Source organism: Strix aluco, chromosome 1 (assembly GCF_031877795.1).
Source record: "Strix aluco isolate bStrAlu1 chromosome 1, bStrAlu1.hap1, whole genome shotgun sequence".
NCBI lineage: Eukaryota > Metazoa > Chordata > Aves > Strigiformes > Strigidae > Strix > Strix aluco.
Window position 1 is genome coordinate 61,144,990 of NC_133931.1, and position 72,089 is coordinate 61,217,078.

Here is a 72,089-nt window from a genome sequence, read left to right on the forward strand (position 1 = left end):
ATCTTTTGATGTCAAACCCATCAACTGGGTAATTAACTTTGCTCCCACAGATGTTTAGTGTACCTATGTATTAATTAGTTTGGGACAGCATTCATCAGGTTAACACCCACAAAGAGTAATCTGCTCATATTATCATTCACTAAGTATTAATGTGACACTTCTAAAAGACTGTGAAAACAGCTTCTTGGAACAGTTAGGAAGAGTATTCTTTCTAAATACTGCCTTTCTTTGTCAATAAAAAAGCATTCAAATTATGCAATACTTCTTTCCTATTGTTCTTGACTGAAATTTGACTCAACAATGAGAGTTTTGATCCAGATATCCAAACTTACAATGCAACATGAATCACTAAAGCCCCAGATTGCTTCACCTACTGCACCCAGGCAGGTTGTCTCTTCAGACTCTTACTTGGAAGGCTGACTAAATTAAAGCTATTTTCTTCTTTTCCAATCTAGATAAATCTGTTTTCTTGTTTATGGTTGGAGATATCAGACTCTTTCAAACTCCTCTCTCTCAACTGCTTGTGCAGTTTATAGGCCAAGATGTTGGCAGATAATTCTGTGTTGCATAGTTTCTATCTACACTCGAAATTCAAACCATCTCTCAGAGATGACTAGGCATTTGTCAGTGCATTCAGGGTTTTCTCCCTGTGAACAACAAGGAGACAATGTAGCCATTAATCGTATCTTATGATCCCAGAGGAGGGGAAAAGGAAAAAAAAAAGAAAGACTGACATTTACAGTGGGATTTGTTTAGACAGTTTTTCCCCTTTTGAAAGTACTGAGTTATTGATGCTATGTTATAAAAAATTCAACTTGACTGTAAAATACTATCACTTAACAAAGAAGATGACTCAATGAAAAAGGTAGTGAACTGAAAGACCAAATAACTGACTGGTATTCAAGTACTTATTGAATTAATTTACAATTTTTTTATCATTAAGAGCTACTTCATTTCCAAACCCTAAGCAAGGAACTTCTCTAGAAAACAGAAGAAAAAAAAAAAAAAAACCCACACATTTTCTCCAAGAGGTATTTTTAAAGGTATTTCACCTCTCCTTTGGATTTAGAGAGGTTCTTTTGACTACAACAGACTGCTTGATTTCCTATTAAGGCTCCTAAGAAAACTGAACAGTTATACTTACTCCTGTTGATTTTTTTAAAACATCAAAGACAACAGTGATTCAAAAACACTGAAAATACTTTTTCAGGTAAACAAGAGACAGTAAATATAAGTAAAAATAAATAGATGTGTATGCCCAGAAGTGATATCTAATTGTGCAAAAAAGTCTCTGTTCCTTTCTCATGACCACATTTAAACTGATGCAGCAAAGAGAGCTAAAAGATTTTTGTTTTACAAAATCTAAAGGAAAAAAAAAAAAAGATAAATCAAACAACACTTGAATCGTGACATATCCCCCATTTTTACTAGAGTTTGATGTATTTTGCCTCATAAGGTTTTCATTACATCTTAAAATGGTTTTAAAGTTATTTTATTTCTGCCTGCACTGACAGACCTGTTTTAAGGCATTTCCTGAGTCAATTTAGTAGTGGAAAAGTTACAAACTTGACAATATCTTAAAACCCTTACTCATCCACAGATTATGAATGATGTGGCTACCAGCTTGAAGAGCTTTCCTCACTGCCTGACAAAGCATGTAATGCCACCATAATGAAAAGATACTCCTCTGGAGCATTGCTTCACATGATCTCCATCAAACTGTTACTGCCTCAAGGCAGAGAAGAGGCTGTGGCTTCCCATCACTTTCGTTCACTCATATCTTTGCTTGGCCACACGCAAATACACCAGGTGTATTCAAGGTGTAATAGCCTGGCACCTGGCTGCCATCCAGCCAATTTGGCTGTTACTCTGAAACATCTTGAGCCTGTCGGGGCTGCTGCACACATATACTGGTCTGCACAAAATCTGATCTGATTGACCATTCACTGAGGTCACATCTGAAACATAGAGCACAGAATATAGGAAAATCTGGTCTTCACACTTATTTTGGGACAACTTCAGCAGATGCTGTAGACACATTTGCTGTGTTTAATCACCCCTGGGAAGGAATTAGCTGGCAGTTAAGCAAACTAATGCAGTGTCCTTTATTCTATCTTCTTCAGCTTTCTGGAGATCCAGAAAGGCAATTGAGTTGCACTGCAGCAACAGTAAGGGTAACATTTTGATGGAGCATAAATGTTCCTTGCCATGAGAGAAATCACTTATCAAGCACACTTGTTTCAGCATCCTGTAACAATACATTATCAAGTATTTCATGCAATTTTACTTTATTAGCATTGATAGAAAAATGGAGCTGCTCTCCATTCCACTCTTTATGACACTATCTCTCTGAATTCAGTACATGTGAAAAGTATCATATTTATCCATTCAGGGTGGTTTCTCTTAAGCCAGCTCTGCTGACATCCCTTTTTGTAGCAATTTAAATGATTCCACAACCTATTTTTCAGCACAAAAATGTAGTCAGCCTGTTGGCATCAATCAGTTATTTTCTATGACAGCATAAAGTCAGATTTGTATGTAGGTTTCAAGGCAATCTAATGAAAAGCAAATCACATATCTACAGTTTGGAAGAGCTTAGAGATGCTCCATGGATCCCCAGTTCAGTGGATGAGATCTGCACATTGCAGTTCAAATCCTTGCTCTGAATCTCAGAGAAAGAACGAATATGAAACCTACACACACATGCCATGGACCTGCACTTCCTATCCCATCCCATCTCATTCGCTAGTGGGCTGAAGCATGTAAGGGAGAATACCAAGATGATATTCTCCACTTTGTAAACAGAACCTGACATACAAATTAGAAAAGGCTTTTGAAAAACTTCAGAACAAGTCAATTCAAAATATCTGATTTCCACACACACCTGACATCATAACCCATCCCTCCTCCCACAGCAGAACCTGAATACTGCTTAAGTAGTTTGATGTACAGGTGTCTTTTGGGGGAAATAAACTATGCGCTCACAAATAATGCATCAAAAAAGTCCCAGTTGCAGTCCAAAAAAAACCCCACAACATTTAAATCCATAGAAGTCTGTCTTCTCCATTTTAATACTGTTTGGGTAAGATTTTGTATGAGAGTGGCAGAATCTAATACTAATATTTAACACTATAACAAGCATTTAGAGATTCATTGTGGCTTTAGAATTCTCATCTTCACAGAAAATATGTTACTAATATAAAATTTGCCAGACTCTTCAAAAAGTTTAAATAACATGATTCATTTTTGTTGCTGTAATTTTGCCATTAAAACTTTTGGGTTTTATTCTTAAAAAAATTAGGATTTGAAATTTTAAAAACCCTCACAAGCTTCAGTTGAAATGTGGCTTTTCATATAGAATTAACCTTGACTTTGGCTAAAAGTATTAGAAAAATACATTTTTCAATTAGAGTGTAATTACAAAAATTTAAAAAGCTATCTTCAAATGAATTGAGCATCATTTCAGTGCAAATCTCTATTGTCACTGTAAACCAGTGTCAGAATTCTTCACACTAACAAGCAATCATAAGGTAACTATTAAAGTCATTTTAATGGAACCTGTCATCTACAATTTACTTTACAAAACAAGCAGCATTTTAAGGCACAAATGTTTTAAAAAACCAATATTGTTGGAGCAATTTTGAGCTGAAATCATAATTAAGTCTAATTTACTCCAAAGGGATTATAATTATAAAACCAGCTTTATAATATGGTAATGATTTAATATATGTATTTGACTGAATATCTCTTGCTTAACAGGAATATTCACCTACTATTGAAAGTACTCTTCCAAATATAACTCATGAAAACATGCAGGACTGGACCTACTTGTCAGAACATTTATCCCAGAGGTGAGCAGCTCTGTTTCAAATCCTTTTTCACCTGAGATACTTCATGCCTTTCACAACAGCTCTGTAACAATCAAGCCTAATTCGAGAAACAGTCACGCTCCATTGCCCCTGTGGAAACCAAGCAACTGTGCAGAAAAGAACACGAGTTTCACTGAGTCAGGGAAAAAGAAGGAGCATGGCTGTGAAGACACAGAAGATGAGTAGTTAGCTAATGCTAATACCCCATTTACCCAGGAGTAGAATCATTGACTCAAGACCTTTCACTCAATCTCAACCATTTTACCTGCTCTACTAGTGGGCTAAGACACAAGCAGCTGCCCCTTTCAAAATATGAGAGCTTTTAAAACATGATGTGGGCTTTTGGGCTTATAAAAGTAGGGAAGGAAAGGAATCTTTTTGACTTTTCCCCCTCAGTCAAAGGGATCCCACACACACACACTTTTTGTTTATTTTGTCCTTCTTTTTAACCACAGAGAAGCAGATAAAACAAGACCAAAACAGACAAGACAAGAGGTGCTGACCTCTCTACCTCAAGGACGAGACCAAGGTTCAGTAGCTACTCACAAGAAACAGTCATAAAAAGTAATTTGAGGGTTGTTCAACTGACAAGTCTACAGTTGCAGATAAGCAGTCATCAATTTCTGAACAGTCAATCCAATTGACTGAACTATAGCTGTTTAACCTGGGCCATGAATGAAGCTCCTGAGTTTTACCATAGTAGAATTAAGAAAAAAAAATGCAAAATATAAATTTAATTTCTCATGTAAAACTGAGATGTTCAAAAAATATAGTATTCAGTGACTGCCTCATATTGTCACCATCAACAATGCTTTCATTGTCTTGGACTATTCTGATTAAAAATTGTAATATAAGCAGCAGAACATTGTTACTATTCACCTTTTTTGATTAACCTGAAGAGTACAGTTCCCATAGTACAAGGATACCATTTCATCTATATGTCAATATTTTCATTGCCTGTGCAGACCACTGATAGTTCATGCCTGGTCAGTCATTTTTCTGCATCACTTTTCTAACAATAAAAAAAATCAGACAGTTGTTGAAAAGACCACATGCAATGCAGTCTTTTGTACTGGATCAATAAGTGTCAATTAATAGGTACAAGCCAGGAAGATTTCACTCATTTGTCTTATTAAGGGATGTTAAAAACCACTATTCATCATCATAGCTATATGTTCAGCTGTATGCTAGTGTATTATATATCTAGCCCTTGACTGTGCTAACTGAACCTCAATGCAATCAACAAGACATATGGAGGAAAGAGTGGACAGTGCTTCAGCCATCCATCATGATTCTGCAGGTCCTGCTGAATCACAAAAAGCAAAGAGCTCAGAATCCCAGACACCCGATATTGTTAGAGGACGAAAGTGCTATTCACTTTCACTGAAAGTGCTGTTTTCTATTTAGAAAGAGAAGTGAGTTCATAGGCTTTTGTGTTCCTTTTAAACTACAAAAGCAGAGGATTCTGAAATAGCTTTATACTTTTTCTTTCAGATTTCAAATGGTCAGAAGAAGTAAAAAGACATTTTTAGAGTTAATTATGAACAGGACACTGCATGCTACATGCTATCCTTCACTTACATATAAGTAGTATCTTCAAATATGCAAAAATTAAGGATGTAAATAACCAGATGCAGAATCTCCTTATCCTGAATGTAAAATAAAATGTGTTACTTGTTACAGATGAACAAATATTCCATCTTATGATTCTGTTCTCCTAGATAATTACATCAGCTAGAGTGCATAAAACTGTATAACCTGTCTAGGAGCCACTGCACTGTAGATAGAGACCAACATCTTAAGAGTCACTTCTAGGACTGGAAAAACAAGAAACCAAACAAAAACACTTTTAATTTTGTAGCAGATAGAATTCTACCTGCAGCTCACCTGCAACTGCACTGTGGGAAGCTTTTATAGCTCTTTCTTGGAGAAGCAGCACGTTTCATGCTTCTGGGGAAAATTATAACACCTACAACACATACGGCTACAATGCATCACATATTGTGACTTTAATTATCTGGCAACACATTTTCTCACATTGTAGCTAGAAATATTCTGGATGCCAGAAGGAAAGAGCTTCTAAAGATAGCTAGCTCTGTAGATTATACAGAATATCTTTTGTCCCCAACCACCTGCATATGCCAGAGCAGGATTTCATCCTATCAGGGCCTCTCTGGCTAGTTTGTTTTTTTTGGGGGGGAAAGTAATATGTACAGACTCATGATAAGTGATAACATTTTAAACAACACAAGATTAAGAAATTAAAGGACAGCGACGACATCCTGCAAAGTTGCAGCGTGTGTCATCTCAACTTTCTGCAGTATCACATACAATTTTCAAAATCACGAGAGGCCTGGCTCCTACTATACTTGACACCTAATACTTATGAGTATCTATAACGTGACCTGGTCTTCACAACTTGTTATCCTGAGATATGCCTCCCCATCACTGAAATACAAAACAAGGATCCCCAAGGCAGCCTTAGAGACATTCAAGTACATATATTACTTTAGGTCCTTATAGCAGTTTAATCATTCTAGTAAGACTGCGCCAAAAACTAAGGAATTTGTTACTTAACATAAATAACCATTTCCATAACTCATACAGAGCACATGAGCACAGAGATTATACACCTTTCTCCCAAATTAAGGAAAAGAGAAAGTTCTGTTGTTTTATCAGTTCAGCAATTCCAGATCCTTTACATCATAAATGCATACCTGAAAATGGTCTCAGGAAGTAGTTTTACTGAATATAGTATGTTTTCAGAAAAGTAATCAACTATGATAATGCAGTCAAGTCTTACTGACATTAACCATTACCATCAAGAAATATTTTGCTGAGAGAGAGGAAAAAAATGTTTTCTCACTTCCTCTAGTCTTGTGCATCCTGAGGAGTCCTCCAGTAAGCCAAATAACTAGAAGTAAAAAACAGGAGTGGAAGTAGTACTTTGAATTTATAATGATGGTTAAGAAAGAATGAATCACATCCTGTCCCTTTAAGAGCTTGCAGGGCTAGTGACTGGAAACAATGGTGAATTGAGAGGACTTGAAGTTACAAAACTGACAATAAAAATTTGCAGATTTGAAGTTACAAAACTGACAATAAAAACTTGCAGCTGCCTGATTTTCTGCAGTCTCCACCAATGAATCTCTCTGCAAAAAGTTTTAAAGTATTTTCTTCATTGTGAAAGAGCATGTTTCTTACTTCTGGCTTTTTTGATGTATAAATATTTGTTCATAATTTGGATTTTCAGACAAAAAGCTCCCTAGTACAGATCGTTTCCTGTCAAAATTGATGTGTCTGTCATAGTATTACCATGCGTTACCACCATGATACCACCAATTGAAGGCAAAATTAGAAATAAATTCCAGAATGAGATAAAAATTTTGAAAAAGTCTATTTCAATGACAGTAAATTAGAAGGTTTTCTTAAGGATTTTAAGGAAACCAGGTCTAATTATCACTGGAGACATTTTGTAAATCATTAAGCCTAGAAGCTTTTTCTGCCTTGGGTGAAAAAAAGCCTGCTGCAAATCATACTTCCTTCATCCTTAGAAATACCACACATCAAATAGAAGAGAAAAAGAAGAAAAAACTTGCTATAAGCAAAGGGAAAAATGCCTCATTAATGAAAGGTTATTTTCTAAAGAGTCCTTCCATATTGGCGGTCTAGAAATGATAACCGAGGTTGCTGTCTTTTACACAGGGCAACAAATACTGAAAATTATTAACCAAAGCCATTTTTCACACTCTGCCACCATTGACACTGATGTGATTTCACAAATAAAGTGGTGAATGTGAAGTCCATGTTAAATAAGTTTAATGAGGCACAGCTAGTGTAAATGAGTAGTGCCTCACTGATTTCCATAATACTTCCTGACATCAATGGATCACTAATAATAGATATTATTAGACAATCTGATTCTGTTTTTTTAAGCAAAGATGTTAGCTATCCAGAAATAATGCAAAAGGAAAAAAAGAGTGCTTTAACTAATTAGTACAGAAGAAATATATCAGTACAATAGAACAGGAGTAATGAAAAGAGTGAAAAAATTATGTTATTTAAAATGACCAGAAATAGTTGGCTGAATAGACTACAGAAAGCTTTTCATGTAAAATAGAAATTATGTGGAAATTAGAAGTTTCATTGATAGACCCATAAGAATCTGTACATACAATGAGCTACACTAGAGCTGTTTAATCAGCAACTTTCTCCTTATTTCTCTTTCTGATCTGCATCCCAGTAAAGTGAGAAGGAAAAGCCAAAGAGCAAAATTAAGATGGAGATAAGTAAGCACCTAAAGAAAACCACAATCAGATCAGAAAAAAAGCCCTTATAATTAGAAGACACACAACTTATCAGATGGTTCCAGATAACTTTCATAAATTCATCTGAGATCAAAGTAATTTCATTTAAGAGGTGGTCTTCAAAACATGACATGCTGTGTTGAAGAAAATTCATAACACCAAGTGTTAAAACAAAACAAATCCAAAAACTCATCACCACTTTGTTTAGGATCAAATTCCATTACAGTAGGATTGACAGGTCACAAGAAAATGGAATGAAGCTGTGTCAGGGGAAGTTAAGATTGGATATTAGGATGAAGTTCTTCACTAAGAAGGTAATCATCACTGGATCAGGCTTCCCAGGGAAGTGGACATACCACCAAGCCTGTCAGAGTTAAAAGAGCTTCTGGATAATGTTCTTAGTCATATGATTTAGTTTTAGTCAGTCCTGCAAGGAGCAGGAAGTTGGACTTCATGATCCTTATGGGTCCCTTCCAACTGGAGATATTCTATGATTCTATGAGAGTGGCTCTTTAAAAAAGGCTCCAGAGAGAGAAAGGGATGAAGAATCACGTATTTTGAAGGGAAGGGAAAGAAAAAGGTTTTTACTATTTTCATAAGGCAGTGTGTGAATTGTCATACTGTAGTGCATCTGACAAACTGTTCTGCAACATACTAGCTATTGATAGGAATTATTTGGCCTTACAGAGAGCTTTTGTTTAAGCACACATACATTTGCTATGCAATCTACAGTTGAAAAGAAACTGCCCACAAAATGTTCTCACCACTTTTGCATGATAGTGTCACAGGTCGTGGTACCTCTCCGCAACAAATACAAATGTAGGACAATCAAAAGGACCGATTTGAAAAACAGTACTCAAAGGCAAGTAGGCAGAACAGGTTGGACAAAGAGAAGGACTCTTTATTTAGATATCTAGATTACCCTCAGTTAATCCAAAGCCACAGATGGCATCTTCCTTTAGCTGTATTTTATGTAGCTTCCTCTGATAAATCTGTCTACCAATGCTTCTTCATTGCAAAGCAAATAAACCTGTGTGTTAATTACCCAAATTTTTGTTCAGGTTTTTATAAAGACAGTGGAAGCAGAGGAGGTGGGAATCAGAAAGAAGAAACAGTGGAAAGGCTACAAATAAGATTCTTGTGCTGGAAGCCTGCAGGATGCAGATAAATTCCAGGTGCTCTGAATGAACCAAACTGAAAGATGACCAAATTCATCTTCTTAGTAGGATTCCTGGTCAAAGTAAGAACATTGTCAGAGGTCAAACTTTATGATATAAATGAGTTGATGGAGGCTATCCTCACCTAAGGGATCAGCAGAGAACACATTCGGTACCATAATCCTGCACTACACAGAGATGCTGAAAATGCTTTGCATACAAGAAGTAGCGTAGTTATACTGGCACGGTGTTTTACCTGAATAACATCCTTAACTACTCAGCAGGCTAACGAACCCAGGCAGAATGCCACACTAGTATGACTAGATCACTTCTGATACTGAAATGACTTGGCTCAGAGTTGCTCTGGTATCTCCAGATGACACTGCCTTGTGATGTGCAGTTGGACTTGAATGGCATGAAGGATTAAAATAAAATTTACGGAATTTATCTGCTGTTTATGTTTCAGGCACCAGAGCTAGGTAGACACTGCCTGTCAAACCATATAAAAACATTTTGAAAAAGTGAAACCACAAATGCAAATAATAGAAAAGATCTAAAAAAAGGCACAAAGCAGCTATAATACAATGTTTTACAAAAAAATCACTAGTACTATTGACAGTAAAAAACCCAATCTTTCTTAGGGGTAAGCTAAATAAACCATTCCTTCTCTTTCTCCCTCTATTGTACTGACCATCCCTTCTTCTACCCTTCCCCTCCCCGTCAGATTGAGGGGGGTTTTATTAGTATAATTGCAGGAGCGAGAACAGTGCTTTTCAATTTAGGTGTTGCAATCATTCACTGAAACAGTTATTGATTGAAAAAGCCCCATGAAAATTCTGATTATCCTAACATTTTTCCCTGGGAGTGAAAGGGGCAGGCTTTCTTATTTCATTTTATGCAAAATTACAGTAATTGGTATCTGACCTTTTTGGAATAGACTGTTAAGCTTTACACTGCTGGATTTTTTTTCATTGAATCAATTATTTAAATTATGGCTATCTCAAAAGGAGCAACAGGGTGCAAACAAGAATAGAATATTTAAATGAAACTGAAAACTGATTCTCTACTGCTACCCCATTAACACAAAACATGTTATTAACTGAAAATCCAACCTCTGGAGGCTTCTAACACTTGGATTAAAATTTAACTTTTAAATAATTAAACTAAATGAGCACAAACAAAGACAAATGACATTTCTGAACACTTAAAAAAATGTCTAAATGAAAATACGAGGGTGGAAAAAAGCAAAACTACATCAATATGTGAAAATATATCCTGGAGAAATAAGTCCTTTTTAAACGGTCTAAAACAAGTTACTCATTTCAAACATCCATCTTTTAAGAAAGAAAGACAGAAAAGGAGAGGACAGCTCAGCAAATTAACTGCAAGCTCAAGTGTTTTCCGGAACAGTCACCAGTAAATTCATTCCCAACTGGTATCACAGAAACATCCTTCTGTCCTAATCTAGGTAATGAAGACAGAAGAAAGGCAACTGACTTGCAAGTCCTATGGTAAATCCATCAGAAACTAACCTGCGCACAATTCTGTAGAAGCCACTTTAGGACAAACTGAGCTTAAACCACCACTGAAAGTTATTCGAGTATATCTATTTCACCTGACGTGGTTTAAAAATACTAGCAGCTGAATATATCATTTTCAGAGATAAAGATATGTTAGATTCATGACATGATAAATTCAAAATTATCTAGTGAAAGATCAGACAGTCATCATAAATTAGTATTTTCAGTCCCTTCAGACAGTCTCTTCTGACTTGAAGTATTGTCATGGAGTTTCAACTTAAATCTTGCAAGACTCACTCCCACAATTAAGCCCTTCTTCCGTCTCTATGTGAGAGCCACCACTAGCTCAGGAGGCGCTGAAAAGACAGCCCTGCTTGGAAATGACAGGTAACCAGTGTCAGCTTCCTGAAACCAAAGTATGACTAATTTACAAAAAGTGTATTTAGGAAAAAATGCTCCCAAAACAGGGCTTGGCATAATTATTTCCTTAAAATCAGAAACCACTTTTGTCCCCAGCTCTGGGGAGAGTTTTCCATTTCCTTTAGAAGCCAATACACAAATTCTCACCTTCCTAAAGCAAATCTAAATTTTCCTTAGGAAAAAAATGTAACATCCTTAGAGACCATTGTCCTGCAAGCTTAGGCATGAGTTCAGGTGAGGAAATTTTTAAATAAAGATTTTGATGTCATAAACTGCAATTTCTCTAACCAGAATTACGTCTTCCACCTTCACCCAAGAGAATTGCCTTCTTCCTCTTTCTTTGTTTCTCAACATTTTGAAGCCAAATCAACTGTAATATTGTTCTCAGTGTTCTGATTTTTTATAATTACCAAAAGTTATTTTTTATTATTTGGAAACATGTTGTTTATCACCCAAAACAATGGTGACTGAATAGGACCCTTTCATCAACAGCATTTAAATATTTAGGTTCTTAAACTATGTACTGTGTGTGACTGGGATGGCATTAACTTTCTTCATGACAACCCATATGGTACTGTGTGTTGGATTTGTGGCTAAAACAGCATTGATAGCACACTGTTGAACAGTGCTTGCACAGCATCAAGCCTTTCTCACTATTCCCTCCTTCCCAGAAAGTAGGCTGCGGGCAGGCAAGAAGTTGGGAGGGAACACAGACAAGACAGCTGACCTGAATTGGCCAAAAGGATATTCCACACCATATAACATCATGCTCAGCAATTTAAAAAAAAAAAATAAAAAAAATAAATATGGAGCAGGGGTTGTCTTCCAAAGTGGCTGCTGCTCAGACACTGGCTGGGCATTGATGTGCTGTGGGGGATGGTGAGGGATTGACTTTACATCAGTTGTTTTTTTTCTCATTCCTTCTATTATTAAACTTCTATTATTAAAATCCTTACCTTGACACATAAATCTTCTTGCTTTTGCTCTTCCTATCCTCTCCTCCATCCCACTCCTGGGGGAACAGAGTGCACAGCTGGGCCAGGGACAGGGAGCTTATGTTGTGTCTGGGGTCAACCCATTACAGATTACAAATGAAAATATACTTCCTTAGTTGATTGCACTGAGAATGGTAACAAAAATATCACTAGAAGATACATGCACTATGACATTGTAATTTATTGAGTAATAATATTTTTACTCTTTACTACAATAATACTCTTTTTTCTACTCCTAGTTATAGTCTTTAGTAATCATGCTGTTATAAGAAGGTCCTTCAAGAATTTCAGATAAGGTTGCCATTCTCATTGTTTCATAGGCTTGCAATTAAGTTCTCAGCAAGAAGTTTTCATAGCACTCATGCAGTGTACTGGCAACTCACAGTTTACATCGAAAATATTATTTTCCAGCATCACACTATTCAGCAGTCTACCTGTTTGGGCACAATCTCCAAATAATTAAGTCATGGAGTTTACATGAAGTTATTTCATTACCTAAAGTTCCTTTGTTATCATATACTGAAGCACCTAAGAAAGAAATCCAGAAAGGAAAGTGCCTATCTTTCTTCTACAGAGCAGTGAAAAAATAAAATCAGATGCAAAAAATGAGGGAGTGCCCCAAGATTTTATTCACAATGGGTAAAATAAGTAGTTTTGTCACAATCACTTCCATTCTGCTTTGTAAAAGCACACTATCAGTCTGTATACAGGCATTCATAATTTACAGCAAATCCCAAAGGAACTTGCATTCTGTGACAGAACGTTACAAATACTACACAAAACCCAGGTAAAACTTGGAGAAACAAACACATTCTACCTGAGTCTCCAGTCTAGTGGAGTGCATTTCTCCTTCTTGCCAAGTACATACTGAACTTGATCACAAAGTTTTGAGTTAAACAAATTTTCAGCTTATACCAGAAAACTTAATTCCTCCTGTGGATCATTCTAGACCTTTTATACTATGGTATCCAATGGTCAATTTGATGTCCAAATATGTTATTTTGATTTCTAACTTAGAAATTATCAAGTTATTATGTTAAGAAACAATTTTGAGTTATACATATATTTAATGAATGAAAGGGAAATCTAAGGGACCTTCAGACAAACTTTGGACATTATAAACTCAATTTTTTATCTTCTTTACGACTTATCAGGTCTTCATAAGAGAGTGAACCATGCTTTTGAAGAAATAAATTATTTTCTTGTAGGAGCAGTGGTAAATGGTCTCTGAAACTTAGAAACTATATTAGTCCTGATAATTTATTTCACCCTGCATGGGTGTGATAAAAACTAGATTGTTTGCAATACAATTTTTTATTCAATTCCAAATTTAACAAAAAAAAAATCTGAATCAATACCTTTAATTAAAGTTAAAGTTTGATGGTGTCAACATTTAATCTCTCTCTTATATAGTAACATCATGTCTCTTAATGTACTTTTGATTTATAGTTTCTTCTATGGTTTAAACCTTTTCAATGTTCTGTCACTGGAAGTCTTCTTTGAGAGTTTCTTAGACAAATTCACAAATTCACGCAAATTACACATTTTTTAAGATTGATCGTTAGGTTGTTTCAAAACACATTATATACACAACAAAAATATTTTCTTACCCTTCATTGACTGTTATTTTGTATTATTTTTCTTTTTTTAAAGAAGTCCTTGGTGTTTTTATTTAAAAGTCTAAGCATTGTGTAATTGCACAATCAATTGCAATTGCACATGAAAAGTACTCAGATACTATTTTCTTGAAATTTTAAAAGTATATAAAAAATTATTAGTTGAATAAAAACATTTTCCCAATTGAGAGAATTATCACAAAATTGAATTTAAATATTATATTAGTCACATTCACATTATTTATATTTTTTTACTATTGCCACTGTATCATGTTAAAGATCAACTAGCATAACAAAAAAAAATCTTATTTCTATGAGATGCTTGCAATGTCTTAGGTAATTGAATACCATGATGCTGATTCTCATTATTTATTGAAGGTGCTCATTTCCATTATCTTAAATCTTTAAAGACAGCGAATCCAGTCTTGTTTTAACTATATTTTTTGCTCAAGTATTTCACAGTAAATTGTTGTTTTGGTGGTGCATTATTCTCTTGCTCATTCTTTTTAAACAATGTACCTAATTGGCCATCCTTTGGGGATCTTGAGTTCATTTCCGCTGTTTATTAGTTCAACTAATAAAGTTAATACAACTTATAACTTATGCTACAAGTTCATTTTTTAATTTTTTTTTAAAAAAGTCAGTTTCCTTCTTGTGGTATGGCTCACTACTTGGCAAATATTATGTTAGATTATAAGAATTATTACCATAACAAACAGTAATCAGTAACTTAATTTTAAATATTCTGTAACTAGTATAATGAAGAGCCACTAATAATTGTTAATCACTAACAATCACATGTAAATATATTTAATCCTAGATACTATTTTCTTCCTATCTATATTTTTGGTTACTTGGCAATCAACATCTTTAAAAGGTATAACTTTATAACCCCCAAACCAGACTGATCCAGATAAAAAGGTGACTAAAGACAGGTAAGACTGAGTTTTAAGTGACAGGCTTCAATTTATTAATTGATTAATTAATCTACCAGGTGTATCATAATGGGTCACTGGAAGATTCCTGTCATATGATTTATGTTCCCTCCTCAGTATATGCAGGAGAAGGTCAACTCAGAGACTAGTCTTGTTGTGACAGAAAAACTACAAGGCAATGTTCAGTGTGTGAAGAATCACAGCTACCAAAAAAAAAACCCACCCCCTCAAAAAGAAAATTAAAAAAAAAAAACAAACACCCTGCAAGTCACCTTAACTTTTTGAAAACTGTGCTTTTCACCGGCTATAACCAACTAATTATTATAATTGGTAGGGAGAAAGAAGCAATTTTGAAGAAAGAGACTCTCCCCTACATTCCCTTTCCTTTAGCAGGCTGCTCTTCATTTGTAAGCATACTGAGCTTTCCACTCAGACATACGTATTTAGCTGATTATCCTGAGCTTGCTGACATGAGTTTCATATGGGTTTAATTTTACTCTTTAGTGAAGTTACTTTTAATTCAAATAGTATAAATAAAGGTAGACTAGATTCAGCTAGGGAGCATTCATTTTTATCTTCATCTGAATTTACTTTTGTTAGTGGAAGTCCAGACAATTGAATAACAACAACTTAAAGCCACATTTTGTTGGGAGTACCCAGTTGTGTGTATAGGAGCACCAATCTACACCTCCTGCATGACAGCAATTCTTGTATTGCATTAACTCATTTTAAGCAAATGGGATACAAGCGTTAACATAGCTGGAAGGCTTGTTACAGATGCTTCAGTCTACATAAGGAGCGTGCTTTGCATTAATTCAGATAATTCTCAGGGCCAGTGCAGAATGGAATAACAAAAGGCTTTTCAGGAAAAAAAAAAAAAAAAAAGTCCTTACATATGGAATCGCATCTTCATCTTTATTTACATTTTTCCTCCTAATGCCTTGGAAATGCTGTTATATTAATTTCACAGGTGAGATCTGAGGAACTGAGAAAGAAATGTGCCAAGTTAGTCAGACAGTAAGTACTTACTTACTTAGGTCCTGAAGGCATTTTTTCTTAATCAGGCCTCAGTCAGGTGTTCAGTTCATCTTAAATGCTTAAGTACTTTTCAAAATTATGTAATATTCCAGCTTTCCATTCCTAGGATGCTCATGACAGAATTAGATTTAACTCTGTATTTCCCATAAACTAAAATAACTTCTCTCTTTAAGAGGAGAAAACTTAGGAAAAGAGAAATAACGAATACACATTTGATCTAATCTCCTGACAAGGAGAGGAATTATCACTCCTCTTATGAAAAAGCATATTTCATTATGCATTGAGACATACAACAGGGAAAATATGAGATGAGCAATAGTTGTGTGTTAACACAATAGCCAGTATCCTCTGTATCTGAAGCAATGTCTCCATGCAGACACCTCCAATCACTGGCTGGATTAAGTATTAAAACATGCTCATCCTTATTCTGCCTGTAACACTAAACTCCTTTCAAACACTTCTACCTCCTTGCTTGTGACAGGTAAAGGAAAAAACTAGCACATAGCAGGTAACAACATATAAACAAACAACAAAGTCCAATTATGAAGGTAGATACCTGTTTTACAAATATTGGTGTTCTCATCTTTGCATTAATCTTTCCTTTACATATTAAATTTGTTTTAGCTCTGAATTTCTGTTCACTTGAGGTTGTGCACTACTCTAATAAGAGACTGTGTCTTCATTAGCTTTTCCTGTATTTTTGAATCCATGCACTCAAAAAATCCCTGCATCAAGAATTTAAAAAAAAGGCGACACCAACAAACCAAAAAAACCCATGAACAATGCCACTCACAAAAATCACTCTTACTTGTTCAACCATAGTTATTAGAGAAGAATAGAAATAAGGAGGAAAATTAACCTGCCCCCTGCTTCATAGCTTTCCCTTTTGGTCTAATCTGCATATTCACCACACTAGCCTGCTGATTTAGAATTGATGCAGCATGTTGATTTGCAAGATGAAGCTGTGTTATGTACCTTTTCTCATGCCTCCAACACCAAATACTCTCTGACCTTTGACATGATCACGTTCATTATTCTAAAGGGTTTATGTTTCCTTTACCATAACACACTCATTCTATAGATAACTTGCTATACATAATTTTCCTACTAGTCAGTATCACACAAATTTCAGAAACTGAAAATTCATAAATTCTAATGTAAATCCTATTTCAGTATAAATATATAATCTTTATCAATTATGCCCAGACACCAGAAGGACTGCTCTGAGGCTAAACTTTTTTTTTCTTTTCAACAAAACATTAAGATACATAGAATCAAATTTTTGACTTTTACAGTCTAAGACTTTTACTTTCATACTTTAAGATCCCATTTTACAAATAGTACATGAAGGTTCTCTGAAAGCAGTAGATGAGTAAAAGATGTAAATAAATATATATAATTTTTTTAATCTTTATATATGAAATATATATATTTTTTTAAAAATCACTAAATACCATCTTGAAAATACCATGGTATTTACTCTCACTTGTGCTTTAAACCACATTAGTTCTTAATTTACTTAACTTTACATAGGAAAAAACAACTATTTTGGTGTTGATTCTAGATGATACTACTTAAATCTTTTCCCTCTTCCACCAAAGTTATATTAGAATATTTTATCCTTCCCAAACTAAACCTTGAATTCCTAAGCTCTCACTGATTTTGCCTCACTGGTTGTATAGTTGCAGAGAACAATACATCTTACGTACTTTTTATTAGTGTCATTTCAAATAATGTACTAAAAGCAAAAACAAGTATGAAGTTTAACAAAGTATCTTCTTTGAACAAAGGGTAGTTGCCTGTAAGTATTTAAAACAAAACACCCCCCCCCCCCAAAAAAAAACCACCAAACCAAACCCAAACAAATAACCCTAAACTTCACCACCAGAAAAAAACACACAAATCACAATACTTGGTTCTTTTCAGGGGGAAACCATGTTTCTGTTTATTATATGAAAAATGCTCTATAATCCACTGGAACTGCTGTTAGAGCAGGCAGTGTAGTATGGCTATTTTGAGCTACCAACATTACCACTAAAAGTGTCAAAGATTCACCACATTAAAACAAAGACATGGTTATGTGCTGCATAATGTTTTGTTCTAAAGCCTTTCTGAAAAAGAGCTGAAAAATCAGAGTATGCATTCTACAGTCCCCTCAGATTGACAGATGTTGGCTGTGCTCTCCGTGTCACAGATATTTTTCTTACTGTAAAATATTGGTCAAATATTTCCTGAAAATACTGACTGCTAAGTCTTTTCTTCCCCTCCCCAAGTCCCTTCTATTTTTCATAGCGATGTTCAGCCAAACATTGTTCAGTACATCTCTCATTTTTACGTTTACTTGCATAACGAGTATTGATTTGTATTTTAAATGAAAGTGCAGCATTATATATCAACAGCAAAAGGGAGTTAATTAAATATAAAATTCTTAGTAGACAGTAATTTTATCCCTATAATCCATATAATTCTCAGACTTTTTTTTAATACACAAGTATTAGTACAGAATTCTCATTATTTAACAGTGAAAAAGCCAAACCCCCTGACTTTAATATCTAAATTAGAGCTTCTCTCTGACATTAAATAAACATTAGTTTTTTTAAAAATTATAGAAAATGCATGGGTTTTTTTCCCTTGATGACAAACATCATGTATCTTATTGTAAAGATCTATTTCATGTATCTTTTAAATGATAATGAAGTTACAGTGTTAGGAACAACATCCCTATATTAGGAATATCAGTTCAGTACTAGTTAACAATAACACAAATAAGCAGAAATTCAGAACAGAGGACGCTGCCTGGTGTCATTATTAAAACAATTTTCTACCCTTCTGTGAATATGTTCTGTATGAATCAGTGTCATCTCCACAAGCCAGCATGAGCTGTTTTGTTGAAAGAGGGAGAATTCACTATCTTCAGTTTCAGGAACCAAAACCGAATTCAGGATAGAGAGCTTCTATCCTGGCAGATTTAACCAGTGAAGTGACTTAGGAAAGAACCACTTTTGCAATTCAGTATTATTGTCAGCTGCAACACGAAGAAACAAAAAAAACCCAAAACCTCTTAACAGTAACTTTTACTTTTGTATGAAACATGCTATTCAAAGCTGAATTATCACAGTCAAGAATATATTATTTCTCTACTTATGAAAGTTATAGAAGATTTTTGAAAAGGAAAAGCAAATAGTAGAAAATAATATCTTGCTAGAATGATAAAACTATAAGAAAAGCTTCTTAAAAAAATTAAAGAAATAAAATGTAGTACTTGGAGCCATTCTCATTACTAAGGAGGTGTTCATGTTGTAAAGGTGAAAAGCCATTAATGAGTAAAGCCATGGCTATTTCCCCATAAAACTTTCCGATCATTCGGGGGTATTGGTGCAGAGTGTTATTGGGTTTTTGAATGCCATTGAGATAATTAGAGGGGATAGATCTGTCTTAATTTAGTCATCTAAAGGATAGACATCAGTTTCTAATTAATGAAGAAATACTTATATAACTTTAAAGAGAAAGCAATTTAACCTTAAAAAAAATAAATCAAACACTAGTATTGGAAGAGGATACAGGGATGTTGACCTTCTCACTCCCCTCGCCTTTTTTTTTAGTAAGTAGGATATAACCTAGTTTATTTTATTAAAAAGGCTGATTAACCTAATTTGTAAAATGTATTAAAGACCATCTTGCAACTTGAATATTTGAAAGGCTTACTTTCAAATAAATGCATAAAAAAACCCCAAAGGAAAGCATTTGAATTAAGCTTTTAAAAATATCAAGATAAAATTGAGAAAGAAAACCTTTAGAATACAAATAAATGTTTTTATTAACTGTATCAGAGGAAACAAAAATATAGAGGTTTGTGGAAACTTGCAAAGCAGTTGGTCTGGGTAACATATCTATAGCAGTATGGTTCATGTCTTCACTAACTTCATAAAGGCTATGCATAATTTATTAGAAACTAATTTAGTCATGAATATAAATTTTGTGGCAGTTGGAAAAAAAATATCTTTATTATGCATATTTTGCAGCTCAACTTCCTCCTTTCCTTGTTAAAATGTGCTATTATGGCACTTTCTTACATTAACTTCTGACTGTATAAATTATAAACCAGCAGGGACCATTAAAAAAAGTCTCACAAGACACATGCTAGTGATACTTATCTAGAAGTACGTCTTATTTATAACCCAATAAGATATTGTACTAAAATTATAAAATTTGCCTTTAGGTTCCTTCGATATATCTAATTCTTTTTTTCACCAGAGATGCAGCTTTGTGGGTTGTTGTGAAAACTAGAAAGATTCTTTTCAAAATAAAAGCTTACATAAAATGTTATTATAGTCGACAATTATTTTAGCCTTCCATCATTAGAAGCTAGGGGAAAAAAACCCACATAACAGACAAACAAAGAAAACAAAACAAGAAGTATCTTCTTATTAACTGTTCTCAATCCCTCCTTTTTTAGAAAAAAAATATCAGAATAATACAATATTTTGACAGTATGATTTTGGGCAACAACATATACCATTAATAGCTTTCAGTATGCCTTAGAAGAAGGGAAAGGGAACATTTTGTGAGCATTGGCCGATGCTCCACCAGTGATCATATTTCTTAAAACAGGGAAAAAAGTGGGTTTTGGGGGGTGGGGTGGTGAAGGACTGTGCCATGAGGCCATTCAGAGGGTCAGTTTGATCTCTGTGGTTTAAACAGCTCGAAAAGCAAGAGAAAAAGTGAGAGGGGGAAATGCAAACAGATGAGCAGGTGTCCTTCACTTCCCAAGCACCCAGATGAAAATCTGTGCATAATGGTTATAATCCAAATGCACTTTTCACTTTCATAGTTCACCATCCTGTGCAATGTTATTGCTCTATCACCTGTACAATAAAAAGCCTTTCAATATGGTGATATAAATATTTTTTAAAAGCAGCAGCAAAGCGCTAACAATGATAAGGAGAATCAGGAACATACTTTCTCAATGCACTGAAAGTTCTTGCTTATTCCGGCAAAAAGATGAATGAGGGGGAATATGATTATTGTTTTATAAGTCCATCAGCTGAGAACACACAAGGGCTGCAGGGGAGATAAACTGTTTAACTAAACAATAATATTGGCACAGAAACAAATGTGTATAGATAGACCACAAATAAACTTAAGCTGACAACAGACCTCGTACAGGCTTACAAAAGACAGCAGAGATGGTAAAAGTAGAATAAAAACCTGTACTTTTAAACAGAACTTGATAAAGCGATGCTGTACATTACATAAGGTCGTTCTCACAACTGCCCATGGCTAGACTTCAGCACATGGGAAATCCTTTCCAATCCAATATTTTTAGGACTGAACTTTCACTCAAATAGAGAAAAGAAAAATAAAACATGGAAGCTAAGACTTACTCTTAAGAAGAAAGACAATAGTACAATGCCTCTCGACTTCTTACAACACATACATAAAATGGATGAAAACAGGCTTAAAAACAAAACAAAATTTAAAAAAAAGCCACTTCTAATTTGGAGATCTGAGTTTTTGCAGCAGGAGGGTATCTAAGCCACCATTATCAGCTTTCTGAGTAGAGTAACTTATGTGCCATGGTAATTTTCTTGAGGTCCATTTCCTTCTCTTCTAGTTTTGCTTTAAAATCAACCGCAGAAATATACACAATGTGCTGGAGAGAAAGGTTAATGTATTCTGATCCACAAAATATATACACGTAGAAAGAAAAAAAAAAAACAAAACACAAAACAAATCACAGTCCTGAGAGACTCTTTACTTTCTGAAGGCAAATCTTTTCCCCAGTACCTACTTATGCCATCAGTAGGTACTGCACAACCAGTGCCAGACATGAGCATAGCCTTAATAAGGAGTATACTAATGGTTTTACTTAAAGCATTTCAGAGCATAAACCCTGAACTGAATGAAGACATGTCAAATCTAGAAGAGCATAAACTAATTTGTTTTGATAAAAGAAAAATGTTAAAATTCCTTTTAAACCTCACTCAAAGGTGGAAATGTAAGCGATATAAGAAATTAGTTAAGCTTCCCTATTTTAAAAGCAGAAAAGGAAAGCTTCTGTTTTCTGTTACACTTCCCATTTATGCTACCATAAGACAAAACATTCTCATTCAAGTTAAGGACTAAAAATTTGCTATTCTGAAAACTGTGACATAAAATATTCAAAATAGAAAAAGAGGTCAAATGTGTGATGAGTATGAAAGTAAAACAAAGTCATATTTTGCACTGCAGCGTAAAGCCCAGCCATTCTAATGCTCACTTTTTCCAGTTCCCATCAATCTCTATTTCATTCACATAAATCTAGGGAGTGTTAGACTTTGCTCTCTACTTTGATTGAAGTCTTTGATCCATTTACAATCAGAGATAGAGACACTAGCACAAATGCCAATCATTACGCAAATAACCACATATGCTGTTAGCCAAGTGTTCCTTTGCTCTTCAGTTCTGTATGTACATTACTAAATGTTGTCATGGAAAGTAACTTAAGAACAGATTGGTATCAGCAAGTCATCACTCCCTTTAAATTGTCATAAAATCTCCATGTATTCCAGCATCATCCAAGTTGGGTGGAAGAAGAAAAAAACAAAACAAAACAAAGTCAAAACAAAGCCTTGGAAAGACTGTTTGAATAAACAAGGTGTTCTGTTTCTTTATTCAAACATAAATCTAGGTCATACTTTTAAAGCAAGGCTTTATTTGCATATAGTTTTCAAGGTTTCAGATGACTTAAAATATCAATGACTTTAGACAACCATTCAAGAGACATTGTGTTCACAGAGTATTTTAACCACAGAACTATGTGTTACATTATAATAATCCAGCATTTTATATAAATAATTTATATTTTTGTTATTAGTTGATTATGTTTGACTAGACAAATTATTTACCTGAACACTATAAACTGCATGAACTCCACAATCAAGGAACTTGGTTAAGAAGCAGCACTCCCTCATTATATGATATTGTAAGAAGTTCCACAATGATCTGCACTACTCAGAAGACAATTTATATTTAAATTTGAATGATACTATGGTATATAAAAATTGTTTTCTGTGTACCTTCTTAGCCTTCAGTGGCTTCAAATATTGGGGAAAGAAAGGAGGCAAAAAAAGATGTGTCAGGAACACCAGTCATGAAAACTTCCAAAGTAATTTATATCAACTGTTCCACCAACAGATCAAATATCTTCCTCTCAGAGTAATAAAAATATATGTCCTTGACTAGATAGGAATAAATAAAACTCTTATACTAGGTGAAGCATGCCAGCAAGAGGTAAGCTGAAGATATTCATATGAAAGTGGAATTTATATAGTACATATTTTAAAGAACAACATATTACATTTCTAAGAAGAAAGATAAAACACTGACTATAAACCAGTTGATATTTTATTACTTTTTTTTTGCATATTGGTAAGTGAGTAAGTAAATGTTTAATGGAGTCTTATGGACACTGGTAAATGATGACAGTTCCTCATTCGGAATAAACACCTTTATTTTTGGAGCCAGAGCTCCATACAGAAAGCACATTAGTTCCAAGTCAGTCATGTTGCTGGCATGAAAAACTAGGAAAATAAGCAGAATGGATGCCTTCTAACACCCATCTATAACTGAATTTACCACTAAACTAAATCCAAACTGATTCAAGCCACCAGGATACAGCTAACAATCTGTCTGACCTGGCTAGAACAGAGCTAAGGAACAGAACGTGATGAGAGACCTAAAAAGAACTGTGAAGATTTGTGTTCAAAGAATCCTGGTATAAAGCACTAACAAGCCAATTCTATGTGCTGATATGAAGTTGCAATTCTCAAGCAAAATGTGACAATGAAATACTCTTAGAGATGAGGGAATGAAACATGGAAATTTTCCAAAAAATGAAGCAGCAGCTGGTAAATAGGTGGAAACAGCTTATTAAAGACATTGCAAATATATCTCTGTGTGACTGAAATGAAATTCATTTAATGACACAAAAAAAGACTAGAAACATGTTGCATTCAGTTTACAAAACTAAGAAAAATAATGTAAAGATTAAGGAAAGCAAGTAATTTAAATACAGTATTGTACAGTGGTCAAGTAAAGAATAATTGCTATAAAAACACTGTATTCAGGCACAAAGAATTGTAAATGTCTAAGAGAAACACCTGATATAGATTGTGAAACAGAAACAGCAATTTGAAAGGCTAGCAGAAATGCAGAAGGACCTGCTCTACTAATTCTAGATAGCAGAGCACTCCTAAGTAGAGTTTGGTTATTGAATCACCAGTGGAGCAAAATGCAAAGAACAGAGCCAAAAATAAAAGATCGAATGGTTAAGACAATCCATTCCCAGGAATTTACTGAGTTGACAGCTTTAAGTGGAAGAATATGGATGACTGGGATCATTTACTCAGCCTCTGTGAAGCTGCATAGAAGTTCTGTGTATAATACCTTTAGGTAATCACTTGTCAGTCAATCAATTGACTGCTGAAACTAATTCTGTATATGATGTCTGAAGAAACAAAGACACATATGAACAGGTCCTACCACACGAACATGCATTGATCAGATTACTTACTCCAGATCCACTTCCTTCAGACTAGCATAAACCACCACTTAGAGAGTACAATCAGGAGATGGACTGAATGTAAGCTGAAGCCACAAGCAGACTGATAGTACAGGACTAATGAAAGAAGTGTCATTTCACACACACCATCAGTCCCATCCTTCCATGATGTTGACATATACACTGACAGAGCCCTACCAACAGAGATGGAGGGAGGTGTAACTACTGGAAGGGCTGGATTAATACCCTTATTAAAGAATATTACAGTAATATATATACACACACATACCTCTATTGTATCACCTTTTAGGTTGGATTGAATGTAAGACCCAAGAAAGCTTTAAGCTCTTATACTGATTTTTTTTGTCCTGATGTTTATGTTTCTTATTTTTGTGCAGAGAACATAAAACAAACAAAGCCAATGCCCTTCCCCTCTAAAAAAACATTTGGGGAATTAGTCAATACAGTTAGCAATATCTTGATTACCTCCAGCATACAGCAGTGTTAAAATTAGATTAGCCTTATAATGTATTGTCACATTTGGATTGATTCAAATGTAATTATTAGACTAATACTTAGTAACTACACCATGTTCCCTTCAAATAAAATACATGTATTTCCATATGTTTTGTGGGGTTTAGAAAAATATTCAAAGAAAATTAACTTTTTTGTTTTCAATGTTCATACAGTGTTTTAACTGCATGTTTGTCTATGATGGGCAAATGGAAAGGGTTGTGAAATACACAGAGCTGCAAGACCATTTTAACTTACAAACAATACTTACTGAGTGAGGCCCATATGAGGAAAGCAAAACACAATTAGAGAATGCAGTTTGAGCACAGGCTGCTCTGTGCTCTGCTGGGTGAAATGCTGGGTCAACGTCATCCTTAGTGTAACACCCTAATGATTTTATTATCATTTAAGTTACTCAAGAGATTATCTGACTTGTGAAACATGAGACGAGCATGCTCAGAAGTAGTAGTTTACAGATGAAAAGGACCATTCCAGCATAAGGCAAATAATGTTATCTAAACATGTTCTTGAATTTTTATTTCAGGCTTGTGAATACAAAGCCTTTGGTCAGAAACAGTAACTTTGCTAACACCTCCAGCTCTCCAGAAATGTTGATGAGGACAGGGAAATGCGGAGCAACCTGCATTAGAAGGGAAAAACTGTTTTATGTTCTTGTGTCAGAAAATTGGTTCCAGCTGAGATCTCTGCCTCCAAAGAGCCACACTGACACTTTAAGAAAGCCTAGGGGAGCTGCCAGGACTATGTTCCTCCTTCCAGTTCTTAACTTTGAGGGTAATAATACCAGTATGCCTTTCCCCACTCCCTCACAAACAGCAAGGTACGTTTTCCAATTTAGTGAATGCTTGTCACGTCTGCCTCTTCAGCAGGTACTCTAGCCGCTAAACTCTACCAAACTCAACTCAGAGGGGGTTGAAACCTCCAATTTGGTTGCGACGAGAGAAATCTGCCCCCGCTGAGCTCTAAGCTGCAAATCTTCAGCACAGAGCAGGATACTTGCTATTTGAGTTGAAGAAGATTAAGGGAGGCGTGTGTGGCAAAAAGACAAGAAAAATACATATAGCATAAAAGTTGTCTCAGATGTTATCCAAGGAGGCAGTAAAAACATGGATCAAAGCCTTTCTGAGGACAATATCAGTAGTTTTAAACTTCTGATAATGAGATGGATAACTGCAGAGTGAATGATCAGCACTGATTGCAAATGAATCCTGTCAGAAGGTGCACCTGTCCTAAGAAATTCATAATTTACAGAATGTGTGGCGTATTCTGAAAAGCATGTTAAGAGGCAACATAACTCTAAAGCAGCTAATGCTATGATAAATAATTTGAACATGAAAGCTGTATTCTAGCTACATTTTTAATTCTTAAGGAATTTAATTTTGAGAATTCCATTAACATATATCTCTAACTTGTATGACAGAAATTATAATTAAAAAAACCCAACTTAAAAATCAGAAAAAAAAAAAAAAAAAAACAAAACCACACTACTGCCTGGAAAACACTGCAGCACACTACTTCCAGCTGACAATTCCTTGCCAGCCCCACAAGAAGTGAAACAGGGATGCCTCCTCTCTTCATCCACTTCCTCCAAATTTTTCACATTGCTCAGAGGCAGTACAGATGCAGAAGTTTTCTAAATTTCTTTCTTTGCTCATAGCACAGAAACAGCTGTAATGTTTGTGTGAGAAACCAACACAAACGGTCCTAGTTTCATCATTCTTTTGTATGCATGCGTCAGAGAGAGAGAGATGGGCAAATACAGATTTCTTACACATTTATGGGAAACACCTTCTAATTATAAAATTAGGTCAAGACACTAGATACCATCTGGAAAAGCACACTGGTTTGATTCTTTCATCTGCTTCGCTTTTGTTCTGTTCCCTATTTAACTATGACTGACTGTGTTGCACCATAGGACACACCATCCAGCAGTAATCTTGTTTTGACATTTATGTAACTTCATTATGATAAAAACTTCAGTTTACTATTTGGTGGGGTGTTTTTTGTCGTATTTGTTTTGTGTTTGTTTTCTAAAATAGGATTATTAAGAGAACCAGATATTTCCTATAGTTGGCAACATATTTCTTCCCCTAGTAAAGAGAGAGAATCTGTTAGTTTATTGCTTGATTTACATCACTTTAGTCTACAATTTAAAATTTACTGCACCTATTTCAATCCTATTTCAATAAACAGTAAGTCCTTTCTTTGTATTTGAGCATATACAAAAACAATCAATGGGCTTATTGGATTTGTATTGTGCATTCGTTCTGAGGTTTGGAGAGCACTACACTAAAGTGAATATAACAGTCAGTAGCTGGGAGAAGCAAGAGGAGAAAATTGAAGTGATAACACAAAACAAAAAAGAGAAATGAACCCAAATTAAATAAACTAATTCAAGGCATAAAATAACTAGGTAATTCAAAGTATAATCAGTCAAGCAACCAAGTTTCTTGAGACAAAAATTTGTGGAAGGGGGCTTTAAAGGTGAATTTGAATTTACAGCTGAGTTTACAATCAAACTTGAATGCATATGGACAAGAAATAGTAAGTAAATCCTGTCAGGAAGTGTTGATACATCTTTTTTTTGATCAGTCATAGCAAGGCAACAGTGTTAAACATTTGGGATATTTCACCTTTATCTTAATGTTTTTTTAAACATCTATTAACCTGTCAAGATGTTTTATACCTTGTAATGAATCTTGTGAGAGATGAATGGCAGGCATTAACCACTATTTCACTATCACAGGCAGAGGGAGAGAAACTGGAGGGGTGATTTGTACCTTGGGTGTCTTCAAAATACTGACAAGGACATTTGTTCATTACTAGTAGTACCTGAACACTAAAAATCTTCTAAAAGCTTCACAGGAGAAAGAACAAAAAGAAAAAAAAAACCTTCACTTGAGTCAAGAACCAAATATATTAACATATTGAATTCTAAGTATTAGCTATGACCACTACATTAAAGTTTCTTATTCCTCCATGAAAATTACCAATCTCTGAAAATGCTTTTCCCCAAGGATGGTCCAGGAAGGAAAACCAAACAAACACCCCCCCCCCCCCCCCCAAAAAAAAACAACCCTTCCCAAGCCCTGCCCCCAAAATGCATAGCATTAAATGTAAACATGATTATTTATGTATCAAATGCAGTTTTATAAGATTAAATAATTCAAAATACATCTAGAATTGCTACAGAAATAAGACTATCGTTTTCGGTTTTGGTTTTTTTTTTTTTTTGCATAACAACTTAAATACTGATGCCATTCATTACTTTTAAAATAGACATGAAGAAACAGAAATTTTAGCTAGGCTTCTCAAAAGCCTAATTGTGTTTCATTGCTATGCCTACAGCACTGCTACTACTAAAAGCTTTAATTAAACTACAGATACCATAGCATATGCAACTCATTTTTCAGTTCGGGAATACAAACCACAGAATATTTCTCAACTGGTAAAGATGTAGTTGTACACATTTTATCTAAATGAAAACTTGCAATATAATAACTTCCTAATGACAACGGTTAACATTACATTGTAAAATTACAGCAATGTTGCTAGATTAGTTACTGATTAAAAACAATACAGCTCCAATACAGCGTATCTATTTCAACAGGCACTGGGAATAGCCAAGTGGTTTACTTACCAAAACTTGAAAAGGTTTAGCCAAAGGAGAGATGAGATGTTTTTTAAAATATTACTCAAATTTAAAATTTGTATTTAAAAATCAATTATAAAGACAGTAATGAGAGTCAGAATATCACTTAATAAACAACATTTTTACTTCCTTGCAACAGAATTTCAATTACCATTAATGGCAAATGAAACATGAAGCAAATTTCAGAAAATGGATTAAAAAAGTGAAGAATTAAAGAACTCTAACTGCACTGATTGACTAGGAATATTCAGCTACAGAATAAACACTGTTATAAGTAGCTAAATACACACCAAGCAGTCAAAATAATTCAAGGTCTTTTCCAACCTAGACAATTCTGTGATTCTGTGAATATATTTATTAAAATGTTACATACACTAGTTCAGCATGGATTTATGTTGGCAAATTTCAAATACGTTAAACCTGAGATGGGTATTATGAAAAGTTTTTGAAAGGATTCTGAATTGAACAGTCTCCCTCTGCTTCTATCCAGCTTTAAAATTCATTTTATTTATCCATATCAGTAGCAGCCAGACAGGTAAAAATACAGAGAAAAAAATGCAAGACAAAGAATCAGTGAGTGTTTCTATAAAATATACCATCACTAAGAATCATTGTCATGAGGGAAGATGTTATCTGTGTGAACTTGCCACACACAAGACACACACACACACACAGAGGATTTTTTCCTTGTAGTTTTATAAATGGGATACTAAAATGCTGCTGTAATTTACATTACAAACAGCTTCCATCATTAAGTGCAAACCTATACAGACCTTGTAGGAGACAAATATACATTTAATTTAGATTTAAGGTTCCTGATTCTTGCACAGTAATTTCTCTTGAGATAATACTTTGAACACATTTTTATGAATAACTTTGGTCTTAAAGGATACCTTTTGGCTTTAAAGGGACATCAGTTAGGGTTATTTATATTTGCTCACATATATATCATTCACTAAAATTTAATTATGCATCTATAACCTGTTTTGTTTAATTCTTTAAAAAATGCACATATTTTAAAACTCCTTTTAAAAATTTTGTAGTCCCCCCCCCCCACCTTAAGTATAAAAATTATAGCTAATAATTTTCACCATTTTGTTTGTCTTTTGCTGTGATGTCCCCATGTATGGAAACAAAGCCCAAGTGGCTAAAATATTGCATGAGAAAATTACATGCTCTGCTTTCCAAACAACACAATAATGGAAATGACTGAAGGGAAAAGCTAATGCCAGGATAGGATGGTCATTGCACTGAATACCACAGCGGGGTGGGCAGTTTGCACCGTTATTCCTACTAGACATTTGGAATCTGAGTAGAAAGAGCCCCATGTGCATCTGATTTGCTGGAGGCTACCTTCAAGAGTTTTCCTTTCATGGATGTCTCCTTTACCAGCTACCAGTGCAAAAAGATATGTTAAGTCCTATGCTATTTTTTTCTAAGCCTTATGATCTTCAGTTTTTAGTTGCAATAATGATTTGTTGATTTATTGTAATATTCATCTCTTAAAGTTATACTCCCTTCTTGGAAGCAGTAGCAGTAGTTCCCTTCATGAATATGAAGTCTGTGGAGTGAATGCACTAAGCACAGAAGCTAGTTCCTATCCAGAAAGCTTATCACTCAGCTACAAACCAAAAAGGAACACACACATGGGGACATTTAGGCAGATGACATCACAAAAGAGATGAGATATTGAACCATTTTCTGCTTATTACTAATACATCTTTCATTTGTTTTCTTCTAAAAGCTCACCTCTCCAGTTGTCCTCTCTCCAGTATTTTTGAGTTTTCTGGTGTTTCTCTGATCATATGTACTAGTATCTAAGAAGCGAACATTAGAAGCTTACTCAGTTACCATTATCAATTTGTATAAACTGTGCAATATGTTCCATATGTTTTTAATTTTATGCACACTATAAGAGCAGTTAAATGTATGAAATTGTGAAACAACCAAGGAGAAAAAAAATCCACTAACTTTGCTCGTATGTGTGGAAAAAAACTGTACATTCTGAAAGCCAAACCATGTTAAGTCCAAGCTGCCAAATAAATATATAAAGCCAGTTAACCCCAAATATGTGCATATACAGAATATGGTATCTGCCTTATTATCTATGTAGTTGTAACATACGGCTAGCAATTTTAAAATTGGTTCTTTTCCAAATTACCTGCCAAAATTATTTGCAAAAAAAATACATCCTCCAGTCTTTATATTCCATACAAATTTATGACCTATATTCTACAGATACGTTGAGAAGATGTGTGTAATAGTGCAGCTACTGCATGGTTGCTGTGATTATAATTCTTCAGACACAGTTCATTTCCGCTCTAGGCAGCTTGTTGGATTGCAAACCCCACCAGACCTGTCAAACAGTACTGCATTATTTGGTGGCTCAGTTCTGGATAGACTTGCAATGATTTTACATTTTGGAGACAGCATAACTCAGATATATAGGATATTTCCCATGATTATTACAAAACCAAGGAAAATCCTAAGGACATTAGCAAATGGTTTGTTACTGGGAACAGATTATATGAAGTCTAGAAACTATGGCTTGCGTAGCATGAGGCCTGAGTACTGCAGCACTGCTGATGTGTGCGTGACTGAGGTATATTGTGAGTATATGTCGCTAAAATATCTAATAAGTATTTGTTTCCTCCCTTCAATTTACATGTATTTTCTTAGTTATCTCTCTAAACAATTATTGTTGTTCATATGTCTTACTTTTTTCTTAAGGATAAGCCAAATGAAACAACCCACTAAAAACTAACAGTGAAGCTAGACACCAAAATCCTCACTATAACTCTTTTTAAAAAAACCCTAACAAGTCTGAATACATAATTTTTTCTAGTAACAACAGAAGAATAAGCCTCTTCTGATGAGGTCTTATAATGTTAGCATTTACATGGACCCCTATAGTCATTCATTACTAATGAATCAGCTGATAAGCCCTGTTGCTATTCCCCCCATGTAGTTTAGCCCTCACAGATTTGTACTCTGCATGGACAGAGACATAGTTATCAAGAGTATGTAGATGGTAATGTTGCACCATTATTGAAAGATTGAAGATGTCCAGACCTAGGCTGTAAAGACAGCAGAACATGCAGAAACACAGCAGGGGCCCCATCTGACATACTTTCTATGCTGTACACTTTGGAAGAATTCAGTTTGCCAGCTTTTCCTCCAATAACACGTCTTTCAATAATCTGTACTTTTTCCAGGCAGAACAGAGATGGAATCATTGTGTCCTGGCTTGTACTTTGAGTACAAAGTATTTTCTATGATTCAACGTAAAGTCTTCAGAATATATAGAAAGTGGTATCTTTTAACCAGCAGAAACAGCTAGGGAAAATCAGTTTTAGTAAAGCAGAATTTCTATTACAGATGATTATGCAGCATAAGGTACAGGTCAAGCATGACAGTATAAAGTTTTAAAAAAGAAAAAGACAAAATTCCCTATGGTCAGTGACTTTATCTATCACTTTTCTGTTAAAATTAGTATAGATTAGATGTATATACTACCTCCTTTGTGGGGAGAAAAAAAACAAAAACAAAAACAAAAACCAACAAAAAGTTCAATACTAACTCTAGCACATTCAGTAAACAAAACTAGTATTTTCATTGCATGCTACTAAATACAATACATTACCTACTTGCTCATTAGAAGTGGAATAGTTAAAGTGTTTATCCAACAAATGTTAGAAATAAAAAAAATATATTTAAATGCATAGACTGACAAGTTTATTATTTATTTTCAGATATGATCCTGAAATTACAGAATGAGGTAAAGTACATGAATGAAAATGACTTTTTTCAATACTGTATTATAACCTAAACAATTGAACAATGTTGTGAAGTCAAAAAGTGTGCGAGATTTCATATAGTCTAATATATTCCAAAACCGTCAGAGCTGCCAGAACCTGACTAGCTAGGTGTTCAGAAACTTGTACACCAAAGTAACTTCAAAATTTGGTTAAGTGAATTTTTCCATATCCACTCTGTACTTGTAAAGCTTCTAGCATGTTTGTGGCATAAATGTACAACTTCTTATGTAAGAGCAAACTAGTATCTTGACAGCAGATATTAAAAATTAGCAGCAGTAATCCTACAACAAGTTCTTTCTGGCCATCATGGAATTCTTAAAAGCCACAAACTATAGCTGGAGAAAAATGTCTATGTATTTCTTTTCCACAAGTGTAAAAGCATATTCTCTAAAAGCCATTCAAATTGACCTGATTTGTGAATGAATATTATATTTGTTACTATTAGGGAGAAAATGAACAATTCAAAATAAAGGAGTTTGTTGCTTTGGCAGTTTTTTTCCATATATGCATTTTGAAAGGAATTCCTACATTTAAATATCATTACAATGCTTCAAAAATTATGAACATGGAAAACATTTCATACTGCATGACATGAAACCCCTTATTTTTAGCGTGGATTAATCTCATCTAACTTTAGATATATAAAATACAGATGTTTGTATGAGGTAATTTCCCTAGGTTTCTGTATCTAATCACTTTTGGAGTGTAATTATTTTGGCTTGTTTTGATGTTCTGCTTTAGGATGACACAAAGTGTGGACTAGGCTCCTCTGACTTATAAAATCAGTTTTGCATGACCAGATTCAGAGCTGTACCTCCACAAGGTAGACATCCATTTCACCAGAGAAAAAAACCACAACCTAATAATTCTTTCCCAGATTTGAAATTCAGTGGGAAATTGTGCTGGGTTTGTGTGTGTGGCAGGGGTTTCTGTTAGTGAGGAAGGCAACTACTGCCGTGGCCCCTGTGAGAAGCTTCTCAAAGCTCCCCTGGCTCCAAGTCAGACCCACCTCTGGCCAAGGCTGAGCTCATTAGTGATGGTGGCAGTGCCTCCGTGGTAACATATTTAAGAAGAGGAACTTGGGAGGAGGAGTGGGAGTCGTGAGGTGGTATTGCAAGGATGCGTATGTGAACACTGAGGTCAGTGGAAAAAAGAAGAAAGGTGGGGAGATATGTCAGTGCAGACTCCCCTGCAGCCCACGGTGAGTTGGCAGGGCCTCCCCCCGCTGGAGCCCATGGAGGTCCACAGTGGAGCAGATATTCATCTGCAGCCCATGGAGGACCCCACACTGCAGCAGGTGGCTGTGCCCAAAGAAGGCTCTGACTCTTTGGGATGAAGCCCCCACTGTTGTAGTGTGGCTCTGGGAGGACTGCAACACACGGGACAGACCCATGCCAGAGTAGCTCAGGAAGGGCTGCGGCCCATGGAAGCAACTCACATTGGAGGAAGTTCATGGAGGACTGCCTCCCATGAGAAGGACTCCACTCTGGAGAAGAGGAAGAGTGCGAGGAGTCCTTCCCTTGAGGAGGAAGGAGCAGCGGACCGACTGCACCCCCCATTTGCTGCCTCCTGCGCCAATGTGGGAAGAGGAGGTAGAGAAATCAGGAGAAAAGCTGAGCCTGGGAAGAAGGGAGGGGTGGGGGAAAGGTGTTCTTAAATTGTGGTGATGCTTCTCACTCTTACTGTTGTTAGTGTTCTGAAATAAATGAATGTTCTTTTTTCTTCCCCTAACCAATCTGTCTTTTGCCCATGACCATAATGTGTGAGTCATCTCTCTCTGTCTTTATTTCAATTCCCGAAACTTTTTTTTTTTAAGTTTTCCTTCTTATTCTTGAGGGGGAAGGAGTGAGTGAGCAGCTGCGTGGTGCTCAGTTGCCCTCTGGGCTCAAACCACGACAGAAATGAAAAAGGTTCTGGTTTTCAGAACAACCAGAGACAGCCTTGTCCCTTCTGCCCCACCATATAAATAGATATTGTTTCCTGTGTAGATATTGTTTCTGCCATCAAACAAGAGACAGTTGATAAACAGAGGGGCGGGATGATATCCTTTCTTTGCTGATGGTTCGATACAAATGTGATCAGAATTTCATGTTACAGGTGTATCATTTGCTGTATTTTAAAGATTAAACTTCAATTCTACACTGACAACTGCTTAGACAAAACTACACAACTATTCAGAGCTTTCTCAATTTAATGGACTTCCACAGAACACAAAGAGGTCTTTCAGCCAGTTTACCCAGAACAAGGATTAAAGAACGTAATAATTATCAGTATCTCTCCTCTGGCACAGACAGCATTAAAGAAAAAAGAGTATTTTTCTCACTTCTATTGACTGAGTCATCTTCTTTTTCCCTGTGGGGGAAAAGATTCCCACTGATTCTGGATCACTCAGGGCCTGAAAGACTGTTCACCCTCCCTTGCTTCAGCTCTGGGGACTGTGATGTCATAGTGTAAATGACATCAGGTTACTTATCCAACTGAAATCTGACACACAGAAACATATAAAATATGCATATTTATATATTTAAAACATTGTTATGTATGTGTAAAGTTTTCAGTAGGCTCAACTTGTTCACTCATCCAATAAACAAGAGTGTGAGAGGAGATAACAGACAGCCAGGCTGGGAGAAATGACCCTCATCTTTCTACCACAATAAGATCTCACCCAAAGATTAACATCAGCCTGAGACCAAGAAACATTACAACACATACAATAAATAATAAACATCCTGCTTCTAGTACTGTGTTACTTTCTTTTACCCTTAGAAAAGTGTTCCCATCACCATCCATAAAGTACAACTACACTGAAGCAAAATAGAATGCATAAACAAAGAATAGATGAAATAAAAACTCAGGAGACAAATTAAACATATTTGATTTCATAGTATTTTTTTCGAACCTCTTTAAAGTCTTTCCGACAATGTTCCCTGCAGGGACACATGCAACCAAAACTAAAGTTAAAGTGCCACAACTAACAAATATTTCAGTTTGATACTGAATTTCTGTTATAATCTTGGATACATTTTTCATTTGCTCCCAGCAAGAAGTAACCTGTGTCACCAAAAATACTTTAATTAGAAATATTTTAATATCAAGCAAAAATATTTCCCTTACTGCTTTAAAATTAGTACCTTGGGAAGTTGAGCAAGTTATCTTTTTACTTCATGATGTTGCTTGCTACATTGTTACAATGAGAAAACGAGCACATAGTCATATATGCATGATAATATCAGAGACATTTTAGGATTCAGTCACTCCCTAGAAGAGAAGAACTTGCTACTTTGAGCGTATTGCTTGACACCAGGGGAAGAAATTGTAGCTTATTAGTATTAGAATGAGAACACCAACTCTGCAGGCCTATAACAACCCCTGAAGAGGTTTCAAAACATGACCTTGATAGGTGGTGCATTAGAAACCAAACGAGTGGTAAAAAAAACAAAACCCACAAATTAAATGCACAAGCAAATAAACAGAAAAGATTTCAGCAGTATGTTGATCAGGTATACAACAAAAACAGGTAATGTATTTCAGGAGTGCTTGTGCATTTTTCATACACATGTATGTATACAATTAGCCAAATAAAAAGAAAGTCAATAAAAAATTTCTTAAATCAAGATCAAGAAATCTAGTTTTGCCAGATACTTGGTGTCTCTGAACTTTTTTCAGTAAAGTGCTGTGGGATAAGGGGGTGTCCTGATCCATTTACCATTGTATTCAGTGAGAGTTTGGATGATAGTCAGCTGTTAATGACTCAGGTGACGCTGTCTTCCCATAGGTAGTGCAGAATACTCTGGATACTATCAATGCCTTAAACTAGATTTTTTTTTTTTTAAATGGTTTTTAGCCTTGCTGTCATTACCAAAGTGCCAGAGAAAGCAGCAATTCTGTTGTCCAGAAACCTAGATTTAACTACATAGACCCCTTTGCATATCTGTAACAAATAATGTCTCATAGTTTTTTTCTAGTATACTGTTGTATATTTACATTTTATTGAAGCCTCATATTTTTTAACCATTAAGGGTTTTTTATAATTACAAGGTTGGATAACTCTAAGAAGCTGTGGTATAGCCACTGAAATTCTAAAGGCTGTCTCTGCTCTGATGCCTTTCAAAGCCTTAAAAGCAAAATACAATTTAAATGTGACATCTGGTAGAGTTATTAAATCTAGCAGCAGCTGAGGAAACATAAAAGGATTCTTCCTTTAAATAGAAAACAAGCTGACATTTTACAAATACTTATTCACTATTTCAGCTACTGGTATATATTAGAGAAGACTACAATAATCAGAAAGAATTTGAATGATCTACAAAACAAAAGTATCTCCTAAATTACAAAGACAGCAGATGTTTCAGCATTTATTTCTCTTTAAACCCTCTGCTTTCATACATTTCCAGGTCAAACATTCAGTGCATATAGCTTTTATCCTATTAATTTTCAGCTGCATATTCCACTCCATAACACATACAACATTTTGTTACTTTATCCTGAAACAATGTCCCAGCCAGATCAGAGAGATACGATATAATTACTGACCCATTATAACATAGTCTTTACTTGATTTTTTTTCACCTCTTCTATAAGTAGCTCCTTGAACTTCAGGTGTCTGATTTGCATGATCACAGGGGTCTTTATTGTGGAGTCATTATTATTTTTACTGCATGCATATCTTTAACCAGGCATAACTAATTGGTGTGGAATAAAGCCCTTTCACAACCAGTATACAGCACACATCATTTCACAACTAGCATATGGTATGTGCAGTCCAGTTTCAGGCACAGTCAAAACAGAGAAATAACAATTGACTAACCGAGCCCTGTCTAGACAGGGAAGTATCTTAGTTTTTAAATGATGCCCATTGATGAGAAACTCTTATCCTCAGAGCATAACTTTCCACCCAGAATTTTTTTTGTCCTACAGTCTTGAATTTTCTTGCAGTTACATCAGTTTTCAGTTATGTTGTACTTTTCATTAAAAAGTTGTTTTTTCTAATTTTACTTGCCCAATTTTTATCTAAGCGTTTGGAGAGACAGGAAAGATATACAAATACTATACTATATAAAAAAAAACCAAAACCAAACCAAAGCACAAATGGTGCATTCCTTTTTTCAAAGAAAATTGTGATTGACTTGAGAAGAATGAGATCTTGCTCACCATGGCTTGAGAACTTATTCTCTAATAATTTTCTTACAACTAACAATAAACTGGCTCTTTTTGATGCAGAGCATTTGAGATACAGAACCAAAAGAGTCACAGTCTATCCAGTTCTAAAGGGTCCCCAATCATAAAGCTAACAGAAATAGCAACATGTGACTTAAAATGGTTGGTGGTAGTGGGGGGAATGGCTACAGTTGCTCTCTATTCTGGAAATAGCAAAGGAAAAAAAAAAAAAAAAAGTACATGATGGAGTTTTTTCTATTCTTGATAAAAATGGAAGTTAGAGAGTGACTTTAATAACTGGTAGAGCTCAAACCATTTTGGACAAAAAAAAAGTTTACAAAAAGAAAAAAACAAAGATAGAAGCCTATCTAGAAAGTCCAAAGTATCAGACTCCACTAAAATATGTGAATTTCTCATTGTTGGAAAGATTAAATTCCTTTTATATTCATTGCCAAAATTCAGATTAATTCATATGCTAGCAACTTCCTTACTTAGAAATCTGAGGCCCAAATTCTATCTGCAAGATTATTTTTTATAAAGGACATGTGTGGAAGAGAAATATTCTCAAGTCCTAGGAGTACTGAATAACTCAAGCTGCTACATGAACATTTTGTTCCATGAAAAAGCTGGTTTGGCAACCACTCCCAACCCCTCACTCCCATTCTTTAGGCCTTGAACCTATCACTTCTCAACTGTGCCAATGCAACTATTTTAGGCGGCTTCACTTTAAACTGAATCATCAAAATACTCCTCATTGTAAGAGGCATTAATGTCATGACAGAGTGAGGAATCAACTTTTAAATCATCTCTCTGCTGTCTCAGATCCAACTTTGAATAATGGTTGTGTGAAATGTGGCCCAGCCAACTCCCTGCTGATCAATTAAATCAATGATCATGTGATAAAAACTGTCTGCAGTTTTATCAAGCTTTAGGGGATTAAAGGAAACCAAAAAATGACGACATTGTGGAGCACAATTTAGATGAGACTTGGAAGTTTAGTTCCAAAATATCGCTATTCTGATGCTTCAGAGACTCAAAAACTTGCAAACATTGACGTTTTAAATTATTAAAGTTCCTGCATGCCTAAATTCTTGTCATAAATTTCTCTATGCCTGCATATACTTGTAAGCATCTTAAGTAGATTAAATAGCAAGAGTAGTACTCATTTGCCATGTTTGCCAGAGAAATAACTCTAGTATAGTAGAAGTTATATGTCCAAGAAAACCTACCATACACTATATCAGTTCTCCAGAAAAGTTTTAGGGTTTACACCATTAAAACCACTGCCTAGAAAATCTGTTTTCTATACACAGTGAACTCCCTTAAATTTAGTTTTATACTGAAAAATGATGAAAAAAAAAAAAAAACAACAAAACTTGGATAATGCTTGAAAGTAAGTTTAGTGTTATACAACTTTGTGTTCATTTATTAATTTTACTCTACTGAAAAGCTACAGAAGAGGATTAGTTTTACTATAAAATGGTTGAAAAGTGTAAGAAAACACAGACATTTCATACACAGTGAATTCCGCCATACTGTAGGATTTGTAACTAAATTTCTGTTGGTGACCAATTTCTGTTGTCAGCCTGCCACTGGCTTTAACCAAGATATGTCAGTTCAAAAAGTTTTGTTTTCTCCTATGTCCATTGCTCCTCTCCTTGGAGCAGTGTTTTAAAAGGTTATTGTATTGTATAACTATGGTTACACCAAGACGATTCTGAGGACTGTGCTGACCACTATGGTCCCACTGTTTCTCTGTAGTGCATTTTCCACCATCCTTCTTCAACAGTTGTGTGACATTTATATGACTGTGTTATGCTGTTTGAGGCAAAGATCATTTCATTATGCATGTGAATGATGTTTGACAGAGGAGAAATCTCAAAAGTTCTAGGACCCTACAATTATAAGGAAGCTAACCACAATCACATTAATTATGATGAAGAATTGCTGGATGGGGTTAGGTCATGCTTTATGCAACTCACCCTTTGAAATCACTGCAATTATCACAAACTTATTTTTGGAGCTGTGAAATTTATGCTGTATGGACGTATACATTTCTATTAATCTCTTTTTGTTTGAAAATAATGCAAATCTGGATGAAATATAGTTTCTTCTGATTCCTATGTAAAGGAAGACTTAAGCAGGCCATTCAGAGACATCTTTTAGATTTTATTCTCCTTATCCCTGAAAGGGATATTTCTTAATTCTTTAAATAAAACTCTAGAATAGCTAAGAATTCCTAAGCAAACTAAGGAGATCAGAACTTCAGTTCTGCAAAGAACTTCATGAATTAAAGTTGTTCCTTTGTTCCAATTGTGGGAAAAAAAAAATACATACTTGCAATGTGATCTTTTTTGCAGATGCCAAAAATAATTTCAAATGGAAAATTAAAACATTTTATTTAAAATCAAGTTATACAATTTTTCCAAATAGATACCTTAGTAAAATCTATATGATTTTGTTAAACATGTCATTTTTGTATCATCTCAGCTGTTGGTGGAAAATTCTTCAATCAAAGTTTTTGCAGAAAGCTTTAAGATACTTAATATGATTATCTTATCAAATTTAAAATTTTAAGCTTGAATGTTTATCTGTTGATGTATTCCTAATACATCTTAACTTCACAACTCCAATTTTTTCAGTTTTTATTAAAACCTGTATAATAACTATATAAAGACCATACATGATATCAAAGAATTACACTAAAGGTTGGGTTCATGATGGGATTGGATTTATATTTTTGTATGTGATGAAGACAATAAAACATTATTTCCCAAAGTATTTGGTACCTCTGTGAATGTTTAAAAATAGTCACAGAGGTACCAAAAAAAAAAAAGTTTCGTTCAGACTTCAGAAAGGTCTCTGTAGCCCTTTGTACCACCAGTGTTTGGGTTGGATATCTCTATAGCAAGTATTGGCAATAGTGACAATGGAATGTTGCTTTCATGAAAACTGGAAATCCTTCCAGTCAGATGTCTCTAAGCAAATCTGTGCAAAATTACTTTGGGCACTATCCATTCAGATCAAAGCGATTTATAGCAGAAATCTGCCAATGTAGCAAAGAACTTTTGCACATGACAGTCACAAGTTACAAGAGCACTTTACAGACTTGAAACTAAACCAACGTTTAAATATGAAAAATCATTGGGAAGAAGTATAACCTTTTTCTAAGCTATGTAACTAAATATTGAAATTGTTCCTATGAAAAAGAAGAAAAAAATCCAAAATATTTGTCATATACAAGTATTAAATGTTGGAGAGATGTGGCCCCTCTACTAATCAAAAACTACATAGATTGATGTATCAAACACTTTTCACCTCAAAATTGTTGAGTATTTGTTTATTATCATTATTTTTCCTCTTTTCATTATAATGCACACTCCTCATATTCTAAGGTGGTCTTGTTCCCTAGATGGTCACAAATAACAAAAAATGGCATAAAACAATTACTATTGCTTTATTCTATAAAATATGCAGTGTTACAGTGATCTTGTACAATACTATGAATTTACTAAAACAGTACAGCAAAAATGGCATGATCATGAGTTAGAAAGTTCCTTCATGATTAGGATACCTACAATTTAGCTGTGAAGCAGCTGTTTCTCTGAGCCTCCTCCTAACTTCAATGTTATGTTAAGCTTAGCATATGGTTGCATAGCAGAAACATCATGGCCTGATTTTCTTTTCATGGATGAAAATCAAATATTACAATACTGAAATATTAAGAATTATACCATAATAAAAAGATACTAATGAGAATCATAGTATGATGAAGTTAAGCATCTAGCCTTATAGAGAGACATACAAGTAGTACGTAGATGTCATCTGATCAGTCATGCTCTAGTTGCAAGGGCCCGCAAGTGCCCGAAGAAGCTTCTTTCACTCTTCAGTGACCACCAAGCTTACTTTCTGGAGAATCCTTTAGAAACTGTGGGTCAAGCTGGTCTACCACACAGGCTCAGGAAAGGTCCAAGTCTCTCAGAGAGAGAAATCCTCTCCCTCTACTGCCAAGGGAAAGGCTGTGAAAGACACCAAAGTCAGGGGAAGTGGAGGCAACTGCAGTTAAAGTCTCCCTGCAGCCCATTCAAATGAAACTCAGGTGAAAGATCAGGAAACCAACAGAGCAAACAGGATCGAAGTTTGTTTGGCCTAGGCAACTGGTCTAACCCTTAAACAAAAGGTCACCTACCCACCTTGCTCACTGACCACTCAATTCTTCTCCTTACAGACACACAGCTGAAGCAGAAGTGTTAGTGAATGTCCTCATTTGCAAGAGTCTCTAATCCTGTAGCTTGGGAAGAATTTGAAGAGATGAGGTATATGGTCCATTCCCCAGAGCAGGAAACTGAGGGTCTCATAGTTCCAGTCTAGGCATTAAAAATTGTAAGAAAACAGAGCAATCAACACAGCACCTTTTTTTTTTTTTTTTTTTCCTAAAGCAACACATTCAAAAAAACACAATAAAGAAATGAGACCTGATCAGCATTTTATTGAAAGAAATTGTATCTATAGAAAATTTTAAGGCTGTCGTTCCTGTTTGATGGCTCTTTCAGACAATATCCTGAAAGATAAGTAGTTCCTGTATAACCACTCAGAAGCTGAACAACCCATCAGGATACAGGTTTGACAAAAGGTCGAGTCTCTTTTTACAGCCAGATTTCTAGCTCTATGTATGTATGCATTGCATATATATGTATGTACATATTGTTAGCCACAGATCTACTATCCTTTAAAAGTAAGTAGGTCATGAAAAATGCATGCTAAAAGCTTTAATTGTTTTTTTATATATATAGAATAGCAGATCACATTATTGTCATCAATTCCATTTTTAACCAGTAATAACATCAAAAAGTGTTTTTCATATTGCAAAGCTTGCTCATAAGGATGCTGACAGTAGAAACAGCACAATAAAATCTTATCATATATTTATATCCATGTTAAGAGAAAACAGCAAAAACCTACTCATCTAGAAGCCATAGCTCCTTGCTAGACAAAAAAAAAGGATGAAGAGACACAATGTAGGGTTACACAGGTTTGGCATATCAAACCACCTGCTTCTCACAGAAAATTTATTCTCAGAATTTCTTCTCAGGAGAGAAAAAAAAATAAGAAAAACAAAAAGCGACATGTCAGCCCCATCAGGAATGACAAAATAAGTATCTGCTCTTTTCTCTATAGTTTTCTCATCTTTTCAGGGAAAAATAAGCCTAAATGTTTACAGCACTGTTATCAAATGTTAAATCATGTCCTCCTAAAAAGTTAATTAAGGAAAGGTGGAATACATATCACCTTGTCAATTTGAGATTTGGAAGTTTTCTCATGTTTCAATAAATGAAATCAACACCAGGTTTTGAAAGGTTTCATTAAAAGTAGGTGTCTCTCTTCTTTCTCTATTAAAATAATTCCAACATTATAAATTCTCAAAGGTTTGCTGTACACCTGAAGATGTTGTTTATGTATCATTGCAACTTCCTGAGGAATACCTCAAACCTTCTAATGGTTAATATCTGTAGAAATATTAGAAATGTAGAAAGTAGACCACCTCTGCCAGGATGAACAGAGACTTTATCCATTCAAGACTCTAACTCTTTTTCAGCTAGAGACCTCATCCAGAAATTAAGAGACTAAAGCAAGACTGGGCATAGTGTGATTCTGCAGACTGGTGATTACAATATTCTGTTAGGAAAGGAAAATATCAACTCTGTCACCATTTCAGGACCTATTATTCAAAATAGTGAGGATCTCATCAGCTACAGTTATGTTCCCTCCTGTCTTCACCTGAACCCTGGTAGGTAGCTGATATGAGTGTAAACCTCCTCAGGGTAAAGAAATATTTTAGAAGATTTTATTTCCAGACACAGAATTCCATTTTTTCATCCCCTTTGGGAGGGGTGGTGTTTGCTCACCCTTTCAAATGATGTAACGATGCATTCAGGTCAGGATCTTGAATGGATGAAAGCATTTTCTGAAATCCATTGAGCATCTAAACTTCAGAGAAGGATGAATCTTAGGATATAAGCCTGCTCTCCATGTTTTCTATTGAACGGTTTTGCATGACTCCCAATACATGATGCAGGGCACTATTTAGCTCACCGAGACAACCAAACTACTTAAGGAGCTGAGGTGCACTACGCAGAATTCTGTACATGGCTTCAAAGTGAAAGTATCTAAAAGTTATTTGCTGCAGACACTTACCTTCTAGGTACCAGACATCTTTATGATCTAAGCTTAGCTCATTTTTTTCATTTTAGTATAAATTTTTGCTAATAAAGTACCATAGCATATCAGCTGAGCGTTAATGCAGAAATCATCATTTTAATCAAGTCTGAATGCCTTTTTAAAGACGTAGGTCAAAATAGAAATTACGGACTGAAACACTCTGACATCACTGTGTACAAGATCAAACAATGCTAGTTGTCCCTTTGGTCCTTACTACCTAAAAATCCAGTTACAGCAGATGATATTTTCCTCAAACATCCCTTTAGAGGCAGACAAATTCTGCACTTCCAAAAAACTGTGTATCAGGGATCTTCACCCAGTCTGTCACATGCTCTTCTAAGATTCACCATTTATTTGACCTTGAAAATATGAATCCATGATTCCAAAGGCATAACTATGCATTGCATTCCTGACTGCATACACCTTACTAGCTCCTGAAAGCCAAAAAACCAAATTCTTCTTGTGTTACCAAGCCATCTTTCCATCTATCTCTTCTTCCCTTTAGGTACTCTACATGGTTAGAATTTATTTAAGATGGTCCATCAGAAAAAAAAGCCCTCGAATCAGCTTTGCGAAGTGACTGTTATGTTATCTAGACTTTTTTTTTTACGAAGCCTCATTCAGATTTTACAGTCCTGATACTTATGTCTGACATGCATAAAATGATGGGACAAAATAGCATCTTCATCCAATGATTACTCTGAGAATTTTTGCAACAGAGAAAATACTCACATCATTTCCATCAAGTATCTTTCATCACTGGTAAATATGAAAAGGTTTAACTTGCTATAATTAAAAAAAGTCATTGAAAGTGAAAGCAGATTTTCTCTAAGTATGATTATTCTTACTTGCTGTGGTGGGTTGACTTTGGCTGTCTGCTGAATGCCCACCCAGCTGTTGTCTCACTGCCCCTCCTCAACAGAACAGAGGAGAAAATAACACAGAAAAGTTCATGGTATGAGATGGAGACAGGAAGATTGCTCATCTGTGACTGTCATGAGCAAAACAGTCTCAACTTGGGAGAAAATAATTCAATTTATTGCCAAATAGAGTAGGATGGTGAGAAACAAAGACAAAAACTAAAACACCTTTGTCCACCCATCCTCTTCTTCCCATGCTTAATTTCACCCCTTCATTCCTCACTCCTCTACCTGCCCCTCCACTAGCAGCACAGAGGAGGGTGAGGAACAGGGGGTTCCACCCAGTTCATAACAATTACTGTCTGTGGCTCCTTCCTCCTCGCACTTTTCCCCTGCTCCAGTTTGGATCCTCTCCACATGCTTCAGGAAAATACCTACTCCACTGTGGTTTCTCCATGGGCTGCTGAGGAATCTCTGCTCTGGCATCTGGAGTACTTCCTCCCCCTCATTCTTCTCTGGCCTTGGTGTCTGCAGGGCTGTTTCTCACACTTTTTTCCTCACTCCCAGGTAGCATTTTACTCTTTCTTAGGGATGTTTTCCCAGAGGTGCCCCACCCATGGCTGACGGGCTCAGCCATGCCCTGCGCTGGGTCAGTCGGAGCCGGCTGGAACCGGCTGTGTTTGGTTTGGGACTGCCCTGACCTCTCCTCACAGAGGCCGCTCCTTCAGGCCACCCCCCCAGCAACTGGACACCTGCACCCAATACACTGGCACACACAAAATATTAAGAGCTCTCCACGTGTGAAGTCTAAATCATAACTACAGGTGAGACATTGCTGGTTTTGAATTCATTTTTTAAAAAATGATAATTCAGAAGAAATTAATTTAAAAATTTAATTAATTTTCATTTCACTAATGACACACTAAAGCCAGAGTCATGCTGTAAACGAACATCAGTTGAAAGCTAATTCAAGCACCTTGTATCATTACAACTGCTTGTTTCTTCAGGCACATTTCTTCCTCCATTTATAATAATTTTGCCACTGAGTCTTGTTACACATATGAAATCTCCTGGCTTAGTAACCCACCTGTCTTATCTTTTCAGGAGGCAGTTTCCATTTTACAGTTCTTTAATAAATGATAATTACATATTGCATGGAACACTAGAAGTGGAGATTTAACTCAGTAGTATATGGTAAAGAAGTAAAATATAAAGAGCCTATGTTTTTTTACATTCTCAAATGCTCCTGTATTCACAAGTGACTACGATTCAGAAGCTTGAAGATTCGTCCACAATATGTACATATTTGTTCTTTATATTATAGATTTCTTGATATAACTGCTCAGGTTCTGGAAACTGATTCCAAAGAGACTTATGGGGCTGCCAGTGACTATTTTGGATTATCATCACTTGTGTAAATAGAGTCCCTACCCTTCCATTGCAGGATGCTATGATTTCAAATAGCTTTAAGAACTCTTGATTATGTCAGTGTTCGTTCTGAGCAGTTTAAAGCTAATGATATTGCTTTCTAGTTAATTTTGCTTTGGTTTCCTTAAAGCAAGGTGGGGCAATAATTTCATTAAGTAGATTTTTAAATATATAATTTTTTACTGATTACGGAATCGTAGTCCCTTGAATTAAATATTCATTTTAAACTAGGCAATCCCTCTCCTGAAATCTTAACTTCATTTCACAATCTCAACTTGAAAGACGAAGATGGATTTGGAGAAAGGAAAATAGTAGTATTACTTGGGAAACAAAGTAGCATTACTGATGCAAAACTACGTAAAATTTTCCCTACATTTTTAAATAACAGCAATAGAATATTGGGAAAATTGCCTTTTATAAAGCTTTAGTGATTCAAAAATAAAGTGTGTTCAAAAAAAATTTTTTTAACATATTTCAAAACATGGCTAAAACAACAATACAGGTTTTCACCACTGTCATGGAGTCTCTCGAAGTAGACCAGGCAGGTACTTATTTACTTATTTTGAGATTTATTCCAATCAATATTGTTTAGCACTCCAACAAACATTTGTAAACTACAGGTTCAAATGTCTGTCAAACAGAACTAATACCACACATCTGATTTAAGCTTAAGTTTAGGGATTGTGACCCAAAATGCTCAATCACTCACCCAATAAGGCAAGGGCTCTCAACCTCAAGCTGCATCCTGATCCAAGGAGAGAGTCCCTGACTGCAGACCGCTGCTCTGAGAAGGACTGATTCAATTCACCTTCTGGTGGGGCTCCATTTATACCCCAGTCGAAGTTGATCTGTGGCCATATATGGTCATCGGTCTAGAAACGTCTCTTGACTGAGGCATTTCATTGGCTGAGGGCTTTGTCTGTTGAGCAAAGGGCCCTGCCTTTCCTATACCGCGACAGGGGTGTGTACATGAACACAGTCACCACACAGTGGCTGGGCAGCTCATTCCCAAACCGCAGCTTCTAGTTTTAACTTTTTCCTTTCAACTGTCAAGAAATTTCAGTCTTTATCAAGGCAGATGCACCTGCACACAATCCACCCTATGTCTATAGTCACAATTTCACTGGTCTCCTTGGAGTGGTCGTAGTCATCTCTTGCCTCCAAAGTTAAACGGAAGCGCAGTCTTGGTAAGTTTTTACACTCACTGTAGATCACCATTCCTTAATGATTCTGAGATTACACTGGGATACATAATATATGACTCATAACTATAACCATTATTAAAGATTGGAGGCGGCTAACTAGCCATCCTGACAGAGAAAACCAAAATGTATCAAACCTTTCCCCAACCAACTATTTCCTAGTGCAGCAACAATTGCTTCAAGTCTTTTCCTATTTTCTTCATTTTGTTAATCTGATCCTGAAGTGGCATTGGCAGGTTTGGGATGTGGACACAGCATTTAACAGGTTTAAGATGCCACATATACCTTTCTCTTTTAATAACATCAAATCCACTACAGATTGTAAAGACTGGTCATCAATGTTCCACCAAGCACTATTATTCATCTCCGCAGGGAATATTAGAACATGGAATACTGCTGTTCCAATCCCACTCCATGATATTATCAGTGGGTAGAAAAATATAATTACATATTACGTCCCATACCAAGCTAGCATTTACTGCATCAGACCCACTCTTCCATTCTGACAGGCAATGAAAAACAGACAGTGGAAATCAGTCCTATAACAACACTCCAATACTCCCACTGTGATCCGGGTCCTGGTTGTCCATCTTGGCCACTATCACCATTGCCAGTAGGAGCTCCAAGGTGGTCTGCTTTTCCATTGTCCTGTAAAAAAAAAAAAAAAACCAAACCATAACTGGACCTTGGATTAGAAACTGGGAATTGGGTCAGAAGTAGGGGATTATCCATCAGGCACTAATACAGTGTTGTGGCAATTGAGGGATGGACTCTCCATGAAGTGCAAAAGGAAAGATCCTTTATTATACAATAGTACATACTTATGCGATGGTTAAAGCTCTTACTTTATAATTAGCAAATCAGCAATTAGACAGCTATCTACCTTTTCTCCTATCAGCATAAGACCACTCTAACACGCACTGTGCAGACCAATCAACTCCTTGTTCACGTACTGTTCACGCAGCTGTAACTTTTCACAGTTCAGTACTTTTCCATAGTTCAGTGTTGCAGCTGTCCGTTGTTTTTCCCTGCCACCTTGGCACAACTCGACAGTTGCTTATCTTTCTCCCAAGGTCTATTTTTCATCAAAGCCTTGCTGCTCATCAGGGGCTTCGCAGAGCTGACAGGCCGATGTTGACTTGCCTCTCTCCCACACAGTGTGTTCATCTGCTTCCATTTAGGGCCTCCCAGGCATGTAAGCTTCTGGGTTTTGCTAGGGTCATGGGTAAAATGCCTACGGAGGGCAACTTCACCATAACAGGTTGGCCCACGTATGCTCTCAAAGGGAACTGGCCCTTTTGATCATTAGGTATGGAAGCATCGCCTGTTAATGGTCCTGCAGGACAAAATGAGGTAGGTACCATTGTCTGCCCAGAGCACATTGAATCCTAATATATTTCCTTTATAAGGGCTCAGACCTGCTTCCACAGCCATCATCCTTTTCTCCCCAGGTAACCAAAGTTGAGTTTGAGCTATGGGACATTTTCCTGCTGCATCCATCATTCCCAATATATTTATAGTTTTCCTCAGGGATTTAACTCCTAACTTATCAACCTGCCGCCTATCTGAAACACTAATTTGGGCTCCCATATCAATTAAGAATTCTAAACTTACTTGGCTTGGGTCCACAGGGATATGTACATAAGGTTCCTTGTCAGCAGACCATTGGCAAGAATTCACCATGTGGAGTGCATGACCCAAATTCCAAAGCACGACTTCTAGTTTTTTAACTCTTCTAGTTCCCCTCACAGTGCCACAAAAGTGGTAAGTTTCCCTTCCTGAGGGGGTGCAGTTGCCAGGTTTTCCCTCTGATCCCTAGTGTTCCCCTCTAGCAACTTCACCAGCTTCCAGACATGGTCAGTGGATTGCTTGTGCAACATCACCCGAGGTGCCCCTAGTGCTAACACTTTTCACCAAGGTCGTTCCTTCTTGGATCATAAGCTTGATTTGATCTATGTCAGGAAGGTACAGACTCCTGGAGTGGTGTTTTCAACTGGCTTGCTGGACTTTTCTACTTCCATTTGCACGACCACCCAGGTCAGTCCATCCCATCTCACACCTGTGAGTAACTTTATTGTGTAGTGTCTCCACCCAAGTCAACATGTGCATGGACGGATTCTGAGAGTTTGTCTGATTGCGCTCAACGGCTCTCTGGATCCTTTCTCTAAGGGATTGAACATGCATTTTTAATGCATCTGGTTTTCAAAGGGGTTTAAGATGGCTGGGGTCCACTGGTGCAGCCATCGGTATCTCTTGCTGCCCTCTTTCATACATTGCCTGAACACACATTGCTTTTTGCACTCCTACCACTGAGCCATCCCTTTATCTTAATAGTAATAGGTTCTCCCCTTTCTTTGGGATCTCCAGCCCAGTAAGCCAGTAAGGACATTATCAACTCGCCGGCCCATCCCTCAGAAACACTCCAGGACCCCAGAACCCTCCACCTCATAATCGCTTAACAGTATTCAATCCCCCTCCTCCATTAAAGAAACTCTCCACAAATATTCAGTTTTGGTTTCACCTGGCTTGTGTGAAAACCGGGCTTGGAGTTCACTGAGCTCAGGTTCTGTTCAGGGGTTCATGTGGTTCAGGGTCTCTAACCTCGTGGACCCATGTGCCTTTCTGTTTTAATAAGGGGTTGCACGTCCCTTTCCTCCAGTTCCTCTACTTCTTCTGAGCTATTTTAATCAGTGTCCCCAGATGTCCTCATCCCAATCCTCAGGATCTGCATACATAATTAACTTTCAGATTTGAATAATACTTGGGGGCTTTTTTCTTGTGTTAGCATCATTTTGATTTTTTGTTCTAAAGAACAGCCACATCCACGCTCTTTCTCTTTGTGGTTCTCCTTCTAAACAATCTATTTCTAATTGCTTCTTTAAGTTATCCTCTTGTACCTGAATTAAACAGGAACCTAGGATGACACACATAATTATGGCACACATCATTCCTTTGCCTTTGCCACCCCGACTGTGTCCACAGCATTGTTCTATCCTTTCTACGACTGCTTCTGGGTCAAACCACTTCTTTGCCCACTGTACACCTGGGGGAGAAGAGGCACAGCTGTGTCTCTGTAATAATTCCTCTATTGACACCCTGTTGACTACGCCAATTTAATGTCACAGTCTCTCAAAATAGATGAGGCAGGTACTCAAAATGAGATTTATTGTAATCAAAATTGTTTATCACTCTGACAAACATTTGTAAACTATAGGATCAGATGTCTGTCAAAGAGAACTGATACCACACAGACAACTTAAGCTTAAGTTTAGGGGTGATGACCCAAAATGCTCAATCACTCACCCAGTAAAGTCAGGGCTCTCACCCTTGAGGAGTTACCTTGGGTCGCATCCTAATTCAAGCGGAGACTCCGTGACTCCAGACCTGCTGCTCCAAGGACGCTTGGTTCAATTTGTCCTCTGATGGGGCTCCATTTATACCCCAGTCAAATCTGATCTGTGGTCATATATGGTCAGCAGTCTAGAAACTTCTCTCGACCAAGGTATATCATTGGCTGAGGGCTTTGTCTGTCAAGCAAAGGGCCCTGCATTTTTTATCCCTCAATAGAGATGTGTGCTGAGCTCAGTCACCACATGGCTGGGTGGCTCAACCCCAAAATATGGCTTCTAGTTTTAACTCTTTCCTTTCAGTGGTCAAGAAGTTTTGGTCTTTACTGAGGCAGGTGCACCTGCCACATCGCACAAACAGTATCTTACAGTTTCTTTGTTAAGTTCTTTTCCTTCTATGATGGAAAATACATGAGAAGCAGCAACCCTGCACTTACTTCTGCCTGCTGGCAGTAGCAATTTTTTCCAAGGCTCATGTGTAAATTCTGATGATAGAGTTATGCCATGCGAAGAGCACCTTAAACTCCTTTATTTATTTTAACAAAATTAGAAAAAAACTTATTGTTGAACCTACATTATGGAAGAAAAATTAAGCTGCTGCTTTGCTGCTTGAAATATTATTCAGTGCATCAGTTTCAGGGCTGAAATCCATTCTGAATTCCCATTTCCCACCCAATGTATGAGAAACTCAAAAGTATTCAGGCAGAGTATTAGTGTACTGGAAAAGTGCTTTACATTGGCTAAGAGCCTAGAAATCTGCATCCTCTAGAGGTCAAGTCTTCCAGTTCATCATGAAAAATGCCTGGGAATAGTTTAAAGCTTGAGACAATTCAGTACTTTAAAATTATGGAAGTATTTTCTAAGAAAAGTATGACATTATAATTTCATGTTTTATGAAGGCTGGAGAAGCTATTCAAACACAAGTGAGGTAAGGAAATTAACTTATTCATTAACTGAATAGACAGTATGATTCTAAGACTGCAAAAATATTTACAATAATTTTATTATTTCAGCTGTATTTAATATCCATAGTTTGGCCAAAAAAGACTGAACATAAGTGTAAAATTGGGGAAGGTTAATGTCCAAATACAATGTTTACTTGAAAGGAAGATCAAAATGACTGCATGTCTCTGATATTGTCTTTTAAAGTGCTATATGAAATCAATTCACCTTAAAAAAATACACACTACGCTCAAATGACAGCAAAACTGCAGATGAATTTTTCTTACAACAAAAATATGATCTGAAAAAACATTAATTACACCAGCCTTACAATAACATCTCTGAGAAAGTTTATGTCCCTGTGGGCTATTCTAGCTTGATTACATAATGGACTTAAAGTACAAATACACAAAAACATAATTTTTAACATCATCTTCCAGAATAAATGAGAAGTGATTTAACTACCCACAGATAATGCCCCTTGTCTGCAGGTATTTTCAATTTTCAGAATAAGATGCTTTGACAAGTGTGTTTTCATGAGGTAATGTTGGAAACATACTCATACAACCAGTTTATACTTTTACATCTCTGCCTTCTATATGACATAGGTCAAACAGAAATTTTTGTGCCACAAAATAATATGTTATTTAAGAACAAAAGAGTATTTCTTTTAGTGCAGAGTATATTTGTCTGAACCAATTAACAAAGTTTGAATGATAAAACTGTAGTATCTATTCATGATCTCTCTGAATTAATAGCAATAATGTATTTTATTTGTGTTTCTTCAGGGCCATGTACTGACATTTCTCTGTTGTTTTATTTAAAAAGAATAGCTGTTCCGAGGAAGATATCTAATTGCCAAATTTAAAGAACATTTGGACAAGACCTAACCTTGAAACTGCAGTCTGAGCCTGAATTTAAAAATAATGATTGAGTATAAGGTGGACTGATTTATCTAACTCACTTATTCAAAGAAGAAACTATTTAATATTCATTGTATAAAGTTCTTACTGAGAGATTATTTTTTCTGCTATCCTGATGAGGTGAGTAAATATTGATATATAATTTTTGTGATAAGCATATATAAAGATCAGATTTTAAGAGATTTTATTTTGGTCATTCAGTATCAGAGCAAGAAACTGAACCACGAAACTGCAAATCCATCATCTCTCATCATCATTAGATTTCAAATTCTAGTCAAAAGAGGGATAGAATGGTTGCTGATGATACAAACTATTTAATGAATAATGGTGAACATATGCAAACAGAAATATCACTATGAGGTTGACTGGCAGTCTCATGCCCACTGGTTACATCTCAGGCAGTGTGAGCGAGTGGGACCAATGCACACTAACATGATCAGCAGTGTTGCATACAGCATGACTAATAAGGGGTATGTGTCACTATGAATGATTAAATAAGGTTGCCCATAATTAGGTGAGATTACATTTTCTTTGACTCTTGTTCCTTAAAAAGCAACAATTATGATAAAATGTTATAAAGATTCTCACTGTTTCACTTTAAAATGCTTGAATGCCAACTAATCAGAGTTTTGATTATGGTGAATGACCTCTTTTTTCTTTCTGGACTTTTTTTTTTTTAATTTTCTTTTGCTTTTTCCATTTTCTTCCAGAGGAAAACCACTGATTGAGGCATCAAATAAATTTAGCAAAGAGAAAAAAGTCTTGCCACGTTTAAGTAGCCTGACTGATAATATAGGTTGGAATTGCACTGCTACTCTTTCTGAGTAATTCCATCAGTAGGCACCTTCTGAAACAATTAAGAAAGGGGTCTTAAAATATTCAGTGCAGAATAACACACTTTAATATTATTGTTCTTCCCAACAGTTCCCTTCCAGTATTCATTCATACTACAGTGCTGTCTAAAAGTTCATTCAAGTTTATAATCACATATTAGCCCTAGTACTTGCTAGAAGAGACTGCAGGCAGATTTGGATTGTCTATACATGAGGCATGGTATGATTTATCCATGGCCATATTCCAGCCAACAGTGGAGTCTGCACTAGAAAGCTACATCTCTAAAACTCAAATCAAGTTTCTTACACAATGTGTTCTGTAACACCTCTTAGAAATAGAAATTATTGCCTTTACACAACAGCACCACCACACAGAAACTTTGTACTTGTTCCTCAAGATAGGTTATTACTAAAGTGAAGAGAAAAAGAGAAGTAAGAAAACAGGCCCAGAGGTGTGTAGGGAAAGCAAAATGATTATGAAGAAGGACCCTGAACAAGTGAAGAAGAAAGTAAACTAAAATAAAAATGATCTCGTACCAGTGATATAGAGAAGTTCTACTTCTCTACATATATCCTTCAATTTGTTGATGAAAACATTTACTTTTTTTTTTTTTAATTTTTGCTAGAAGGCTAGACTAAAAGAGTAATTAACAGTAAAATTATTGCCTCAAGGCTATATCTGCAAGAGAAAAACAAAGTGTTTATTTTTTTTCTTTGATTAATTTATTTCAAGCCACAGATAAACCATTTCCTAAATTAATCTGGACTTTCTTGTGCTAGTCCTAATTGTGGAAAATCATAATGAAGGGGAAAAGAAGTCTTCAGTAAAGCTCTTGAGACTTCTGAGAGATAATTTTAGTCTTTCAAAGTGATAAGAATGAAGAGGAAGGATGACAAAAAAGCCATCTGAAATTAAGTCTTTGGGGACTGTAAACCAGCATGTATTCCATTTTAATATTACCTTTAATAGTACCTATGTTCATGTTGAGTACATAATTGAAATATAAAACTGCACAGTAAAATTTACCAAACCTTTGTCTGTTGATTATCAAAAGAAAAGAGTTTGGATTTTGGTGTTATCTCTCTTTCCAGCATGGACACTTTAGAAAGCTGATTAGCATAATATCAGTATATTCTGGATTAAAATTTTTGAGTTTAGTTTCTTATCTGAGAGGTATTTGAATCGATCTAAAATTATTTGTGAATAGTAGAAGCTGATAAAGACTAAGTTTATCATACAAACCAGATATAAGATTCTTTCAATATCGTAAGGATGCCTTATTTAGAAATCTATCTTTAGTATTACTGTATCAAAATCCTCAGGCAAGGTTGACATGAAAACTTATGTGGAGTGGACAGAGTTTCCAGCTAATATCTGGAAATATCAGCTAGTGAACGTTTATACTCAGATCCCACATATTACCTGAGAGCGGAAGTGAAAAGCAAGTAAGACCAGGCTGATCACCTGAAAAAAATGACCATCCCATTTCTTAGATGAGACATGCTGGAAATGTAAGCTAAAAATACTTCCATGCAACCAATTTACAAGGTGAAGAGCACATTTAATATCTTAATTGATAAGGAAAGCTTCTTTTCTTCTTTACCTAATGAAAGAAAATAATAAAAGATAAGGGTTTAATTTCATTAACAAACTATTTTTCTTTTCTTGATGAAAACAAGATTAAAAAACTATATTCAATTAGAGAATAATTAAGGAAAAGATACATACATGTTTTGCAGTGGGGTTAGTGGTACATGCAATAATTCTGCAAAATCCTACTAAAATCCTACTTTTGTATTGATATAAGAAAGCTACTTTTTAATTCAAATTGGAATTTATACAGTGCTAAATCATGCATGACAAAATTACAGAATTGAAAATTTATACAGATTACAAAAGTCAGTTCTGATTTTCAGCCCTGGTGCTTTCATCACAGAGTATGAAAGCCATAAAAATTACTCACACAATAAAAAGATAAATCCACTGAATCAAAGCTTACGTTGAGAACGAGCACCTTTAAAAACATTCTGATTTTTCCAACATTCCTCTCAACTTTAAACCAACAGACCCAATTCTGCCCTCATTTTATCTGATGAAGTAATCATATTAAGAACACTGTAATTGTTACCATTTTACAAGCAGGATAGGCCTAGTAGCCAATCTTGAATACCACATTTTGGAAAATACAGCAATATCTGTGGGAAACAAATGCCAAGGAACCGTATGTACAAGACCTGATTATTCATCTAATTCAGATAGTTGTACTGATTCTATATAGACACGAAATCTGTTTTCAAGCAGGGATTATGTTTGGTTTCCATTTGTAGAGTTTTGTACATAAGAGGTGCAACTCCTTCAGTGTTCTAATTCAGACTGCACTTTTGAATCGTATTTTGCAATCATTTGTGACTTCCTATCTATTGATTTGTGATGTGAACTGGATTCTTTATGGATAAAATAAAACTGGAAGATGCACTGCAGGAGTCCACTTAATGCAGTGTAAATGCAGAAGGGCATTTAAACTAAAACTAATCCAAAGTAAAAAACCCTGAAATGCGTATTTTACAAATTCAAGGAACAGCACCTAAGTAATGGAGGAAGTGAAGAGAACCACAATGTCCAGTTCAAATTAGAACTTTTTTCCATGAAAAAAATCTAACTTTTTGTGGAAGATCAAGTAAATCAAACATTATTCAGAGTCTTTGTAAGGGAGGAAGAATAAAGGGGGGGGCGGGGGGGGAAGAGTGTGACTTTCTACCTTGAGGCTTTGTACTTTTATCCAAAACAAACAACAACTGGGCTCTGATCCCTGTTCTGCTAAATATTTAATTACTCATATGAAGTGGAGATATTTCAAAGTTGGGACTGAGTTGTCTTCTGCTCAATGATCATGAGACTCCATTAGAAAGGACATATTAAAATCTCCTTACAAATACGTAGAAACTGAGTTCAGTTCTCCCACCAGTGTGTTTTTGTGCAAAGATCCAAAATTTATTCCTAAATATTTTTTTCTGGCTAAAGTTAGTTGCTTGGCAAATTCTACCCAGTTTTGCAGACAGCATCTGGATTATCACAGTCATTTACTTATCCATCCTACGTGCATGTGGGGAGGGAGGGGAACGGAACTTCATTTGGGTTACTGTTGAATATCCCACAGTCCTGCCAGTTCACACAGTTGAAAGGTAGGCTGCTGCAATAGCTGATTAGAAATCAATACTGTGAGCATGTGTCTGCCTGAGCATTTTAGTTCAGATCAGGAATGCACTCTTGAACTGAATCCTGATTTTTCCCACTCTGGTTCTGTAGTTCACATCAGATACTTGTGGCTTAATAATCTTGAGGCATATAAATGGGCTTCCTTTCAGAGGAAACGAAACTGGAAGATACACTACAGAAATGAACTTAATGTGCTTGAGCTCCTGGTAAATCCAACAGACCAGGCTAGATTAGATTAGATCCACTCGGAAGTAAACTCTCAAAAGGCAGTGAGTGTGGAGTTTGGATCCTCAATGCCAAATGCTTCACTCTACAGTTTTGCTCCTATCACTCCACAATATTTATTAATAAAGATGCAGCCAGAGTCACAAATATCCCTTCCTCTCATTTTAAAAACAAGGTCTTATCTCTGCCATAACTACCATTGGATTTACTTGAGGCTTTTAGTTTCTAATTAGCACTGAATTAAAAAATTCAAGTTTACAGTTTATACATAGTAACAAACACAAATATACATACACCAACACCACATACACCCACGATTTTGCTGTTGACATTAAGCTTAAGTAATTAACAACTTTTCCACAGCCAGGAAAACTTCAGTCTCTCAATTACTTTTCCTTTTGAAAGCTTAATCAACACATTTTTGCTGCTTACTTCTAGCTAAGCTTTAACAAAAAAAAAAAAAAAAAAAGAAACCCAGCAAAAAATAATGCTTTCAGAAAGCTCAAGAATGTAAAGATCATGATGAAGTGGCTTCTGAGTAAAGAGGCAGCAGAGTCATAAACACGGGTGACACTGTAAGAATATTTCAGCTTAGTTTTTGTAAGTAAATGTAAATAATAGCTCAAATTTCAGTTTTATTAAGTACATTCTGCATGCTTGAAAACCTTTTGTATTTAACATTTACCAAAAGTAACTTTTTCCCTTCAAGCTGTTTTACTTACAGGATGTTCTCTAGAATTACATGAGAATACTATTTTTCCTGAAGCCTGGTTTGTTAGAGTGATACAAATGTAAAGCCATTTCCAACCTGGTTGACCTTTAACACTGGTAACACCTACTTATTTTACACTCTAGGACAGCAATTTTATTTTATTTTATAATTGTGTTCTTAATGATGAATTGGACAATTACCTCCTGAACAATTTGTATCAATATAGTCCTGATTCACATTCCAGAATAGCAAGGTCAAGCGCTAACCCTCAAATAATGAAAAGAAACAGCTGAGGATAAAAGTCCATTTGAAAGCAGAAACCTTAGGCTAACGTATTAGTTTCTCCTCAAAGGAAGTTTTATGGGTTTGAAAATTGCTGTGTAGCAGTGTCTAGTTGCTTGTAAATCCAAGCCTCAGAGACAAGACATGTCAAAGGAAAGGAATTTTCAGTATGGGGACAGTAAGTAGATGTCAACCTATGCCTTTTTTTCAAACGTATTTCTGAACAAATATAATAAATCCTTTGAAGTTTAGGCTGATTTGAAAATTCAAGCTGTCGAAGTTCAAACTCCTACTTAATTTTGCAAACCTCACTATTGCATAACCTCAAGCACTTTGATCTTTTTTTAGCTGCATTACACTGGGAGTTTGAACTTCTAGTTCTTTTTATATAACTAGAATGTCATATAAAAGCACTTGATGGAAAGCCCTTTTTCTAATTGCACACATACAGAAATATAGGACAGATCCACATTTCCACAATGCAACATTTTGCCTATTTGTTAATGTGTTGGTGTTTGTGCTCTGGATTCCACCCTTTTTAGGAGTTCTTCACACTGTTTAAGAAAACCACAATCAGGGCTGCTCTTTCAGACAAACTGATGTCCTGGCCATTAACATCGTTATATGTCCCATAGCATATTTTCAGCTGGATGCTCTGTACTTCATGTACTCAAATAGAATGTTACTAATTGCATTGTGCCCCTTATTATTATCTCTTTGCATAATTTTCTAATAGCGAAGGGAATATTTTGCCACTGAAGTGGTTGTGTATTACTACTGTGTTGTTGTGCACAATTAAACAGCTGTTGCATAAGCAATGTTGCAAAGGTGACTGCATTTTATTAAGCTCAGTGCATACATTTTCTTGTATGCATCCATGATAAAGACAGCCATGAGAGAAATTGTGTTCATCGTGTATGTCTCCTAACCTTCACTCTGCCCACTAATCAATCTCCCTTATAGCTATGTCTAGTTTATGTGAACTTTCTAACAAGCCTCAAAAAAGTATTTTGGAGAGGTATTTCTTGGCACAAAAACTTACTCTCCACAGTCTTATGTGAGAATAGTGAATAGACAGAAAGCAACTGATTTTCAGTCTAGCTTCTGAAATTACACTAAACCAAAGGACACACACTCAAAACAAAAGAAAAATACACCACACAACCAAACACAGATAGGTGACCTAAATCCAATTGTATGTGGCTTTTTCTGGCTGAAACACTTCTTCCTTTACTGAATTTTGTCTGAAAGAATCATTTTGTATGCCATCAAATATATAAACAAATACAAATATACTTGGGGCTTCTGTGAGAAAAAAACAAAACCAAAAAACAAACCACAGATTTTTGGAGAAGGAGCAATATCTCCCTCATCCAATAACATACCAGCCCTTCTCTTAGCAATAAATTGTACAGGAATAAAATTTCTTCTAAACCATTAATTAATATAATCACCCAAGACTATTCCAAAGAGAGAATTAAAATCAAGGCTGCTCAGGTGAGCAAGAGTCCTGAGACATTAGTTAGGCTGGCAAAGCCATCAGAATAGTGTCTCAAACAAAGAACTATATTTCTCCAGTCAACTTGTACAGTGTTTAAAAAATTGAAGTTTACAAATAAATGGATTAAAAGAAAAAAACATAACTCCTCCCCTAAACAGTAATATTTTTTTCCATCTAATACATATTTTCCAAATCATTCATGTGCTTTCTTTGTAAAATGTGCCATAACAGGAATGCATGATGGTGTAGTTTATGAGTTTGACTGGTAGTTGTCTGGAGAAAGCCAATAAGCTTGTGCTGTATGTCACTGAAGGAGGATGAAAACCCTTCATGAGTTCCAGTACATTGAGAATGAAGGTGGCTTATTGAATTATATATGCAAATGAGTAACATAATCAGTACAGTGCTTGATTTAATTTCTTCTTAAATTCTGCTTACTCTAGACTGTCCCCAAACTCTCACTTTTGATGTGTTGCATAATTTTGCACTGAAAATACTGCTCTGTTAAGGTTGTTAAGGGGCAATTTATCACTCAGAAGCGTCACTGTGGATTTTGAGAGACATATTGTGTGAAATATTTTTAGGAATGATGTGAGATGTGATAGGTGAAATGAATGCACAGCTGATCCTTCATAATGAGACATATTATAAGGCAGTTGTAAAGAAGTTTCTACATTCAACAACAGTATCTCTTCCCAAGTTGGCTGTGACAAGGACTGAAGCAATAGGTTACACTAAAGGAGTTCACCGATGTTCAGGAACCCAGAACAGTGTGTCACTGCTTTCCACTCTGTTATAGGCATTTATAGGTTTTTTGCACATGATCAGTCTAGCATTCGGGTGGCTCAAGTCTGGCCAAGGTACAAATATTCTTTCCAAAAACCTTTGCCTCCCTAGTAATTGTTCTGTATCATGAGAAATGTGCTAACTAGGTCTGAAAGGCCCTTGGCAAAAAATGAAGTATGTTGTATAAGTGAAATAACAAAAACAAAACTACCACATTATTTAATACATCAGAAGTATTTTTATGGGCTCCTAATTTAGAGATCCCTCCCTCAAAATATTTTCTTTGATCTAAGGAAAAGAAGGTTGTTGACTGAATCATAATAAGCCATTTTCTGGTTTTCTATGAACATTTTTAGGACTGTAGTTTTTCTTTGTGATTCAAAAGTTCTCTGCTGTCTTTTTTTGGTTGGTTGGTTGGGGTTTTTTTTAACTTAGGTATTGTGTTAACAAACATATGACTACTTAAGAAACAGAAAGATTGGCGGATGGAAGGACTTGTCAGCAAGACACTTCTAGGAACTCTTCCTTCAACAACATTGAAATCTACTCACTATTTTATTTAGTAAGCTTCCAATCTCTTCATAAATCACATATGAAAGTCAAGCTTAGTATTTCAAGAGCTGGTCAGTTTATGAAACCAGGTAAAATAAAATAAGATCAAAACCATACACATTAAGAGATTGCGATGTTATCATAAATCTAGATGTACGATGTTGGTTCAAACAAATTGCAACAAACTTTAAGAGTAAAATTCAGGTATACCATATTGTACTTTATGATATGACACCAATCAGTCCAAAATAATCTATACAAATTCTCATCCACCAGTAAACACTGTTCAGCTCAAGAATCTTAGGACAAAAGAGAAAATTTCAGTTAAAAGTAGAGAAGTCTCACTTATCCTCATGACTGCTAATAAAATGTGAGAAAAACATACTGTTGAGAAGTGTAAAATGCCTGTTATGCAGAACTTATCTGTAACTTAATTTAAGAGTTACTCACAGCCTGATAAGAAGCAGAGACATCTGTATGGGGCAAATCAACCATAGGAAGCAGCAATTTACAGATCAGGACCCTCTTTCATAAAGGTATATAAATGTGTGATAATTTCATATGTAAGAAAACCTAAAAGAGCCAGTGGAAACATTTACTGAAAAAAAAGTTTAAACAGGCTGCACCCTGCTACAGATAAAAGGATTTTCTCCCCAAAGGTGTGAGCCCTTCCATCTTTATAAACACAGCATTAAAGAACAAAACCAGAATGCACTTTAATTACTTTTGGCCACATTAATTGCATGTCTAGTTTTGCTCATATGAGCAATTTCTTTGAGTTTCAAGGTACTATAGTTAAATTCTGTGTATAAATCCAGTTTTTACCCTTAGATGTATATATCATTATCTGTTATAGGTAATTTAGGTGTAGACAATACAGAATCACTAAATCCAAAGTATCTACATCCCAGCTGAAATCAAAAGAGGCTGTGCATTACGTACATAATGAAGAATTGATAGTGAACAAATAAATGGATAATGAAAATGAGAATTCAGAACTCTGAACATGACAGAATCAGTAAATATTTTTTTTTGTTTGTTCATTGTTTCACTTTGCCTTACTTTATATAATACATTATGTTGATGTACTTTAACATTCTCTCCAGTGTGCCAGTGTTCTCCTTCTGGACATCTTTATTGCCCTTCCATCACCTAATACTATCTAAATATGTTTTCTAGATTTGCTAAAAGAGTGTATCCTCATACAGTGCTTTTCCTGGTCTGGACTATTACCTCTGGAAGTGTTTAAACTTATAAAACACAGGACTTTTTAAAGAATCCATAGAAATATAAAAATAGAATCAATATCATGTTATTTAAAATAACAATGAAAATTTCTTTATGGAAAATTTGATTTTTTTTTCAAAATATTGATGGAGAATTTTGTAAGATGAGCTCTTTTGATTTAAACTAGTCTTTTATTAGATAATATATTCCATTCCTTGGAGTTATTTCTCTATACTATTACTGTAACTTAACAGCCATTTCTACAAAATTTCTTGCCCAAATTTTATGAACAGCAGTACCAACCTATATTTATAAGCGTATACTTTACTCCAGTGAGAAGTGAAACTAGAGCTACTTTTTCAAATTAGGGCTTAGTCATTTATGTAATATTCACATGGCACATACACACATTTCTTTTGTATAGAAAGGTACATTTTTGTGTATGCATTTGAATCTTAACCCTTATAATGAATCCCTGGAAAAAATGCTTAATATCCCTGTGCTTCAGTCTTTCTAGGTGAAAAGCAGCTGATATTCATACTGTTTTCTATGTCTGCAATGTTTGTTTACAAGTGTAAGAATAAAAAAATCCTCTGAGCTTCCTTTGTATGGCTTTTTTTGCACAAGGCTCCTCAGCACATTGATTTGAACTAGTGAAGTTGGTCACTGTCAGGACAGAGTTACCTAAAAACAAAAGGGTAATGAGTTTATCCCTGAGATATTCCTGAATGCAATGGAATAATCACAAGGACTAAATTAACAATAAGGTTTCATATCCATATGTATATCTATAAAATATAGGTTTGTATTTTGAAATTTTTACTAAATTACTAAAATTTTTACTAAAATTGTTACCTGTATCTGTTGTACACAGATATCCATTACATGTTTGAAGACATTTTAAAAATAAATAAACATTACTTTTTTTTCCCTTCTGTCTTTGAAGGTAAATAAAGTTGTAACAATGTGTTTGATTCACATAAAGAAAGGATATATAAAGAGAAAGATAGGAAAGCTCTAAAATGAACTAAAACAGTTTTCCATTAATAAAATAAACCTACCCTATAAAACTTATTTATGAACCTACCATAGTCTTTATCTCTGATGCTGGTGTGTCCAGCCAAACAGAAATTCGATGAAAGTTCATATCATTCTGTGCCATCGTCTCATCAGTTTACCCTGTAGCTTGAAAAATGTTCACGGCAAAAGACTTTTTTACAACCGTTCAGTCTTTCGAAGATATACATTAATTTCTGCAAACTTTGTTCAATTTGATCTAAATTATAAAACTAACTAAGCTATTTTACAAATTGCTCAACTTTCAAACTACCTCTGTTTCTGCGTTTTTTTGACTGGAAATCCAATTGTCTACGTTTGACATGAATCTGCGCATACTTTTGAGGTGCAACTAGGTATTATTCATTCAGGAAGGAGCTCACCCATGCTCAAAAACATATATTAAGAACACAAAACTTCTACTAGAATATATGTAAATTGAGTACCACATGGCCAATAGGTTTTACAGTTTAAATAAACTTCCATGTTATTTAAATATATTGTCAAATAACTGTTGTCTAGTATACCAGTATATTTATATACTCCATTTGTACCAATTGTAGAAATAATACTTTTAAAATATAACAGGATATCTGAAAAGCAATTGTCAGTATCCTGCTACTTTAAATGGGTCACAGGAGAAAATGTTCCCCAAATACTATCAGCATTCATTTGTATCTCAGCAATTAAATTTTTATTTCATTTTCACATTTAATTTGGCATAAAGGAGGTAAAAAAGGATTAAAGCTGTGGAAAAAAAATCCCTGTTCTTCCTGTCACCAATAAACTATTTTCCTGTACAATGTGGAAGACCACAAGGAAGAAAAAATTATTCAGATTTTGTGACAAAACCATGACGCAGGAGACAATATAAATGGGAAAAGGACAAAAGATTTCTGAAAGGGCTGCATGTATTCAGTAAGATCCTCCAAACCAGCATTATCTGGCCACGCGATGCTTTACAATGTTACTTCTCCATAACCAGTGTCAATTAGAGGAAATACCAGCAAATTATTGCCTGCTGAGGAGAAATTTCAAGCCAGACTAGTAGGAAATAAACTGACACCGGCAGCAAGTGAAAACTACCTCCCATGTCTGATACAGTCCCTGTAACTTAGATGAACAGTTGTGCTAAAGTTCATACAATATAAAGCAGTTGCTGCAATGCAGCACTAAAAAAGTTTTGTACTGTTAGGCAAATCATCCTTAACAAACCAGTTAAAACTTTTCTTGTGCTCTGAATACTGCAAAATTTAGTAGACATCAAACAAATCATAGCAGGGGTCAAAGCCTGTATGTGTAGGAATAACTGAAAATTTTTGTTCTACATTCCACCGCATTCCTCATTCTGCAAGTTAGTATTTCTTAAGTCTGTAGCATGCTTTTGCCTTGTTTATTCTGAAATTTCAGGAAGGAGTTAATTTCAGAAATACTGGTGTGTATAATCCATTACTTCTGGAGACAGTAAGATAGTTTGATTATTTAGAATGTTTATAATTATGTTTAGTTATGTTAGGAAGTGGAAATATGAGAGTCTTTTCTAAGTCTATTGTGTACAGTATAGCTATTGACAAGAAGAGAAAGATCTTAATTGATTTTATGAGTTAAGGTAATAATCTGTGCTCTGCAGGCAGGTCCTCACTCCTAAACGATAACCAAAAAAAAAAAAAAAAATCCCTCATGTGCCATATTTAGAAAATACTAAGCAGCTGCCAAGATACTTCCTTTTCCAGGTTAAAAATGTAGCAACTTCAACATCATTTATGTGTTTATAGATAATTTAGGGTAAGTATTAAGCTTCTGTAACTCAGCAGGGAGTTATATTAAGGCTGTTTCATGGAAATTGTTATTATGAAACACTCAACAACACCATTTTATTTGTGCCTGCTACTCTTATGATTATTGCCATTCTCCTCCTAAACTAGGCAGCAGCAAACAACCCTTGAAGACCATGTCTTATTCAAGACAGCATAGGGTTTAATAAGTTGCACCATCTGTCCATTCTGTCATTTCCACAGCTTGCCCTGAAACCCACTGAAAGTAAGTATGCTGAGGAAAGATAATACCTGAAACGTTATGTACCCATTTCAGAGTCTTAAGAACCAACAGCAGCACCTTAGACACTAATCTTTCTTTCATCTTAACAGCCATCTAGACACCTTTGCTGCATTATCTTCTAGTCAAAAGCAGTATTTACTGCATTAATCCCAGGCCAACTGTATCATGAGCAGCTGTAGCCTTTCACTATCTGATGCTGAGAACTGTAGGGAAAAAAAAAAAAAGGGGTTGGGGGGCAGGGAGGGAAGCAAAAAACCCCTTTATAGTATTAGCTTGTTTGTATTCAGAAAACTGGTTTGGCCTGAAAATTCTTAACTATTTCCTTTTGTCCATTCCTAAATTACTCTAACACTCATATTTTAAGTACAGCTGGTTAAAATAATAATATATGATTGCCATTTGTGTATTGGTGATACAGTTCAATTAACTAAATCTCTTTGTTAGCCAGTTTCACCCTGCCACTGTGATCAAGAGTACATCAGAGTAATAAGCAATAGGTCTTTGTGCAGGGAAGGCAATGTAAACACCCAGCTTTGTTGCTCAGCGTCCTGACAAAATATGCAAACTCTTTTGAGGGCTTTGAATGGCTGATTCTCATTATCTAAATGGTAAGTCATATATACACATGAATCAGGTGAGGAAGATGCTTAGCGCTTTGATGACTGTCGCTAAAATGTACAATCATGGTTATTTAAGGTTAAGTCCATAATGTCACTGTCAATAAGAGAAGTGCTGGGTGATATTTCAGAAGGTAACGTACCTGGTCCTATGCTTTGGTCTACATACTCTCAAAGGCTTAAGGCTTCTGGAAAAACTGAAGACTTGACACTGGCTGTAAATCCTTGTTAGAGAATTTTCTCATATCTGCAACTTCGTCTGAACACCACTGTGTAAGAAGGAGAGGCTGTTATGATGGATTGCTCTCTAGATTCCCTATACTTAAGCCTTAGCTTAAAAATTCATCTGCTTTCTTCTTCAGTTTGGCAGTCCGTATTCAGATCCTGTCTCAGTGCTTCACTAGATTATTCAACTGTTCTTAAGTACATTAATAAAATAAATACTCTGAAAGGAGATCAAAAACTTTTTTTGCTGGACCTTGTCTCTTTCAGATACCTCTTTCTTTGTAGACTGATGGTATTACACATTTGTGTTATTCACAGACAAAAAGTGAAATGAAGTGCTCTTCGCTTTCCTGACATAAACTAGAGAAGTGGCTTTTACTGCACTGTCCCTTGGGACTAATGTAATAAAAAGCCTACTTTTGGGCTAACCTATTCGAATGGGCCCTCAGAGCCTCTAGATATATTCTTGACATTTGTATCTATAGCCTTTCCATCCTTACCTTCTAAATAAAACGTAGAATAAAAGTTGTTTAATTTAGCTGAAGGTAAATTTAATGCTGCAAAATTATTGACTTGAGAATTTAAATTTAAACCCTCTCATCAGAGAAGTAGTACAAGCTTTTTAGCAAAATTCTGCCTGTGGGTGTAGCACGTGATAAATGGAACAGAGTGTTCCAATCACTTTTTATTTTATGTGATAATAATTCTCTATGATCAATTTCTACCAATTTATCTTTGTCTCCCTAATATGCGCATCCTGACTACTCCTTTTCTTGCATCTTTTGCCTAGATTCTCCATCTTCTCTATGGCACTTGGTTTCAGCATTGTTAAAATTCATGGACTATAGAAAATTACTTCAGACCCTTTCCTCAGTTTGCCACAACGATGTACATGAATATGCATTCGAATGATTTATACTAAAAGGTTTCCTAAAATATCAGATTATGTTCCCTACTCAGAAACATTGTCTCCCATTAATTTTTAAGAGTTTTCTGCTGAAGGTGTGACTATAATGTAACATTTGCTTTACTATAGTAAAATTTACAGTATTAAAAAGAAAAGAATTAATTGTGGTTACAAAGCTAAGGAGACGAGGAAGACTGAGAAGTCAGCAGATATAGATTTATTAAACTCAAGAACTTGTAAAATTCATTATTACTGATAGAGGAGAAATCTAAACATGTATCTAAAATGATCATTAATAAAATTATTAAAATTCCATAGAAAATATAGGTCTTTACAAGCTTGCTCATCCCTTAGGTGAAGTATGCTATATTACAAATATTTCTACAGACTTGAGATCTGAGGAATATTTTGCCTCCTTTATTGGTAAATTAAATAAATTAGATAAATTAAGGAAATCACAGTAATTTGTATCTTCTGTCATCCAAGGGCAGCAAACCATCTGGAGGAGGATATTTATATGAATCAGGGAATTAGGTATATTACTAAGATACTTGTTTTGTTCCACTTTGTTCTGACACTGCCCTTCAAAGTAAGTGCAACCCATCCCACAACAGAATCATCAGCTAATTTTATGAGGCTACACCCTATTTAATTATCAAGCCATTAACCACAAATACTCAGTAAAACTTGAAAAGACATCTTCAGAATAGATTATCTCCTCATTTGGTACTACAACAATGTTTTTTTAATTTTGTAATCACTTGTGCATTTGTCTTTTCCTGGCAAACTGTACATTAACCTGTTTAAAAAAAAAAAAAAAAATCTTACTTAAGCTGTATGCAGTCAGGTTTAAGCAGTCAGTCACTTTAGACTCTTTCTTGGGGACTCTGAGCATGTGGCTCCTTATAAAATCAATTTTACCAAGTCACTGAAGTCCTGCCTGTGTACTAGCTGGTTTTGTGGCTATCTGTACTCCTGCTAGGAGTAGAAAAAAATCTGTCATAAATGTGCCTAAGTGGCTCTGCAAAGCAAGAACTTGTACCTACATTAATAATAAAGCATTCACTCACTTGTCTTAGGCCAGGTATAAAGAACTCAATTTAGTGTTTGGCTTCAGATTTTGGTATTCAGTCATGGCTTCATGACATGAATTATTAATACACTAAGTCTCAGGATATGTAAAGGGCTCTAGCAAAAGATGAAAGTAACATTGCTAGAAGGTTACAGAAAAAGCACTAAGAGATAATGAGTTTAATGGAAAGAATCTAGTACAAGTGGAAAATGGGTTCATTTTATAAACACAAAATTATTCTAATTTCTTATTTAAAAAATTAAGCATAGAGTGAGATACAATGGTAAATAGATACAATAACATTCTGCAGAATATTCTCTGTAGATTGAGATGGTCATTGTGAGTGCTATGTCCTTATATCACAGCAAGGGAAAGACAATGCAAAACAACCAGTTAGACATGAAAAACAGGCTGGGTTTTCTTTCAGAAATTAATTTACTTGAATTAACAGTGGAATTACCCATGTTACAGGAATTACTAGCAGATTTGAAATTAAACAAATTCATTAGGTGATCAAGTGTTCACAAACCTATTTAATAGTTATGCTTCTTTATAGCTCTTAGAAAAGACTTCAAACTTGATAACTTTGTTCAGACCTACTCCAGTTTGTGCTTCCTTTTCAAATTCTCTATCTCCATTTTCTTTTAAATTTTTATCTTTTTTTCTAATATCTGGTCAATTTTTAAGTCACCTTTTTATCACCAAGTATACTGGATACTCAGTCTAATTGGATGTTCAGAGAATAAACTTGAATTTTGTTGCCTTTATTTAATGTTGATCTACATCAGCTTACTTCGTGAGCAGGATAGCTGATACATTTTATTTTTCATGGGTAAGAATGAAAAATCGAGCCCAAAAAACAATTTCAATTTGACAAAATTTGTTTGTTTCTTTCTTGATGTGTGTGTGCGCGCTTTGGTTTGTTTGTTGCTTTTTTTTCTCCTTCTTGGTCAGTATAGCTGCCCACACAGAAGTTTTTTCATTTGAATTGCAGCTAATTTTCAGTGACTCAGAAGTAGAAGTATACTCTGTGGCAATGCTTAGTTCTCAGTCTTCTTGTTCTTATTACTTGCTACTACAAAAGATTTTTTATGACAGATTAAGGGAAGCTTTCTCCTCTTCACATATATTGAAGCTTTAAAGACTCACTTTTGAAATTGGAGCTGTCTCCTTGATCTTGAACACTATGGCAGGTGCTTTCATGCTTTTTATTAAGTCAACCTTAGCATATACCTTTCCCTTCAAAGTTCTGAAACTTTTAGAGAAAGAAGGCAGCCCACTTTTGAAATTTGCGATAGCGAACAGAAAGCAGAAGCAAAATCATTAAAAATTTTATCACTGGGAAGCTCAAAGGAAGGCATTATTCCAATTTCATAAGAATCAATGACATCAAGCAAATGCTACTTTTGTTTAGAAAGATAGATGATGATCAAACATCAAAAGGTTATCTGAAGATAAAAGCCTCTAACTCTTCAAAAGATATTTTTAAAACGCAAATTTTACAGCATAACAGCTGATCCAAAAATGAAAACTCTCAGATTTTAAAAACATTTATTATATTTCTAAATAAGTATAAAATGTGTAATTTATAATGCTGTGCACACATGCAGATACGTTATTATTTACAATACATTTTGCATTTTATAACAAGTAATTCTCTCATTTTTTGTTAATGAAATTGTAAGTCCCCAACTGAAGTCCCATGTGGTAAATAAAAAGAAGGAATACCAGAAATAAGTAGATCAAGTTACATAGGGCAATTTTTTCCAAAGCACCTACGAGATTCCAGTGCTTGCATGTTATTGCCATTTGGGTTGCATTCAAAATCAGCTTCTGGCTGTAGAAGTCAAGATTAGGAAGTGAATGTATCCTTTAATACATCTGTATTAAAGGACAGCTACAATTTTCAAAGTGGAAGAAGGGGTATAAGACCATCTTCTTACAGGAAGTTAACAGAAGCCAAAATCTAACTCCCTTTGCCCCTTTGAAAGACTAAATTTTAAGTCATAAGTATTGTCAAAATTAATAAATTCAATAGATTATGCAGCCAGGAAGTTCTGTCACCCTTGAACACCACCTGCATTAACACAGACCATAGTAAATTCCTGAATTAGTTCCGCTTGCAATTCCAATGGGCATGGTTTAATTGGAGTATATATTTTCCAGAATACCTTCAAACAAACTGTTTTTAACAGTTTTTAGTTCATTAAGCATGTATGTGACTCTGTGATATTGTATCATTCAATTTTCTGAATCAAGATGTTATGCAGTACTAACATTTGCAGAAGTCTCTGTGTATTTATCAGTTGTTTTTCAGCATCAACTTCTGTGAATTCCTATAATAAAGATACCAGGTTAGTTTTACAATATTTATTTTATTTAAAATGTATTATATTAATTATGTTTTGCTACTTAAGTCTTTGTTAACTTAATTTCTTGACAGCCATCCCGTTCCTTTGTGTGTCATCACTGACAGCACAGCAGAGATTATTCCCCTCCACACTTACAAATTTTTGGAAAAATTTGTGTGGTTTTTTTTACCTCCCTCAAGCATCTTCACTGTTCCACAGTTCATTACATCTGCCCAAATGATCTAGAGAGTTCCAAACAATTTTTTTAAAATTCTGATACATACTGATATATACAGAATGTTATTTTCAGGCATATATACATATATATACATGTATACAGATAAATACATATATAATCCTGTGGCCTGCTGATTTTCCTGATTTAGGAAATGTCAGCTTTAGGACTTACTTCTGACATCCTATTATATTAATTCAAGAACAGGAACTATTTCTCTGTCACTGTCAGCATCATTAATAAAAATACATTATCTGGCTATTTTCCAGGAAAATATTATTAATTCTGCTTTTTCTGCAATATTGGCAACTCTGTAACTCTACCATTTATTAATCGTCCAAAACCTACTGAGCATACACTTTCAACCAGATATGTTTCAGATATTCATTCTTAGAGACCTTAATTCTCCTGGCCACATATATCCACTGTGCACTTAAAATCTTCCACCATTTTATATTTTACACTTTCTAGTACCTAAGGTATAATTATTAATTTTCTTTTTCACGTATGTGATGGTTTAGCCCTGGTAAGGCAGCTCAGGCCCACAGAGCTGCTGACTCACTCTCCCCCAGTGGGGTGGGGGAGGGAATCAGAAAGGTAAAAGAGAAAATTCATGAGTCGAGATAAAGACAGATTAATAGGTAAAGCAAAAGCCACACATGCAAGCAAAGCAAAACAAGGAATTTACTCACCACTTTACAATCGCAGGCAGGTTTTCAGCCATCTCCAGGAAAGCAGGGCTCCATCATGCGTAACGGTGACTTGGGAAGACATCATCACTCCAAATGTCCCCCCCTTTCTTCTTCTTCCCTCAGCTTTATATGCAGAGCATGGTGTCCTATGGTATGGAATACCCCTTTGGTCAGTTGGGATCAGCTGTCCCATCTGTGTCCCCTCCCAGCTTCTTGTGCACCCACAGCCTCCTCGCTGGTGGGGTGGTGTGAGGAGCAGAAAAGGCCTTAATACTGCATAAGCACTGCTCAGCAGTAACTAAAATATCCCTGTGTTATCAACACTGTTTTCAGCACAAATGTAAAACAGCACCATACAAGCTACTATGAAGAAAATTGTCTCTATTCCAGCCAAAATCAGTACAACATATTACTTTAATTTATTTTTTTTTAATGGCCATTTCTCCTTAAAGTTAGCCCAATTTTTAGGGTCAGTAAGGAAGCTCTTTTAACATGGAATTGCCTTTTTTCTGTTTAACAATTAATGCTAGCAGATATTTCTCAATTATTATTACTACTGCTTAGTTTCAACTTTTTCTTCTAGTTGATTTGCATCAAAATAATTTAGCTTCTGAAGTGCCAAAAATTTACATTTCTGTTTCAGACTTTGTCTTCTGTGCACATAAAATATGTCATCAAGTCATTGTCACCTGAGACAGCAACTGCAAGTTTTATAGTTCTGTGATGAACTCACCCTTATTGTTCTAAAATATGGACTAAAACAAATTTTACTGTGATATATGCAGCTCTCTTTAAAGTTAGGAAAATACCACCTTTAAGTTCAGCAGGTGATACAGGCCTTGTAAGTAAGAGGTGTTAAGCAAGCAGCCCAGACTGAGGTCTCAATAATAATGTAGTTTTTCCCCACCACTACACATTTACTAAATCAGTACTTGGGGGTGTAATTTATCTTCTCTAGCAGGATTTGATGGTCTGTAGTACATGTAGTGTTTATCAGATTAGAGACGTGTCTTGTGTTTCGTTTGCTAAACTGTAGACCCATAATAAAATAAAGTAATTATTT